The sequence below is a fragment of the Rutidosis leptorrhynchoides genome, chromosome 5 (assembly GCF_046630445.1).
Source record: "Rutidosis leptorrhynchoides isolate AG116_Rl617_1_P2 chromosome 5, CSIRO_AGI_Rlap_v1, whole genome shotgun sequence".
NCBI lineage: Eukaryota > Viridiplantae > Streptophyta > Magnoliopsida > Asterales > Asteraceae > Rutidosis > Rutidosis leptorrhynchoides.
In genome coordinates this window covers 141,299,061-141,371,149 of record NC_092337.1, presented here as the reverse complement: position 1 = coordinate 141,371,149, position 72,089 = coordinate 141,299,061, and the positions used below count along the sequence as shown (strand labels likewise).

At 35.4% G+C, this 72,089-nt stretch overlaps 1 long non-coding RNA gene across 2 annotated transcripts; it reads right to left on the bottom strand.

The window, feature by feature from the left end:
* Positions 1-19,992: 19,992 nt before the first annotated feature.
* Positions 19,993-27,861, bottom strand: LOC139847614 (uncharacterized). Of its 2 annotated transcripts, none has more exons than XR_011759591.1 (3): positions 27,791-27,861; positions 20,624-20,690; positions 19,993-20,075 (listed from the first exon to the last, which is right to left on the bottom strand). It is a non-coding gene; the product is annotated as an uncharacterized lncRNA (long non-coding RNA). The 2 variants fall into 2 exon arrangements; XR_011759592.1 differs by lacking the exon at positions 27,791-27,861 and adding an exon at positions 21,846-21,875.
* Positions 27,862-72,089: the final 44,228 nt, after the last annotated feature.

Below are 72,089 nucleotides of genomic sequence, written 5' to 3'. Positions count from 1 at the left end.
CACGATGGGCGGGATATTTATTTGTACAAATAATCGTTCATTTAACCGGACACGGGAATGGATTAGTAGTCTATGGAATTATTAAAACAGGGGTGAAATTATGTACATAGACACTTGGCAAAATTGATAACAAAGTATTAAAACCTTGGGTTACACGCAGTCGATAACCTGGTGTAATTATTAAACAAAGTATTAAAACCTTGTTACAGTTTAAGTCCCCAATTAGTTGGAATATTTAACTTCGGATATAAGGATAATTTGACGAGGATACTCGCATTTTATATTTATGACTGATGGACTGTTATGGACAAAAACCAGACAGACATATTAAATAATCCAGGACAAAGGACAATTAACCCATGGGAATAAACTAAAAATCAACACGTCAAACATCATGATTACGGAAGTTTAAATAAGCATAATTCCTTTATTTTCATATTTAATTGCACTTTTAATTATCGCACTTTTATTTATTGTCATTGTATTTAATTGCACTTTTAATTTTCGTACTCTTTAATTATCGTAATTTTATTTTTTTCGCAATTTTATTATCGTTATTTACTTTACGCTTTAAATTAAGTTATATTTATATTTAATATTTTACATTAGGTTTTAACTACGACTAAAGTTTTAAAATCGACAAACCGGTCATTAAACGGTAAAAACCCCCTTTTTATAATAATAATATTACTTATATATATTTGTATTTTTATAAATTAAAACTAATATAGCGTTAAGCTTTGTTTAAAAGATTTCCCTGTGGAACGAACCGGACTTACTAAAAACTACACTACTGTACGATTAGGTACACTGCCTATAAGTGTTGTAGCAAGGTTTAAGTATATCCATTCTATAAATAAATAAATATCTTGTATAAAATTGTATCGTATTTAATAGTATTTTGTTGTAAAAATATAGCTATTTCCTAGTACGCCTCGCGAACATCAAGTATTTTTGGCGCCGCAGCCGGGGATCAATTCTGCTTAAACGCCGGAAGCGCAACGCTATATATATATATATATATATATATATATATATATATATATATATATATATATATATATATATATATATATATATAATTATTAATTTTTAGTTTCCTTTTGTAAAAATACGTTTTAAATTGCAAAAATATAAAAAGAAAAACAAAAATATAAATATTTTTAAGAGTTTGTTAAATATATAAGTTCTATAAAAGTTTCTTTATCTTTATTTTATAAAAATATAAGTTTTATTTAATTTATATAAATATATTATAAATATATAAATCATTAAAACAGAAAAAAAATATATAAAAACTCTCGGCCTGGTACTGTAGCAGCCCAGACCGTGGCCCAAAAACCTAGCTCATGCGATCGCATGAGTCCGAAGGCAAAAACTCATGCGATCACATGAGGTCTTCTGACAGGGCACAAACAACCCTAATTCAGCATTAATTACGGTGTATATTTAATTATTATTATAAAACCCTAATTAGGTTATAATTAATTTATTATTTAGTTTTAGTTTTTATTTAATTTGTAATTTAAGTTATAGTTATTTTAATTAAATTATAAAATTAATAGTTTTATAAAATAAATAATATAAAAATAATATTTTTATAAAAATTGTACTTTTTACAACTTTAAGTATATTTTTATATTTTGTCCCTTTTTATTCGTTTTAGCGTAATATTTGTATTTTTCGTTCGTATTTGCTTTTAAGACATAGTTTTTGCCATAGTTATTTTTTTTATTTCTAGATTTTTAGGCTTTGCCGTAAAATCTCTTAAGTGCTTTTTCTTTAGACTATGATTTAGGTGCTTTAAATTTTGCGACGCCTTTTTAAGTTTTAGTACCATTTTAAGTTATTGCCATTTTGGGATATAGTTTTACTTGTAAATTTTAATATTTTTAGACGCAACTTTTAATTCTTAGTTTTTAGTTCCTTTTTAAGTTTCGACGCGCTACTTTCTTATTTTTATTTTTCGACGCCTTTTATTTTTCGACTTTTTATTTTTCAACGTTTTTCGACGCGCTCTTTTTCTTTATTATTTCTCGACATTCTAGTTTTAGGACTTAGATTTTTTCTATTTCTTCTCTAAAATTTCTTTAAATTACGAAAATTTATTTTAAGTGGTTAAATTGATAGACATCAAAATTTTCTGGTTCGTAGTAATAGTTGGATTTGCACGTGGACCGGGTTAATGGAGCCAAACAGTACTCAATTATATTGAGACCAAACGAATCCTGCCCCTCTGCTGCATCTTTTGTCTGTTCGAAACGTGGGCAAAATCAGAAAAGTCTATTAATTTGATAACTTATATAATTTTTCTTATTTTTATAACTAATAGGATATTCAGTGAATGCACCGAGCAAAACGTTCACCACCTTTTGTACGTTCACCACCTGTAACTCGATCAAGACATCTAGCAAATATCGTTGCCGTTGATTTTTCTTTAGAATCGTCATCCAGTCGACCAAGTACTCCAATTCAAATTTCCGATAATCCATTTTTTGAACCTGACCTCACAATTGAGAATCCGGAGAATATTCAGGGACAATTCATAGATCCTGAGCCATTAATCTTTCCTCCGGAACCACCAATCATTCAAACAGAGATTGCTGAGGAACCAACCATTAAATCAGAATCCTATAGTGATTCAGATTCAACAAATTCAATCATGGAGAATCTGGAACCTCTAAGTATGGAAGACCGAATGCGAGCTAAACGCACTGGCCAAGGTCACGCAATTACTCAACCTGACATAAATGCGCCAGATTATGAAATCAAAGGACAAATTCTACACATGGTGACTAATCAATGCCAATTTAGTGGTGCACCGAAGGAAGATCCAAATGAACATCTTCGTACCTTTAATAGGATCTGCACTCTATTTAAAATCCGAGAAGTGGAGGATGAACAGATATATCTCATGTTATTTCCCTGGACTTTAAAGGGAGAAGCCAAAGATTGGTTGGAATCGTTACTTGAAAGACATCGATATAGCAGCTGGTGGTTCCATTATGAAGAAAACAGCAACTAATGCTTATAAAATTATTGATAACACTGCTTCCCACTCACATGAGTGGCACCAAGAAAAAGATATCGTTAGATCATCTAAAGCAGCTAGAGCCGATTCTAGCCATGACTTAGATTCCATTTCCGTAAAGATAGATGCTGTCGAGAGACGAATGGAAAAGATGACTAACGATATCCACTCAATACGAATTAGTTGTGAGCAGTGTGGAGGACCACATTTGACAAAAGATTGTCTTAGTATTGAACTAACAATGGAACAAAGAGAGAATGTTTCATTCATAAACCAAAGGCCTGGAAATAATTATCAGAATAATTATCAACCTCCAAGACCAATCTACAATCAAAACCAGAATTATAACCGAAATATTCCATACAACAATCAACAAGGTCCAAGTAATCAACAAGTATCCAATAATACTTCCAACCAGCAAAGACCTAATTTTCAAAACAAACCACCACAAACCGATGATAAAAAGCCAAATTTAGAAGATATGATGTCGAAGTTAGTTGAATCTCAAACACAGTTTTTCACATCTCAGAAACAAACAAATGAACAAAATGCTCAAGCATTTAGAAATCAACAAGCTTCTATTCAAAATTTGGAACAAGAAGTGAGCAACCTAGCAAGGTTGATAGGTGAAAGAAAACCGGGAAGTCTACCTAGTGATACAAATGCTAACCCCCGAAATGAAACAGCTAAAGCCATTACTACAAGAAGTGGTATTACATTTAAACCACCTAAAATACCTGTAATTTCTTATGAAACTATTCCTACTCTACAAGAACCACAATCTGATCAAGATAAGAAAAAAGAACCGGTAGTTGAAAAGGTTAATGAAGATAACACAGTTAAGGCTAAACCTTATGTTAAACCATACCAACCACCACTTCCTTACCCTAGTAAAATGAGAAAAGAGATACTTGAAGCCGAGCAATCCAAATTCTTGGATATGTTTAAACAGATAAATGTAAATCTTCCTTTCATTGATGTGATTTCAGGAATGCCTAGATATGCTAAATTTCTGAAAGATCTAATCACAAATAGTAAGAAAATGGAAGAACTCTCTGCTGTTACTATGAATGCTAATTGTTCTGCAGTGCTGTTGAATAAGATACCAGAAAAATTATCTGATCCAGGAAGTTTCACAATTCCATATTTTCTGGGTAGTCTTAGTTCAATAGAAGCATTGGCAGACTTAGGTGCTAGTATAAATTTAATGCCGTATTCACTATACGCTAAACTAGACCTTAGAGAATTGAAACCAACATGAATAAGTATACAACTAGCCGATAGATCAGTAAAATATCCTAGAGGGATAATGGAGAACATGCTAGTTAAAGTTGGTACTTTAGTATTTCCAGTAGATTTTGTTATTTCCAGAAATTGACCTTAAGTATAGAGGACGAGAGTGTTACTTTTTCAGTTGATAGAGCCATGCAACAACCGCAATCTGCAGATGATACATGTTATTATATTCAAACTATAGAATCACATGCAGAATTGTTAGAAGAATTTCTAGAATTACAAGGAACAGGAGAATGTTCTTTAGGAGAAGGAACTGAACCAATTAATGAAACTGAAATGTTAGCTACACTTATGGCTAATGGATATGAGCCAACAACGGAAGAAATTCAAATGCTAAAAGAAGAAGACAGATATCGATATAAATCATCGATAGAAGAACCACCGACATTAGAGTTAAAGCCACTTCCAAACCATTTGGAATACGCTTATTTACATGGTGAATCTGAATTACCTGTAATAATATCATCTTCTCTTACTGAAAATGAAAAATCTCAACTCATTTATGTGCTAAAAGCTCATAAACCAGCCATTGCATGGAAAATTCATGATATTAAAGGAATAAGTCCTTCGTATTGCACACATAAAATCCTTATGGAAGAAGGTCATAAAACGTATGTGCAACGCCAACGAAGACTAAATCATAATATGCAAGATGTTGTTAAGAAAGAAATTATTAAATTGCTAGATGCAGGTTTAATTTATCCAATTTCTGATAGTCCATGGGTAAGCCCAGTTCAATGCGTGCCTAAGAAGGGTGGCATGACTGTCATTACAAATGAAAAAAATGAGCTTATTCCTACTAGGACTGTAACAGGATGGCGTGTTTGTATTGATTATAGAAAATTAAATGACGCCACCAGAAAAGATCACTTTCCCTTACCTTTCATTGATCAAATGTTGGAAAGATTAGCCGGAAACAGTTACTATTGTTTTCTTGATGGTTTTTCCGGATATTTTCAAATTCCAATAGCACCCGAGGACCAAGAAAAAACCACGTTCACGTGCCTTTATGGTACTTTTGCTTACAAACGCATGCCATTTAGACTTTGCAATGCCCCTGCAACCTTTCAAAGGTGCATGATGGCGATTTTTCACGACATGATAGAAGAATGCATGGAAGTTTTCATGGATGACTTTTCAGTCTTCGGTGATACTTTTGAATCATGTCTAGTTAATCTTGAACGAATGCTTATTAGATGCGAACAATCAAATCTAGTTCTTAATTGGGAAAAATGCCATTTCATGGTTAAAGAAGACATCGTTCTTGGTCATAAAATTTCAAAGGAAGGAATTGAAGTGGATAGAGCTAAAGTAGATGTAATTGCTAAACTTCCACATCCCACCAATGTTAGAGGAGTTAGGAGTTTTCTAGGGCATGCCGGTTTTTACCGACGTTTCATAAAAGATTTTTCTAAAATTGCCACTCCTATGAATAAACTCCTAGAAAAGGATGCTCCATTCATCTTTTCAGATGAATGCATCAAATCTTTTAATATTCTTAAAGAGAAACTCACTAATGCGCCGATCATGATAACTCTAAATTGGAATCTACCGTTTGAACTTATGTGCGATGCAAGTGATTTTGCAATGGGAGCCGTTTTAGGACAAAGGATTGAAAAATGATTTTAACCTATTTATTATGCTAGTAAGACATTACAAGGAGCACAAACAAATTACACAACTACTGAAAAAGAACTCCTTGCTATTGTCTTTGCTTTTGACAAATTTCGATCATATCTCGTTCTAGCTAAAACGGTGGTCTATACCGACCATTCTGCTCTTAGATACCTATTTTCAAAACAAGATGTCAAACCACGATTAATCTGTTGGATCTTACTCTTACAAGAGTTCGATATTGAGATTCGAGATAAAAAGGGAGCAGAAAATCTAGCCGCTGATCATCTTTCTCGTCTTGAAAATCCCGAATTAGAAGTTCTAAATGAATCGGCCATACAAGACAACTTTCCTGATGAATATCTATTGAAGATAGATTATAATGAAATTCCATTGTTTGCTGACTATGCAAACTACTTAGTATGTGGATTCCTTGAAAAAGGGTTGTCGTACCAAAAACGAAAGAAATTCTTCAGTGATATAAAACACTATTTTTGGGAAGATCCACATTTGTTTAAAAGTTGTCCCGATGGAATAATACGCCGATGTGTATTCGGAGATGAAGCTAGTAAAATTTTAAACCATTGTCACACAGGACCAACAGGAGGGCATTATGTGCCTCAACTAACAGCAAGAAAAGTTTACGATGCTGGATTCTATTGGCCTACAATTTTTAAAGACGCACACCTTCTTTGCAAATCCTGTGATGCATGTCAAAGGGCCGGAAAAATAAGTCAACGTGATGAAATGCCACAAAATATCATTCAAGTATGTGAAGTATTTGACATTTGGGGTATTGACTTTATGGGTCCATTTCCAAAATCTCATAATAATCTCTACATTCTCGTAGCCATTGATTATGTATCTAAATGGGTGGAAGCACAAGCTCTCCCAACTAACGATGCACGAGTTGTAGTCAACTTTTTAAAACGTCTTTTTGCAAGGTTTGGAACACCGAAAGCTTTAATAAGTGATCGGGGAACTCATTTCTGTAATAATCAACTTGAGAAAGTTCTTAAAAGATATAGAGTAACTCATAAAATCTCCACTGCTTATCATCCACAAACAAGTGGACAAGTTGAAAATACCAATCGAGCTTTAAAACGTATTCTAGAGAAAACCGAAGGAATGATCCATGAAATTGGAGGATGCACTCTGGGCTTTTAGAACAGCCTACAAAACTCCAATTGGAACCACACCTTTTAAACTCGTTTACGGAAAAGCATGTCATCTTCCAGTAGAAATTGAACACAAAGCATTTTGGGCTTTGAAGATATGTAATCTTGATTTACATGAAGCGGAATGTCTACGGTTAAGTCAATTAAACGAATTAGAAGAATTGAGACATGAAGCATAGGATAATTCATTAATCTATAAAAAAAGAACGAAGAAATGGCATGATAAAAGAATCAGAAGTTAAAAAGAATTCAAAGAAGGAGACAGAGTTCTTCTTTTCAATTCACGATTCAAGCTATTTCCTGGAAAATTGAAATCAAGATGGTCTGGACCATTCATAGTCAAAAGAGTTTTCCCATACGGAACTGTAGAATTAATAAATTCAAATGGGATTGAATTTAAGGTTAATGGTCACAGAGTTAAACATTACATAGATAGTCTAATGGAAGTCGACAACGAAGTTAATCACAATTTCGATACCACATCTAACTAAGTATAGGGAGAATCAAGTCTTTTAAGGATAATATGTATTTCTGTTAGAGTTAGATGTTCTGTTTTCGTGTAGTTCTCGAGAATGGAACCCGAATGGTCTTTCCCTAGCAGACCCTAAAGAACTAGTCTTCTCCCCCCATTCTGAATTTTTATTTTTTTAGGTTTTGCGAGATGAAGACTTCCTGTGAATTAAACCATGGTCTAATGCTACACGCTTTGATCACTAAACGTAATAATGACATCTTTCCAAGTGAAATGGTATCATTAATCAGAGGCAAATTGGACGGAGTAAGAAAAGAATCCAGATGCGAAAATAATAAGTTACAATTTGGTAAAGGAGAATCAAAATCCGCAGCGAAAAGAAGAGAACGACACCTTGAAAGATGTCACAAATGCGGAAAATGGTCACACGAAGGTAAATGTTCAAATAATCAAACATATTCCAATACCGAATTTGTTACTCTATGCAGAGACGGACCGTTCATATGTTTAGAAGAAAAAAACGTTGAATGCTCGAGGTTACGCCTATGTAGCCATGGAAAACCAATTAGTCCGACTATCTTATGAGTGGGCTAGAGCATATCACTAAGAAATCTTTTTCACAGGTAAGTTTGTATAGTTTTCAGTTTTTATTTTTATTTTTTTTTATTTTTAACCTTTTGATAATAAACGCTAATTTGTTCGCTATAAAGTATTAAATTGGTATTCGATAAAATTAGGTCTTGCGACCGAAATTATTGATATCATACAAAAATTCACTACATCACTGCGAAATTTACCGTTTATTTTTAAGGTATAAATATCTTTAATCAATCAACCCTAAATATTTCAAAAATTTGTCATGAGTTAAACTAGGTAATGGAACCGAAATTACTTTACCAAAAAAAAGGGGTATATTTTTGATAATATTTGATTGATTAAAGTGGGATAAAAGACCAAAAAGATTTTTAATTCTATTTTTATTTTGTTTTTAAAATTAATATTAAAATAATATTGTAAACTTTTTAAATCAATATATTTAAAAATTGTAAATATTTGAAAAATTAATATTTTTAATATAAGTTTGTATGTATAAAAACAAAAATATAATTTAAGTTTGGTGTGAATTTTTAATATGAATTTTTAATATGCATCTTAAATTTAAGTTTGGTGTGAATTTAAAAATAAACATTTACTTTATTTCGTTAAGTTAAAAATTTGATTTTTAAAATTCGTCGTGAGTTGAAGACTAGGTCGTTGAACCGAAATTGCTCTACCTAAGGGAGGGACGAGAACTTTTATTATCATTATTTTTAATCTTAGTGAATTAAAGTATGCCAAAAACATTAAAAAAAAACCCAAAAATCTTTACTTTTAAAACCACGCTTTAAATTGACAAATTTTAAAATTTGGTCGAGGGACGGACTAGGACATCGATCCGAAACGCCCTCACTCCTAAAAAGAAACAAAATTTTAATTTTTAATTAATTATATGTTTTAAAAGTCATAAGGATTTTATATATAAAAAAAAAAGGAAAACACTGTACCCGGACCCCCATGCGATTGCATGGGGTTTACACACCAACCTCATGCGATCGCATGAGGCTGGATTCCAGGCCAGATTGTTAAAACCAGCGGGTCTGTTCTTCACACCACAACACACACAAATACACGAAAATACTCCCAAATAATCTCTAAAATTTGCAATTTTTCACCGTAATTCGTCAAATTTCTTGCTCTAATCTTGCCTAGATTCTCATTCTTCAGCAAAAAGGTAAAAATTACACCCCTAAACTCATAAATTTGATAGTTTTTGTGATAATTACCAATATTTTACCTAATGCAATTTTGTTAATTTCTAGTGTAATTAGTGTTAAATTGTTAGTATTTTATGCATGTATAACCTAGATTGATGCTATTTAACATGATTTGAAGCCAAAAACTTCAAAATTTTTAGAAATCTAGGGTTTGTGTTCTTGAGCAATTTGGGGCTTTTTGATATAAACAGGTTATGACCGATTTTTGTCATGAATTGTTGCTAAATTAAGTAGTGTAACATGTTTAGGTAGTTAAATGATCCAAACATTGATCCTAAACATGATTTTTGAAGATGAAAGTGGACTTTTTAAGTCTAAAATTCATGAACTTGATTAATTTGATATAATTGCCATTTGAGAGTTGTTTAATTATTAGTAATGACTATTTTGACTTGTTATTTGAGTTAAATGCTTATGAACTTTGTATACATTTTCATATGTACTTATTTGAAAAAGTATAGAATTGTAAAAAATGTGAAAATGTGTATAAGTTTAATTTTGATTTAACATGTTATTGTGATTGTTTTAAGTTGTTATTTTGCTAACACTAATGCATATTTGGATGCACAAACTTTGTGTTTAATGTGTTTTGCAGAAAGCCGATGCTGGAGGTTCATCATCGTCATCATCTAGACGACCTGCTCCAGCTCCAGAACCAGAACTATAAATGCAATATGAACTTGAACAAGTACCACAACAGGAACCACAACAACAGCCTGATCAACATGTACCCTATTATGACCCGCTACAGTTACCTAATGAATTCATAGTATTTCTGATGCATCCGCCTGTAGAATACCCAACAATTCTGGAACACACGTTACATCCTAATCTGAGATTCGATAGACGATGGAGAGATTACCTGACATATCAAAGTAATAAATTTAAATTGGTAACAAAAGAGGTAGAGGTGCCGTGGGTAATTGATTGGAATCCTTTGGAAACGGTCCATCTAGCTGACCGTGTTAGACAGCATTTGATTCAAAGGTATGGCAGTTCTTCTTTTACAGATTGGGAACGTCTTTTCACCATTCGTAGACCTGTATATAAGGAATGGTGTGTTGAGATGATGAGTACTATAGCGTTAAATGTAGATGTAGAAAGGTTAGATGATAGAAGTTTTCTTAGATTTATCCATGGTGGTAGGATGTATAGAATGTCCATGATGGACATGGCCAGGGCATTACAGATTTACACTCCTAGTGAATTGCTACTACCCGATTGTATGAGTTTGATTTATCGTGGTGAAAGGGTAGATAGGAACTTTGACGCGAACGCCGTTTGGAGGCATATGTCAAACTATAATGTTTTTACACTGGGAGGAAAACACTCCTACTTACATATTAACAAAGCCGAGCTTCGTGTAATTCATAGATTTTTGGCTAACTCGATTCCACAGAGAGGTCACAATAATGAGAAAATGACCTTACATGATTTATTTTACCTAAAGTGTATTCGAGACCCGAGAAGCTTTGTTAATATCCCTTACTGTGTTGGTTTTTATTTATCTAAAATGGTAGAAGGAATGCAGGACGGGAGTATAATAGGAGGAGGTATTTTTGTTACTCTCATTGGAGAGTATTTAGGTGTTGATAGGAACCAAGGGGGTCCATTACAGGTTTGTAGAGAGCAAGATGAGACCATAGGATTGCGGGTTTATGCGGGTGCTAAGGTATTAAAGAGTAGACGCAACCAGGCAGTTCCCTATGAAGGTAATCATCCTCAGGTAGAGAGAGGTTCAGACGAGGAAATGGAGGAAGCGGAAGACATTAGGGATGTCTTTCGAGATGCTATTCTTGACGTCCACGTTCGTATAGATGAGGAAGCAATGACGAACGCGGCCAGACATAGTATGTATGAGCAGTGGAACTCCGAGCGAGTATACGAGGATTATAGGCGACGCCAACACGATAGCTGGTTAGTTCATCAGCACCAAATCATGAGCCAGCTATCATATCAGGTACCAAATAATTACGTGCCTACTCGACCTGCTCATTTTCCGCCACACAACCCCGACATCCGACCACCCTTTAACCGGTATGACTATAACCAAGCCTATCAGAACACCTATAACCAACAATGGAACCCACCTGACGAGATGAACTGGAACCCCTATCCAGACTGATTTGGTTCCATTGGTTATTTTTATGATTTTTATGTTTTTATCTTTTTACTTATTCATGTTTAAACTTATGTTATTGGATATATTTATGTAATTTTTATCATTTTTATTATTATATTGTACTAATATTTCACATTTAGGATTTGAAAGTGGGATATTAAGTCCAATTTCAAATTGTCATGCATGTTTATATTTGTATTGTATATATATTGTCAATTGTACAAAACAGGGTAAAATAGCGCATTTTCAAAGACTGGCATTAAGTTCAGCAAAAGTTACTAATTTTGACGACAAGATGAAAAATAAATGTGATGTAACAACAAGACGGAATGAACAAATGATGTGCACCATTTATCATTCAGCAAACAAACGCCAATATATTTGAAAACTTTGGTAAAATTTAATTATTTTTCTACGCTAATCACCCTCAACAATTTAAATTGTTACTGATTTCTTGCAAATGAGGGCATTGCAAGATCTTAAGTGTGGGAAGGGGTTAAATTCTTTCGGATTTTTAAAATTTTTAACTTATACACTTGGTTACCATTAACAATACTAGTAACGCAGTAGTTAGAATCTAGTGCTCTCTGATAATAAAGAACAGCCCTAGTCTTATATACTGACTACCCAATTCTAGTAAAAATTTTCAAAATTTTCAATTAAATAAATTCAAAATCATGTTTATACATATTTATGAACGATAAAACTAGGTGTTAACACCGAAATTATTATTACTTCGGAAAGGACATAAATTGAGAAACAAACCAAAATGTTAGAATTCATTTAAAATGGAATAGAGGACAATAAAAAGGCAAATAAAAGAAAATAAAAGCCAAGTGTGGGAAAATTTACCAAGTTATTTAAAACATAAGTCACATATTTTTGTAACAAATAAATGAAGATACTTTTGCTTTGGACTAAACTAAACAGTTTTACCCGATTTACTGTAATATATTTGAAAGAAAGATGGATCTGCACGATGAATCAATTCCATCATTAAAAGGAAGTAAAGTCTTCCGAAAAAGAAACGCGCTTCTTGATTTAGGTCATGAAGTTATCGTCCAGACCAGCTGTAGGTTGACGAAAAATCTAGAAAAGTCACCACTAAAATCAGCAGAAAATCCACGGACCTCAGCATCAAACAGGGTCGCCAAGTGGTCAGACTTATCCTAACCATGAGAGGATCTGTCTCCTAAAATGGGGAGGACGCCGTGCAAATTAGCTTGATAGGACTAATGAATCAGTTCCCCAGAAAGGATAATCTCCTTAAAAGATCAAAAATTAGCTTTTAAGCCTGATATTACTCAATCCTTGAGATTGACCTTAAAGATTGAGAATTACAAACTCATGGAATTCAATGATATCTAAACTCGAGCTTTAACGAGAAAATATTTTGATCAAAATTACAAACCGATTTGTTTTCTGAAAACCCGTTTTCAATGCGTTCATTACCGTTGAACGTAAAATCCTAGGAATTCGCCTGGAATTCATTAGGTCACCTGAACCAAATCGGGTGTCAACCGTAAAAACGGTGGTTGCATAGCATGGTCAAAGACAGGACCTTGTGCCAGACCGGAAAATTATAAGGGTGAGCTTTACTATTGCTCCTACAAAGGATAGTAATTGCATCTGATACGTTATAGACCATAATTAAAAGTATGTCAGGGGACATTGCCTTAACAGTTGCTTGTTCAACGCTTTCCTTTACAACCGGATGGTAGTTTACCGAAAGGTAATATACGGAGCAAGTATACTGGACGTGTTGCTTTCCTAATACAAGGATAGCAAGTGGGTGACACAAAACCTTAATTTTTGAGCTAAAAATTTCAAATATGAAACCCACCAAACCCATAAAAAGAATTTGCAAACACCGGTGAAGGGTTATTCCGAAAAACTTATCTATGGTAAAAGCTAGATTGAATTTTCAAAAAGATCAAATGTTTTCATAAAGATCCAATTTCCTTAAAGGATCTAAATTTTTATAGTCATGTGGGACTGTAAACCACAACGTTACTACCATTGTTCATACCGCCGTATAGAAATCACTGATGTACAAAGTGTGAAGAATAAAGAAGTGATTCTAGTATATTTCAAGACTATATTGCTTGAGGACAAGCAACACTCAAGTGTGGGAATATTTGATAATGCTAAAAACGAACATATATTTCATAGCATTATCCCTCAAGAAAGACAAGCTTTTAGTTGCAATTTTTCTATTTACGAGTGATATTCGTTTAAATAATAAAAGGTGAAGACAAAAGACAGATTCTACGAATTGAAGACGCAAACGACCAAAAAGCTCAAAAGTACAAAGTACAATCAAAGAGGTTCCAATTATTGATAAGAAACATCTCAAAATTACAAGAGTACAAGACACGAAACACAAAGTACAAGATATTAAATTGTACGCAAAGACGTTCAAAAATCCGGAACCGGGACCAGAGTCAACTCTCAACGCTCGACGCAACGGACTAAAAATTACAAGTCAACTATGCACATGAATATAATATAATATATAATTAATTCTTAAAATTAATATATATATTATATTATATTATAAAAACCGTCGGCAGAAAAAACAAAGACATGTGAGCCTCTCCAGCTGGCCATGCGATCGCATGGCCTAGAGGAGCAAAGAGCAGCTGACATGCCTATAAAAATCGCGTTTTTGTTGAACATCAAACACATCTTTTTCCTTCTTCTTACTCAACGTATAATATATATATATATATATATATATATATATATATATATATATATATATTATAATTTTAATTTTAATTTTAATTTTAATTCTAATAATAAGGGTATGTTAGCAAATGTTGTAAGGGTATAAGTCGAAATTCTGTCCGTGTAACGCTACGCTATTTTTAATCATTGTAAGTTATGTTCAACCTTTTTAATTTAATGTCTCGTAGCTAAGTTATTATTATGCTTATTTAATACTGAAGTAATCATGATGGTGGGTTAAAAATATTTAAAATTGGGTAATTGGGCTTTGTACCATAATTGGGGTTTGGACCAAAGAACGACACTTGTGTAAATTAGACTATGGGTTATTAATGGGCTTTATATTTGTTTAACTAAATGATAGTTTGTTAATTTTAATATAAAGATTTACAATTGGACGTACCTATAAATAACCATATACACTCGATCGGACACGATGGGCGGGATATTTATATGTACAAATAATCGTTCATTTAACCGGACACGGGAATGGATTAATAGTCTATGGAATTATTAAAACAGGGGTGAAATTATGTACAAGGACACTTGGCATAATTGATAACAAAGTATTAAAACCTTGGGTTACACGCAGTCGATAACCTGGTGTAATTATTAAACAAAGTATTAAAACCTTGTTACAGTTTAAGTCCTCAATTAGTTGGAATATTTAACTTCGGATATAAGGATAATTTGATGAGGATATTCGCATTTTATATTTATTACTGATGGACTGTTACGGACATATTAAATAATCCAGGACAAAGGACAATTAACCCATGGGAATAAACTAAAAATCAACACGTCAAACATCATGATTACGGAAGTTAAAATAAGCATAATTCCTTTATTTTCATATTTAATTGCACTTTTAATCATCGCACTTTTATTTATTGTCATTGTATTTAATTGCACTTTTAATTTTAGTACTCTTTAATTATCGTAATTTTATTTTTATCGCAATTTTATTATCGTTATTTACTTTACGCTTTAAATTAAGTTATATTTATATTTAATATTTTACATTAGGTTTTAACTGCGACTAAAGTTTTAAAATCGACAAACCGGTCATTAAACGGTAAAAACCCCCTTTTTATAATAATAATATTACTTATATATATTTGTATTTTTATAAACTAAAACTAATATAGCGTTAAGCTTTGTTTAAAAGGTTTAAGTATATCCATTCTATAAATAAATAAATATCCTGTGTAAAATTGTATCGTATTTAATAGTATTTTGTTGTAAAAATATAGCTATTTCCTAGTACGCCTCGCGAACATCATCCATCTGGTTTTTGTCTATAATAGTCCATCGGTCATAAATATAAAGTGCGAGTGTCCTCGTCAAATTACCCTTATACCCGAAGTCAAATATTCCAACTAATTGGGGACTTAGACTGTAACAAGGTCTTAATACTTTGTTAATGATTACACCAGGTTATCGACTGCGTGTAACCCAAGGTTTTAATACGTTGTTAACAATTACACCAAGTGTCCTTGTATTTAATCCACCCCTGTTTTAATGAGTCCATTGACTATTAATCCATTCCCGTGTCCGGTCAAATGAAAAATTATTAGTACTTATAAATATCCCGCCCATCGTATCTGATCGAGTGTATGTGGTTATTTATAGATACGTCAAATTGTAAATCTCTACTTTAAATTAACGAACTACCATTCAGTTAAACAAATATAAAGCCCATTAATAGCCCATAGTCCAATTTTCACAAGTTTCGATCTTTTGCCCAAACCCCAATTATGGTCCAAAGCCCAATAACCCCGTCTTAATATTTAGTCCAACATCATGATTACTTCGGCTTAAATAAATATAATAATAATTTAGCTACGAGACATTAATGTAAAAAGGTTGAACATAACTTGCAATGAGTATTAATCGCGTAGTGTTATACGGACAGAGTTCCGACTTTAAAACCCGTAAAACATTTCTTACAATAATCCAATTATTATTAATCTTAAATTAAACTTAACATTATAAATATAAATATAAATTACAGAGAAAGAAAGAAAGAGTGTGAAGTGGTGGCGTGAAACTCGTCCTAAAAATGCTGAATTTATAGACTTGGCCAGGATTCTGAAGCCATGCGATCGCATGGGATTTGCTCCTCCAGGCCATGCGATCGCATGGCCAGCTGGATCAGGATATTTTCTTTTGCAAAATGTGGGCTGCTCGATTAAATTAATATATATATATATATATATATATATATATTTATATATAATTATATATATATATATATATATATATATATATATATATTATATTCTTGTGCATAGTTGAATTGTAATTTTATCTCCGTTGACTCGCGCGTTGATGCTCAGTTCATATCTCGGTTCCGGATTTTCGAACGTCCTTTCGTACGCGAAGATATCTTGTACTTTGCGTTCCGTGGCTTGTACTCTTGTAAATTTTAGACGTTTCTTATCAATAAATGGAACCACTTGGATTGTATCTTGTACATTTGAGCTTTTTGGTCATTTGTGTCTTCAAATCGTCATTTGCATCTTCAGTCTTCGTACTTATTTAGTTAAACGATTATTACATAAAAATAGAACAATATTAACTAAAAGCTTTACATATTGGAAGGATATTGATACTAAATATATGTTCATTTAGAGTACTATCAAAAACCTCTTGTTATATCCAGTGAGATCAGTACCAACTAACTTCAGTCCACAGAACTCACGTTCCATCTTTTTGATCTCATTGCGAGAACAGTACTCCTCTATCATTCTCTGGTTCAAAGTTTCCCAGGGAATGGCATAAGCTTGATCATGACCCAATGATTGTACATAATTATTCCACCAAGTGAGCGCAGACAGTGTGCCCGTAGCAAATCCCATTCGATCATCATCATTACACCCGCTGATACGGAAAACAGACTCTAATTTCTCGAACCAACGGTTGAGACCAACGGGTCCCTCAGTCCCACTAAATGAGTGTGGGTTGCAGCCAGTGAATGTCTTATAAGAACATCCACCATGGCCTTGGTTGATGTTGTTGTTGCTCGGACCACCACGATCGTTGTTGTTACGCATGTTGTTGAATTCTCTTAGCAGCTCGGCTCTCTTTGCCGCAATTCCTTCATTAACGAGTCTCCTGATTTGAGCAGCAGTGGATTCCTTCGGAGGCATGATATTCAACACATAAAATACACCAGGTCAGTGTCAAAACAACGCTATATAAAAATATACTAGCAACGAGTATTGAAGACTAGTAAATAATAATAATACGGAGGGGTTCTTAGTAGTGAGAAGTAGCGTTAAGTAACACTAGTAGTAGTAGTAAGTAGTGACAGTAGTGACAAAAGTGACGGTAGTGATAGTAATGATCAGAAGCAATTCACAACAGTCATTAATAACTCATCATCATCACAGAATAATAGTAAACAAACCACTTTAAGCGGCAAAAATATTGATTTATTATTCATGCATTAATAAAGAAATAGAATATCCCAAAAGTTATAACGCAAAAACCACGAATGGTAGAAAAACCACATCAAGCAATGTATGTGTAAACACCAAGTTGAAATGTTCCATTCATATTGATTATAAACGTTCCATATTAATTTATTTCGTCGAGAGGTTTTGACCTCTATATGAGACGTTTTTCAAAGACTGCATTCATTTTTAAAACAACCATAACCTTTATTTTAGCAATAAAGGTTTTTAAAAAAAACATTACGTAGATTATCAAATAATGATAATCTAAAATATACCGTTTACACACGACCATTACATAATGGTTTACAATAAAAATATATTACATTGAAATAAGTTTCTTGAATGCAGTTTTTACACAATATCATACAATCATGGACTCCAAATCTTGTCCTTATTTTGGTATGTAACAATCTTGTCCTTATTTTGGTATGTAACAGCAGAAGCTCTTAATTATCACCTGAGAATAAACATGTTTTAAACGTCAACAAAAATGTTGGTGAGTTATAGGTTTAACCTATATATATCAAATCGTAATAATAGACCACAAGATTTCATCTTTCAATAACATACAATCTGTATAAAAATCATTCATATGTTGAACACCTGGTAACTGACATTAACAAAATGCATATAGAATATTCCCAAAACAGAAATCCATCTGTATTAATAACTCGAAGTACTAAAGCATACCATTTTCCAGTATGGGGGGAGTTAGTGCCCGTAGATCTACCTTTAGGATTCGCGTCAATTAGGGTGTCTGTTCCCTAATTCTTAGGCTACCAAGCTAAAAGGGTGATATTCAGTATTCATAATCCAACATAGAATGTAATTTCAAGTACTTGTGTTTATTTTGTAAAACATTTACAAAACTGCATGTATTCTCATCCCAAAAATATTAGATTTAAAAGTGGGACTATAACTCACTTTCACAGATTTTTACTTTGCCGGAAATAAGACTAGACCACTGGTCGATTCACGAACCTATAACAAATATGTACATATGTATCAAAGTATGATCAAAATATAATTACAACATTTTTTATTACGTTTTAATGATTTGAGTTTGTTAAGTCAGCATCCTCGTTAGTAACCTACAACTAGTTGTCCATAGTTAGATGTACAGAAATAAAGCAATATATATTATCTCGAATCAATCCACGACCTCGTGTATACAAGTCTCAGGCTAGATCACAACTCAAATTATATATAATATTTTGGAATCAACCTCAACCATGTATAGCTAACTCCAACATTACTGCATATAGAGTGTCTATGGTTGTTCCAAAAAATATATATATATGGGTCGATATGATATGTTAAAACATCGTATTCGTGTCTATGGTATCCCAAGATTACATAATATATGTTAGAATACATGTATAATACAATATAAGTTAGTTAAGTTATGATTTGTATAAATTTGTTACAAAGTTCACGTAGCTACAACAAGCAAAATTATCCAATCTTGTTTTACCCATAACTTCTTCATTTTAAATCCGTTTTGAGTTATTCAAGTTGCTATGGTTTCATATTGAAATTAAGTTTATGAATCTAAACAGAAAAAGTATAAGTTTATAGTCGAAAATACAGGTTACAAGTCGTTTTTGTAAAGGTAGTCATTTCAGTCGAAAGAACGACGTCTAGATGACCATTTTGGAAAACATACTTCCACTTTGAGTTTAACCATGATTTTTGGATATAGTTTCATGTTCATAAGAAAAATCATTTTCCCAGAAGAATAGCTTTTAAATCAAAGTTTATCATAGTTTTTAATTATCAAACCCAAAACAGCCCGCGGTGTTACTACAACGGCGTATGTTCGGTTTTACGGTATTTTTCGTGTTTCCAGGTTTTAAATCATTAAGTTAGCATATCATATAGATATAGAACATGTGTTTAGTTGATTTTAAAAGTCAAGTTAGAAGGATTAACTTTATTTGCGAACAAGTTTAGAATTAAGTAAACTATGTTCTAGTGATTACATGTTCAAATCTTCGAATAAGATAGTTTTATATATATGAATCGAATGATGTTATGAACATCATTACTACCTCAAGTTTAATAGGTAAACCTACTGGAAGTGATAAGAAATAATCTAGCTTCAAAGGATCATGGATGGTGTAACACCCTGATTTTTTTTTTTTTATATCACAGCGGAAGACTGAATTGCATAAATACCCTTAGATAACATTTACAAACCATAGTTATCAATTTAGCTTAGTTAATGTTATTACAATATTTCAAAACATTGGTGTTACGTGAAACATTATAAAACCAGAAAACATCAGAGTTAGGCACGTAGTCAAACATGTCTTCAACCCAACAGCAACACCCATCCTAACCAGCAGTACCTAAACCTGCAAGGGGTGGAAATGTGGGGGAAATTAGCACATAGCTAAGTGAATGGATACTATCTAACAGACCAAGCATAAGCAACTGAACATGCAAGGGATCACATATATGCTAACGTCCTGAACTTGCATATAATAACTGACAATATGAGGATCGGCGGCTTGTACGAGCACACGACGTAGTTGATCAAGCTATAGTCTACCGATAATCCGCTTTACTGATTTTACTGCATAACCGTCCAGACGCAACACATGCGTCCTTCTATGCTATACTGAACAATCAGTAACTCATGACCCGACCAGGCTACCACTGTCGACCTCACATCAACCCTGCCTTGCTGCCTCAGAGGGTTCCCAACCTTGCTGCCTCGGTTGGTGTCAAACTAACAGTGTGCACATAAGATCACAGATAAAAAGTCATGCAATCGTCCTAACTAGCATGGCAATATCTAACTACGCATGGTAATCGTAATGAACATAATCATAGTAATAAAGAGTCTGAACAAGTAGCGTGTCAGCTACTTAATACTCTATCCGGAGATAGACCCACTCACCGATTACCCGCAACTGAAGGTTCTCAGAGGTCTAATCTTTCTGAGCCTTCACCTTTTTGTTTATCACCTGTGAATCATCACATAATATCTCAAGTTAGTATTATATCCAAGTATTAATATACAACTTTACATTCAATTGAAAATATTCACATAACATGCAAGGTTTTCGAGCAACATGGGGTTCTCGAGCAAATTCGAGTTTTTCGAGCGAATTCGAGTTTTCGAACATATTCGAGTTTTTCGAGCAGAAGGTTCTCGAGCAACTTGAGTTTTTCGAGCAATCGAGTTTTTCGAGCAGAAGGTTCTCGAGCAACTCGAGTTTTTCGAGCAATAATATGTTTTCGAGCAAAAGGTTCTCGAGCACTGTTTTCGAGCGAGTCTCGAGCACTGTTTTCGAGCGAGTTTTTCGAGCAGCTTCATCTTCACCATCAGCTTCGCTGATTTGGTGATTTTAAGCCAAAAAACTCGATTTCAAGGTTTATAGTCCAAATTCAAGCATAAAGAAACATACCAATCATACATAAACACTTTTCCCAACTATAAACATCAAAATCTAGCATTTACAATCAAGATTTGGGATTAATTCATCCCAAAATACTCACTTTATCATAAACTCAAGTTCTAACACACAATTCATCATTTTTAACAAGTTCTTGCTCAATTCACAGTATAATTAGATCATATAAACTATATAGCAACTATTTCTAACATCAATTAAACATAACAAACACAAATCATGAAGATTCAAGCTTAATTTTATCAAAAACCTATTTTACACCCAAAACCCAATTTCTATAAATTAAAGCACGAATTCAAGCAAGCTAACCTGGATAAATGCTTATAAGAATGATAAGATTCAGATCCTAAAGCTTCTTAATTCAATTTGTGACTTGGATTCAATTAGGGTTTTGAGATGATGAAAGTTAGGTACGGGTCTTGTTCTTGCACAAATTGGGAAATAAATGGAAGTATCCAGATATTAGTTACTTAAGTGGGTTATAAACCCACACCCCATAACACACGGGTATTTATCAGTTATCTGATATCTTTCGTACTTAATTTGGCAATCCTAACGGAGTCCAAATTCAACAAACGAACCATTTCTGTGACCCTTGTCACAAACTGGTCTTAACCAACTAATCAATTAAGAATAAACATATTATTAAAATAAAAGCATATTTTAACCACAAATATAAACCTGAGGGCAATTAAGTAATCTTACTTCTAACCCCAGTTTCAGTCTGTTACAAATCCACCCCCTTAAAGAGATTCCGTCCTCGGAATCTGGTCTTGGTCAATCAGATGAGGGTAACGGGTCTTCATCAACTCTTCTGTTTCCCACGTCAAGTTAGACCCTAAACTGTGCTTCCATTCTACCAAAACCATCGGGATTTCTTTCCTTCTTAACTTAGTAACCTTTCTGTCAACCACTCGGATAGGTTCCTCAACCAACTTGTTACTTAAATCAACTTTCAAATCTACTAGCGGTACAATTTGTGTCTCATCATCGACTTTACACTTAAACAAATAACACACATTGAAGGTATTATGAATACCAGCTAACTCAGAAGGAAGATCTAACACAACTGTCTGGTCATTAATCCTCTGAATAATCTTAAACGGTCCAATAAATCTCGGAGCTAACTTTCCTCGCTTACCAAACCTGATAACACCCTTCCACGGCGAAACTTTCAAGTAAACACGATCACCTACCTCAAAGTTTACTGGACGTCTACGTGGATCAGCATACATCTTTTGTCTATCCCTGGCAGCTTTTAACTTTTCTCGCGCGATAGCAACTTTTTCGGCTGTCATTTGAACAATCTCGGGACCAGCAAACTGTTTCTCTCCAGCTTCTAACCAACAAGTCGGAGTTCTACAACGATGGCCGTACAACATTTCGTAAGGTGGCATCCCTATGCTCTAATGATAAGAATTATTATACGCGAATCCAACTAACGGTAAATGTGTATCCCACGAACCACCATATTCTAATACACATGCTCTCAACATATCCTCTAGCATCTGTATCGTTCGTTCACTCTGACCATCTGCCTGAGGATGATAAGCAGTACTCAAATTCACACGTGTACCTAGATTCTGTTGTAGACTATTCCAGAAGTTCGACACAAATCTAGAATCTCTGTCTGACACAATCGATAATGGCACACCATGCCGACTAATTATCTCTTTCACATATAAATCAGCAAGTTCGCTTAATGACGCTGTTTCACGAGTAGCAAGAAAATGAGCACTCTTGGTCAAACGATCAACTACTACCCAAATCATATCGTGTTTTCTCTGAGTTCTAGGTAATTTTGTCACAAAATCCATCGTGATATGCTCCCATTTCCACTCTGGAATATGTAACTGACGCAATGAACCATACGGTTTCTGGTGTTCTGCCTTCACTTGCGCGCAAATATGACACTTTTCAACAAAACGAGCGATGTCTGATTTCATGGTCGGCCACCAATACATAGATTTAAGGTCATGATACATCTTATTACTGCCTGGATGTACTGTCAATCTAGATTTACGAGCTTCAGTTATGATCAAATTCCTCAAGTCTCCAAGCATAGGCACCCAAATACGGTTATTTAAAGTCTTAAGTCCATGAGAATCATCAATTAGGTCAAATTTTCGTTTAGTCATAAGTTCAGATTTAATATGTTCATCCTCCAAAGCACAGGCTTGAACTGTTCGTAGTTGATCAATCAAATCTGAAGTTATAATCAAACGCAGAAATTTCACATTCTCATCAGACTTTTTACGACTTAACGCATCTGCTACGACATTTGCTTTACCCGGATGGTACTTTATTTCACAATCATAGTCTTTGATAAGTTCTATCCACCATCTCTGTCGCATATTCAGTTCTTTCTGCGTGAAAATATGCTGTAGGCTCTTATGATTTGTACATATTACACACTTTGTACCATATAAGTAATGTCTCCAAAGCTTCAACGCAAATACCACTGCAGCCATTTCTAAATCATGAACCGGATAGTTACGTTCATGTGTCTTTAACTGACGAGAAGCGTACACGATAACTTTATCTCTCTGCATCAGTACACATCCCAACCCGGCAAATGACGCATCACAATAAACCACAAAGTCATCTGAACCCTCTGGCAATGCTAACACTGGAGCCTGACACAACAACTGTTTCAGAGTCTAAAAAGCCTGTTCCTGTTGATCTCCCCATCGGAAACTTACATCCTTTCTAGTCAATTTGGTCATCGGACCCGCTATTTTAGAAAAATCTTTTATAAATTGGCGATAATAACCCACAAGACCCAAGAAAATCTTAACTTCTGTCGGCGTCTTCGGCGAATTCCAACCCATTACCGCTTCTATTTTTGACGGATCCACTTTAAAACCTGCCTCACATATAACATGACCCAGAAATTGCACCTCTCGAAGCCAAAACTCACACTTCGAGAACTTAGCGTATAACTGCTCTTTCTTTAACAACTCTAACACTAATCGAAGATGTGTCGCATGATCAGCTTCTGTCTTTGAATATACCAATATATCGTCGATAAACACAATAACAAACTGATCTAAATATGGTTTACAAACCCTGTTCATCAGATCCATGAAGACTGTTGGAGCATTCGTCAACCCGAATGGCATAACCAAGAACTCGTAATGCCCATATCTAGTTCTGAACGCTGTCTTCGGTATATCTGATTCTGCAACCCAAACCTGATGATAACCGGATCTAAGATCTATTTTCGAGAAATACGATGTACCCTGCAGCTGATCGAACAGATCATCGATTCTCGGCAGAGGATACTTGTTCTTAACTGTTCTCTTGTTCAATTCTCGATAATCTATACACATTCTTAGCGAACCATCTTTCTTCTTTACAAACAACACTGGTGCACCCCACGGCGAAGAACTTGGTCTTATAAACCCTCTGTCTAACAGTTCTTGTATCTGAGACATCATCTCTCTGATTTCAGAAGGTGCTAACCTATAAGGAGCCTTAGCTACTGGAGTTGTTCCCGGAACTAACTCAATCTTATATTCTACTTCTCTTACCGGCGGCAACCCCGGTAATTCGTCAGGAAACACCTCAAGAAATTCCGAAACCACAGGAATATCAATAACAGATTTCTTCTCTATCTTAGCATCAATAACATAAGCCATAAAAGACTCACATCCCTTAGAAAGTGACTTCCTCGCCTTCATCATAGAAATCAATGGAAAACTAAACCCACTTCGTTCCCCTCGGGCCACAATACGGGTTCCATCGGTCAAACGGAAAGTCACAATCTTTTTATCACACTTAATGTGGGCCTTATGTAGGCTCATCCAGTTCATCCCTAATACTACATCAAAACTAGGGATAGGCAACACTAAACAGGACATAGCAAGCGGTCTACCATCAATTTCTATACTAGCTCCAGACACATACGTTGTGACTAGAACCGTCTTACCATCAGCTACCTCTACTCTAACAGGCTCAGGCAGCACAGTAGCAGGTAACCCTAATTTAGTACAGAAATCTATAGACATAAATGTCCTATTTGCACCCGAATCAAACAATATTCTAGCAGGTATTGAGTTGATCAAGAACATACCGGTTATGACGTCATCATTATTAGTAGCGGCCTCAACTGTCATCTGAAAGGCCCTGGCTTCCACAGTCGGTGGATTCTTTCTCTTATGTCCACTTGAGGCTGTGGAACCCCCGACAGATGCCGAACGCGCCCCTGACCCTGCCCCGGAACTTACGCCCTTTGACGCCTGACAACTTGCTGAACAATGACCCGGCTGATGACAACTCCAACAAACATTTTCTCTGAAGGAACACCCCTGAGATTCATGACCTACCATACCACATCTTAAACATCTTCTCGTTGCCTCAGAACACTGACCACTATGTGAAGACTTACAACCTTTACACCATTCTTTCTTTCTAGAACCTGAACCTGATCCACCTTGGTTACCCTTACCCTTTTGTCTAAACCCAAACAATTTCTTAGACTTCGAACCAGATTGACTGGTAGCCTGACTACCTTGTGGTACCACATTTCCCCAATTCATACCCCTAGCTGCTCTTACATCACTTTCCACCATCTTTGCCATCACAAAAGCTTGAGACAATGTCGGTGCTGACCTCACAAAGGTCCTATACTCTGGCAAGATCATGTTTACAAAGTGCTGAATTCGGGATTGTTCATCCGGCACCCATTGTTGCACAAATCTTAGCTTGTCCATGTACTTCTCAATCACCTCATTAATTGACATCTGCGGTGTCATCCGTATTTCTAGGAACTCCATCTTAATTCTATTCATGTCAAACACATTACAATACTGTTCACATACCTTCGCATAAAACTATTCCCAAGTAATCATCTTAACTTGCTCTGGAGGGATACCAGCTATCACAGAATCCCACCACACCATTGCTCTATCTTTCAACAACCTGCTTGCATAAATCACCTTTAACTCAGGCTCACACTAACATGCATCAAATGCCTTTTCAACCTCCCGTAACCAATTGAGAGTCACGGCTGGGTCATTACTTCTTGAGAAAGGAGATGGTCCACAATCCCTGAACTGTTTAAAGGTACATCTTTTTGGTGGCTGATATTGTTGTTGGAATTGCTGTTGTGGAAATGGTTGTTGGTATGTAGGTGGCTGAACTTGGTTCATCATCATGGGATGTTGGTATTGGTAGTAGTTCTGTGGTGGCATGATATGCTGAGCGAATTGGTTCTGGTTTATCTGTGGTACGGTATGCGACTGTGCAGTGGCAAAACCTGGCGGTGTATCCTCATTACCCGACTGTCTAGCTAACTCAAGTTCAGCAATCTTTTCCTGAGCTTCCTTAAACTTACTTTCAAGCTCATGTACATAATCAGCATCATATAATTCTGCCTCATCCTCCACATCAGGAGCACTGAAGGTTCCGGGGTGGATCCGGTTTGTAGCGTTCGCATCCCTGTTGTCTGCCATCTATGCTACAAAATACTCGCACAAAAGCTTAGTGGATAACTGTTAGCTTACTAAACACTAACATGCACAACATCCTATATTCACTTAGCCCCACCCCACGGACATGTTTGACTTAATTCAGGGTTTAGGAACAAATACGCGCATGTACTTGCTGCTAAACCACGCTCTGATACTAAGTTGTAAAACAAGTTGGGGACGCATCCCACTCAGTGCCGTTCCTGCGCACAGGGTGACCACTGAGTGTACCTCAAAGCCTGGTTTTACAGCCCGCGACTCCGCACAGCCAGCCAACCCTTTACACATAAAGGGATCGCAAGGGGTAAGAGCCAATGCTTCGTCACAAGTCGCCACTGTGAGAACCCCCTCTACGATTAACCTGCCAGTCAGGTTAAACCAGCTCTGATACCAACTTGTAACACCCTGATTTTTTTTTTATATCACAGCGGAAGACTGAATTGCATAAATACCCTTAGATAACATTTACAAACCATAGTTATCAATTTAGCTTAGTTAATGTTATTACAATATTTCAAAACATTGGTGTTACGTGAAACATCATAAAACCAGAAAACATCAGAGTTAGGCACGTAGTCAAACATGTCTTCAACCCAACAGCAACACCCATCCTAACCAGCAGTACCTAAACCTGCAAGGGGTGGAAATGTGGGGGAAATTAGCACATAGCTAAGTGAATGGATACTATCTAACAGACCAAGAATAAGCAACTGGACATGCATGGGATCACAGATATGCTAACGTCCTGAACTAGCATATAATAACTGACAATATGAGGATCGGCGGCTTGTACGAGCACACGACGTAGTTGATCAAGCTACAGTCTACCGATAATCCGCTTTACTGATTTCACTGCATAACCTTCCAGACGCAACACATGAATCCTTCTATGCTATACTGAACAATCAGTAACTCATGACCCGACCAGGCTACCACTGTCGACCTCACATCAACCCTGCCTTGCTGCCTCGGAGGGTTCCCAACCTTGCTGCCTCGGTTGGTGTCAAACTAACAGTGTGCACATAAGATCACAGATAAAAAGTCATGCAATCGTCCTAACTAGCATGGCAATATCTAACTACGCATGGTAATCGTAATGAACATAATCATAGTAATAAAGAGTCTGAACAAGTAGCGTGTCAGCTATTTAATACTCTATCCGGAGATAGACCCACTCACCGATTACCCGCAACTGAAGGTTCTCAGAGGTCTAATCTTTCTGAGCCTTCACCTTTTTGTTTATCACCTGTGAATCATCACATAATATCTCAAGTTAGTATTATATCCAAGTATTAATACACAACTTTACATTCAATTGAAAATATTCACATAACAGGCAAGGTTTTCGAGCAACATGGGGTTCTCGAGCAAATTCGAGTTTTTCGAGCGAATTCGAGTTTTCGAACATATTCGAGTTTTTCGAGCAGAAGGTTCTCGAGCAACTTGAGTTTTTCGAGCAATCGAGTTTTTCGAGCAGAAGGTTCTTGAGCAACTCGAGTTTTTCGAGCAATAATATGTTTTCGAGCAAAAGGTTCTCGAGCACTGTTTTCGAGCGAGTCTCGAGCACTGTTTTCGAGCAAGTTTTTCGAGCAGCTTCATCTTCACCATCAGCTTCGCTGATTTGGTGATTTTAAGCCAAAAAACTCGATTTTAAGGTTTATAGTCCAAATTCAAGCATAAAGAAACATACCAATCATACATAAACACTTTTCCCAACTATAAACATCAAAATCTAGCATTTACAATCAAGATTTGGGATTAATTCATCCCAAAATACTCACTTTATCATAAACTCAAGTTCTAACACACAATTCATCATTTTTAACAAGTTCTTGCTCAATTCACAGTATAATTAGATCATATAAACTATATAGAAACTATTTCTAACATCAATTAAACATAACAAACACAAATCATGAAGATTCAAGCTTAATTTCATCAAAAACCCATTTTACACCCAAAACCCAATTTCTATAAATTAAAGCACGAATTCAAGCAAGCTAACCTGGATAAATGCTTATAAGAATGATAAGATTCAGATCCTAAAGCTTCTTAATTCAATTTGTGACTTGGATTCAATTAGGGTTTTGAGATGATGAAAGTTAGGTGCGGGTCTTGTTCTTGTACAAATTGGGAAATAAATGGAAGTATCCAGATATTAGTTACTTAAGTGGGTTATAAACCCACACCCCATAACACACGGGTATTTATCAGTTATCTGTTATCTTTCGTACTTAATTTGGCAATCCTAACGGAGTCCAAATTCAACAAACGAACCATTTCTGTGACCCTTGTCACAAACTGGTCTTAACCAACTAATCTATTAATAATAAACATATTATTAAAATAAAAGCATATTTTAACCACAAATATAAACCTAAGGGCAATTAAGTAATCTTACTTCTAACCCCGGTTTCAGTCTGTTACAGATGGCTTGAAAGTTCTTGAAGTAGGATCATGATACAAAAACAAGTTCAAGTAAGATTTTTACTCGAATTAAGATAGTTTATAGTTATAGAAATTGAATAAAAGTTTGAATATGAATATTACCTTGAATAAGAAAGATAACCTACTGTAAATAACAAAAGTTTCTTGATCTTAGATGATTACTTGGAATGGATTAGAAAGCTTGGAAGTAAACTAGTAAACTTGAAAGGATTTTTGAAGTGTTCTTGAAGTGTTCTTGAAGTGTTCTTCCTATGATGATTATAGCTTGATTCTTGAAGTAATTTTTGATGAAGATGATGATTAGTTACTGGAAAAATTCTTTCATAAGTGTGTGTAGGTGTTGATAGAGAATTAGAAAGAGAATTGGAAGTGAAATGAAGTGGGTGGTGAGTGGTGAAGGGTGAGTGGGGTTTAAAGGAGTTCTTGTTTTATTTCCTTGCTCATAAGTCATGCTAGTTGCCAAATGATGGTTCCTACATGTGTTAGGTGACTCACATGGGCTGCTAAGAGCTGATCATTGGAGTGTATATACCAATAGTAAATACATTTAGAAGCTGTGTATTGTACGAGTACAAATACGAGTGCATACGAGTAGAATTGTTGATGAAAATGAATGTGGATGTAATTGTAAGCATTTTTATTAAGTAGAAGTGCTTTGATAAGTGTCTTGAAGTCTTTTAAAAGTGTATGAATACATATTAAAACACTATATGTATATACATTTTAACTGAGTCGTTAAGTCATCGTTAGTCGTTACATGTAAGTGTTGTTTTGAAACCTTTAAGTTAACGATCTTGTTAAATGTTGTTAACCCATTGTTTATTATATCTAATGAGATATAAAATTATTACATTATCATGATATTATGATGTATTAATATATCTTAATATGATATATATACATTTAAATATCATTACAACGATAATCGTTACATATATGTCTCATTTCGAAATCCTTAAGTTAGTAGTCTTGTTTTTACATATGTAGTTTATTGTTAATACACTTAATGATATGTTTACTTATCATTTATCATGTTTAACATAGTGTATGAATATCTTAATATGATTCATATGTATTTAGTAAGATGTTATTATAACGATAATCGTCATATATATCGTTTCGAGTTTCTTAATTTAATAAACTCATTTTTATGTATATCACTCATTGTTAATATACTTAGTGAGATACTTACTTATCATAATCTCATGTTAACCATATATATATGTCTATATATATAACATCATGTAGTTTTTACGAATTTGTAACGTTCGTGAATCGTCGGTCAATTTGGGTGGTCAATTGTCTATATGAAACCTATTTCAATTAATCAAGTCTTAACAAATTTTGATTGCTTAACATGTTGGAAACATTTAATCGTGTAAATATTAATTTCATTAAATATATATAAACATGGAAAAGTTCGGGTTACTACACAAGTAATAAGTAATAATACGAAATAGTATCTAGTAAGGTGGAATAAGTTCAATAAAGCATTTCTATTTAGGTTTCTAAAGCTCTTTCAACAGGTACACGACGATCTTCTCTAGGTTCTCAACTCTCAGCTTAAGGTCATCGGTATCATTGTTATTGGTAGCGGCGGTAGAGGTGTTAGGTTTGGAAGTAGAAGCATTATAAGGGTGGAAACGACGGCACTCTTGAAGTGTTCGATTTTCATATGAAAAGCTTTTCCAAAATGGATTATTGCCTCGGGCGGATCCCTTCGGTATCCTAAGGTGGCCTCTCGGTCCGTAGGGGTTATTATAATCTGCGTCTCTGAAAGGTGATTTGGTTCCAGTAGGTGAATCGGGTATTTCGGGTTCGGGTTCGGATTGGGGATCCGGGTCCTCCTCGGGTTCCTCCTCCGAATCTTCTTCGGAATCCTCCTCGAGTTCAGACTCCGTCTCAGGTTCGGACATAACCTCATCCTCGATCTCAGGTACAGTGTTCCCCTGTGTCTGCACTGTTTTCTCGAATTCCGTGTCGGAGTCGATAAGAATTATGGGATTAGAATAAGTCATCTAGCACTCAAAAAGAAACACAGAGTTAGTATACTAGCAATTATATCATTTAGGTTAGATACAAATCAAGTAAAGTACCAAGTAATGTCACTATAGTCTATGTAGCTTAACTAGTCTATGGTTACAGTTTAGACTCAGTTGGTGTCCTAAAGTCCGACATCTAATGCAGCCCAATCCTAGGTATCTGTAAGCTCTGATAACAACTATAACAACAACAACAACAACAACAACAACAACAACAACAACAACAACAACAACAACAACAACAACAACAACAACAACAATACCCAATCCCACAAAAGTGGGGTATGGGAGAGGTGGGTGTAGACAATCATTCCTCGTACCCTAGATTAGAAGGAACTCACTACTCCAGCCGCGGGTATAGAACCCGCGCCTAGATAAGGTCGTCCCTCCCTATACTCTAGAGTAAAAGAGATTGCTTCCAAATGGACCTCCGGCCAGAAGTGCTCAAAAAAACGAAAAGATAGGGCAAAAGATTGTCTACAACTATAACACCCTGTCAAATTCCCATCTGACGGCGTGTTAATCATAGATCCCACAGTTAATAGTTGCGCCCTCTATATGAGACTTTTCAAAGCATTCGCATTAAACTTTATTAAAAATAGTTGACTTTCAAAACATAAGTCAATAAACCAAAATAAGTAATACTATTGTGATCGTAACCACAAGCCAACAGTATTAAATAGATGCAAAAGTTTAAATGCGAAGGTAATAAATGTCTTTAATAAAGCATGCTGACTCCACAGCCAGACCAATCATCAAACAGATAGCGGAAGCTATACCTCTTATGGACCTGAGAATACAAACACACAAAAACAGGTCAACAAATAATGTTGGTGAATCTACAGGTTTAAGTATGTAAACACTATCTGAAAAACAGTGTTCAGTAAAATAATTCATTTGCATTAGACCACAAGATTTCAATAAGCACAACCTAACGTTGCAAAAATGTTACATAATCCATGAGCATCTGAATACTAGCATAAAGACCTGCCTATAGTATACACTACACTTATCCTTTACCCTATAAAAATGTATACACTTGTTTGAGTGTACAAACAGTTGAAAGTAAATGCACCACAGTTAAAGTAGGGTGAGGTTTGTCTGACCTAACGGATCCGTCCATTTAAATTATGCTTACCCGAAGGTAATAAAAGTACTCAAGCTATGGGCTTTGTGAACAGAACTCAATATGTATAATAGTACTCGTGTCAAACATAAAAGCATTTGTAAATATGTAAAAATAACCAGCGTGTATTCTCATCCCTGAAAATATGTAAAAAGTGGGACTGTAGACTCACCTTTGCGTAAAGCAACCTAAGTATACGTATATAGGTTGGTCAATATATATATATATATATATATATATATATATATATATATATATATATATATATATATATATATATATATATATATATATATATATATATATATATATATATATATATATATATATATATATATATATATATATATATATATATCTTATACAATAGTGGTTTCATAAAGTAAGTTGTCCTATTGCTCATACTCGACTTGTTTCAAAGTAGAAGTCAATACATAGTCAACTAGTTCATGCAATCACAAAAGTGAACCAAAAGTCAAACTTGGTCAAAGTAGTCAACTAAAGTCAACAAATCAGTAGGTTCATATCAAATGTTGTTCAAATAGTCAAACTTGGTTCGTATCATGCATGTCCAGTTTCAAGTTTCATCGTTTTTCGACTTTATCGTCATTTCGCATGTTAAGTAGTGTACAACTAAGGCACGTATGAGCATATGACAAACAAGTACCACTTAAGACATGCAACTGATCATTAGTTAACCTAGAATCATTCATGAGTTCAAAATTATGGTCTTAGCATGCAACACATAATCATATTCACAAAAATACGTTACATGAATTCAGTTTCAATCTTTGCATCAATCTCGTAATGGTCATAACCAGAGCTAGGAACATGCAAATCAAGCTAGGTCAGTGGCTAAATTTCAAGGCCAAGTTAAAATACAACATATCAAAAGATGAGACATTTTTTTTAGCCATTTGATACAGTTTATTCATGCATGTTTGACGTTCTATTTCAGCTCAATTCAGTAGTCATAAAAACTATGGCCTTATTGTGCATAATGTATCAGGTTTCAAAGTTTGCTATAAACTAGACTTTTATCACATATCATACAAAGATTCAATATCCATAAGATCAAGTTCTAAAATTACATACAACTCAACTTATATAACTCAAGGTGCATACTTGGCAGATTTGGACAGAATACATGTTATCGTTTTCGCACGCACATTACGCAAGCTATATAAATCCAGACAACACAAGGCCTAGATGAAAAGTTATCTACAACATATGAATTTTCCAGATATGCAAAGACTTGATTCAATATCTCTTTTCAAATTGCTTTTTGAATTTATTTTAAATTACCGAGTAAATCCGTTTTGTCATGAACACTCATTTAAGCATAACGGGAGCATTACAACTTCAAATAACATGATATCCTAGTCTAACTTGAGTGTTTTTGAATTATATACACAATTATGATCAGTATATAATTCAACTCCATGCACATATTTCCGAAATTCAAAGAATTCACATATTCATCAACAAAACCTAATTCAATCATAACTTACGCATACGGTAGCGAAAATAAGCAAATCCAAAGCCCAAAATTATTAATTTTTCGAGAGGATTCGAAATATGAATAATATTTAACATTCAACAAAGTTAATTTTCTGTAATCATGCAAAACAAATTCGGGATTAACCTTAATCACATCAAACAATCGAATTAACGCAAGCAATTAACAGTAACGCATATAGACTTGAGAAATAGACATCTTACACTATCAAACACTAACAAAATCGGTTCTATATCAATTAGGGTTTAGAAAATTATACCTTAGATCACTAAATTAGTTATACCAACGCGTAGCTATCAATGTGATTTGCAATTCTCGTGTTGAAGGTTTAATATAAAAATCAAAATTGAGTAGTGTTGTGTGGGTGTTGGTGATCGACGAAAATAGGGAGAGGGAGGGAGGCTGGATCGACTAAATTAGGTTTGTTGTAGGGTTTGTGGATTAACTTGCTATTTAAACCCTTTAAGGCCCTAATTAAATTACATTATGGACCAAATCACAAGCTAGTGGCCCAAAACAAAAATTAAAGGGGGAGAGGAGGGGGGGTTCGGTCGAATGGGGCCCACATGGGTATCCCGAGCTCGTGTTGTCCATTAACGTGTACTCGTGGTCTGTTTCAAGTGCCGTTTAAACTTACCGAAGGACCGGAATGCTAAATCGATCGTTAAAACGCAACCAATCGTTTAATTCATTAAAATACATTAAATATTTTACAAATTTATTAATTATTAAAATCATTATCAAAAATAAACTCGTGCGTTTCGTTACTCGAAAAGTAGTTTTTGTATTTATTCAAACCGTTGCGTTTTTATCGTATTTCATTATCTGAAAAAAGTTTATTAATTAATATTAATCCATATTAATTCACGTAACCCTCCAGGGATCAAGTATGCATTTATTACACGTAAACACATATAAAATCAAGTAATCACCGTTAAAACGATTAACAGACAGTTAACGAAAGTAACGGAAAAAGCAGGGTTGTTACATGATCTGTTCCGAGCTTGGTCGGGTTCAGTGGTGATATATTATTAGGTCTTGATGTTGGCAGGGTCGCAGCTCGTTTGCTGCTCAATTATTTCAATTTGTAGTTGTGTAGTTCATTTTGGTGTTTTTCTTTCACCATCAGTGTATGTAGGTTATGGTTGATCTTTGGATTACGCACGTCAGATCATCAGATTTGTTCTATTGTATTCTTTTGTATGTACTTTGCCGATCGTTTATGATCTATTTTATATATTATGTATTTGTCAATAATAATAATAACAATAACAACAATAATAATAATAAGAAGAATAATAATAATAGTAAGAATAATAGTAATAGTAATAGTAATAGTAATAGTAATAGTAATAGTAATAGTAATAATAATAATATAATAATAATAACAATAATAATAATAATAATAATAATAATAATAATAATAATAATAATAATAATAATAATAATGTAACAACCCAACCCGTTAACCAACCAATAACGCGGATAAAAAAAATTTCATTGATCAGCTATTGGCGCGGCGCGCCAAGACCCCGCGCGGCGCGCAGAAGGTCCTGGACAGGCTGCTGTCCCAAAAAGTTAAATACGCGAAAATGTTTGACCACTTCCCGACGTATTTAGACAAAACGCTTTTAACCACACATTAATATATGTAAAACTAACACGTTCCTTTAATAAAATTAGTTTTACGAAGACCGGGCCCACATCGGCTATTTTACGACTTTCGTACGGAAATACAAGTTTTCAACCACATGATTTGTAATACAAAATAAAGGCCGAGCATGGCGATTGGGGATACGCTACCTAATCCTAATCAATCCAAAAGCAAGCCTTCTAAAGCAACTACGCAAGTCCACTAGTCCCCGCTTACCCGAGCCTCCGCATCCATGCAATCTATAAAAAAGTCAACAACGAGAGGGTAAGCTAACGCTTAGTGAGTGATAACATACTACAAACATATATATGCATAAAATGGACACGCCACACAAAACCAAATACCACATACCGGAGCATCCAAGCATAAAGGCAAGCTAGTCTAAGCATACCGTAAGATCACTAAGCAACGAGCTAAAGATACATCAACATGTTGGGATTTAACAAGTTCATAATATACTTAAAACCATTTAAGAATCAAGAAAGCGGAAGCATGTAAATTACCATTTTGAAACTTGTTATACTTTAACCAATTAAAGTTAAATCCCAATTAGGATCAAGTTATGAAATATACTTACAAACTACAAGCAAGTAAAGAGTTTATACCTTCTCCAAGCTAGGTAGTAAGTGATGAAGATGATGATGTTGAATGGAGCTTCAAATGGATGAAACCTCAAGAGATTATACCCCAAACTTTGCACCAACACCCTAGCTTTTGGTTAGGATTTATTAGACACTTAAAATGAACTTGCAAAACTTGAAAATGAACTCCCTTTGAGCCTTGAAACCCCACGGCCAGCAGCTCCCCAAGAGGGCAGAATTTTTGCTTTGATGTGTTTATTTTGCAAGTGTAAGTCTCTAGGAGTCAAGATGCTTGCATGTATATGGAAAAGGGAATTGTCTTTGACCAAGAAGGAATCAAAGAGCATGCTTACTTCAACTCCCATGCCACTTCCTTAAGTTATAATATAAAGTAGTCTTTATAAAACTTGGCATAATCTATAAGCTTGCAAAATTTATAAACTTGTTCTTTTATAAAATTAGATCTTATAAAATAACTTTTATAAACTTGCATTTTATAAATTATGCACACATCATATATAAAACCAATTATATAAAATTCCATATTATAAGTTATGTTTACTTTATTTTATAAAACCAATTTTATAAAATGTAACATAACTTTATTAATTATTTAACCTATAAATAATTAAATCCATATTATATAAATTATTCCATAATTTATATATACACATCAAGTAATATTTAAGAAAACCATTTTTCTTAAAGTTCAAGTGTCGCGTATTTAATCAACGATCCATTCGCTAAGATCAAATATGAATAAGGTGTTGGTAAGCTTGTTATTGGGTATGACCCGACTTGGATCAAAACATATTAGCCACATTAATTTAATATGTCTCTCGGGCATACGAAAAACCTTCAATCTCCCACTTGCACGAGAAACATAAGAAATTAATGCAATTGATGGATACAACCTAACACACCGTCCATCACCCCTAATATGTTATGACTTTGTGCCATTCAATAACATCATCCCTTTCGAGCTCCCTACTCGAACTGATATATGTAGGTGAATCTTTCATTATATCCTTTCATCCTAGATGTCATGTCAAATCCAAGAGATACAGAGTGACCACTCTCTTATAGATTTAACTTTATCAGGCCTTAGACATCTGACTCTCAACGAATAAGAGGGACAAATTCCATCTTAACTACATACGTCCTAGATATACACTTTGTAATATACCTGAGTTCTTCCTTATGTACTACCATGTTTCAGAATAGCGAAGGAAAGAATCAAGGCACAGTACTTGGTGAATATCCGAACCCAATATGTATCTCAGGTCAGAGGATACTATGATATTCGCCTTTACTCAAGATTACATGTGATCAACCACAAAGGCTCCATATAGTAAATCTTGAGAGCGGGTCTTCCAATATTTGTGTCTCACAAATATCTATGAACCTTGGTTGCAACCTTGCCCCACATTCACCATTTGAATGTTAACCAATCCAAGTTCATAATAGTCTAGACCTCACACTTGTTCCTACAAATGTGATCAACTACGGAATTTAGAATAATAGTTTATTCATGGATAAAATATGCAAAATTGGAACATGACTCATAATTAAATTAATACCATAATTATATTAATGAGTTTGAACTAATTCGTTCCGTTACAATACATAAAATAGATCAATTCCAATCACTAGAATATCGAAGCCCTAATGCACAAACATGTCCCTCATGTTTTGGTCCATGTAAAAGCTTCGTGAGTGGATCCGCAACATTTTGATCTGTGTGAACTTTGTGAATACATATCTTTCCCTTTTCAACCTCATCCCTGATGTAGTTGAATCTCCGCTCAATGTGACGAGTCTTTTGATGAGCACGAGGTTCCTTGATTTGAGCAATCGCACCCTCGTTGTCACAAAAGATCTCAAGAGGGTCCTGAATGGAAGGGACCACTCCTAAGTCGTCGATGAATTTCTTCATCCATGCAGCTTCCTGAGCTGCCAGTGAGGCGGCAATGTACTCCGACTCTGTAGTGGATAACGCAACAACCTCCTGTTTTGAACTCTTCCAAGAGACCGCACCACCATTTAACATGAAGACATAACCGGATTGTGACCGAGAGTCATCTCGATCAGTTTGGAAACTCGCGTCCACGTAACCTTTTACAGCGAGTTCCTCCTCACCAGACCCATATATTAGAAACATATCCTTAGTCCTCCTAAGGTATTTCAATATGCTTTTAACAGCAATCCAATGACTATTTCCTGGGTTATTCTGGTATCTACTTGTCAAGCTTAGAGCGCATGACACATCCGGTCTAGTACATATCATTGCATACATGATAGACCCAATAGCAGATGCGTATGGGACTTTCTTCATTCTCTCCTGTTCATCTTTCGTGGCAGGACACTGAGATGAACTGAGAACGGTTCCTTTTTGAATAGGTACCAAACCTCTCTTAGAGTTTTCCATCTTGAACCTTTTCAAGATTTTATCAATGTATGTACTTTGACTTAAACCTATCAATCTCTTGGATCTATTCCTATAGATCCCTATCCCCAATATGTATTGTGCATCTCCAAGATCCTTAATGGAGAAGCAACTCTTTAGCCAAGTTTTGACTCCTTGCATTGTGGTAATATCATTCCCAAATAATAATATATCATCCACATATAGTACAAGGAACATGATAGTGCTCCCACTAGCTTTCTTATATACACAAGCTTCATCACCATTTTTAATGAAGCCAAATTTCTCGGCTTCCTCATTAAAACGATGATTCCACATTCTAGATGCTTGTTTCAATCCGTAGATTGACTTCTTTAACTTGCATACACTTTTAGGATATTTTGAATCAACAAAACCTTCAGGCTGGACCATATAGACATCTTCCATAAGATATCCATTTAGGAAAGCGGTTTTGACATCCATTTGCCATATATCATAGTCGTAGTGAGCAGCAATGGCAAATAATATCCTAATAGACTTTAGCATTGCCACAGGCGAGAAAGTTTCATCATAATCAACCCCTTGAGTTTGAGTGAAACCTTTTGCAACAAGTCTAGCTTTATATGTATCCAAGTTTCCATGTATGTCGGTTTTCATTTTGAAAAGCCATTTGCAATCAACTAGGTTAGAGCTAGGAGGTTGCTCAACAAGTTCCCACACTTGGTTTTCATACATGGATTGCATCTCGGCGTTCATGGCTTCCTGCCATTTATCTTTATCAATCCTTGATAAAGCATCTTGGTAGTTTGTTGGTTCATCCAAATCAACCGTATAGCAACCATCTATGAGAAACCCATATCTCTCAGGAGGATTGCTAATCCTACTAGATCTACGAATGTCTTGTGTATTTTGATCATCCATTTGATCACTATCAACATTTTCATGTTGAGTGCTAGAGTCAACCAATTGTGTATCATCTACTTGATCTTGAACCTCTTCAAGATCTATCTTCCTTTCACTATTTCCTTCCATTAGGAACTTAGTTTCAAGGAATTCCGCCTTCCGAGCAACAAATACATTCTGCTCGGATGGATCATAGAAATAGTATCCCATATCATCCTTGGGATATCCTATGAAGATACACTTCGTGGATCGAGCATTCAACTTATTAGGGACGTAACGCTTAGGATAAGCTTCACATCCCCATACCTTTAAGTATGATAGAGATGGAGGTTTACTAAACCACATCTCGTGAGGAGTTCGTTCCACTTTCTTGGTTGGGGCCATATTTAAAATACGAGCCGCGGAGCTTAGACAATAACCCCAAAATGATAGAGGCAACGAGCTTCTTGCCATCATAGATCGAACCATATCCATTAGGGTTCGGTTCCTCCTTTCGGAAACTCCATTAAGTTGGGGTGTTCCGGGTGGAGTAAGTTGTGAGATAATCCCACAACTCCTAAGATGATCTTGGAAGGCATTGCTTAGGTATTCACCTCCTCTATCGGTACGAAGTACCTTAATTGTCCTATTGAGTTGATTTTGTACTTCGTTTTGATATTCTTTGAATGCTTCAAACGTTTCGTCCTTGTGTCTTAATAAGTAGACATATCCGAAACGACTAAAGTCATCAATGAAAGTAACAAAGTATCTTTCACCATTCCTAGTCATGGGTTTAAAGGGTCCACATACATCCGAATGTATTAATCCCAATAAATCTTTAGCCCTTTCATAAGTTCCTTTGAAAGGTGCTTTAGTCATCTTGCCTTGTAAACAAGATTCACATACATCAAACGAATCCATTTCATTTGATTTCAAAAGTCCATTCCTTTGAAGTGTATGCATTCGGTTCTTGTTTATGTGACCAAGGCGACAATGCCATAAATAGGAATCACTCAAATCCCTTTTGAGTTTCTTGGTGCTAGTGTGGTATATAGAGCTCGATGATGTGTCATCATGAACCAATTCATAAATTCCATTTGAAGGTGAAGCCTCGAAATAGAATACATTATCTTTAGAAACATGAATATCATCATCAATAAAATTAACAACGTAACCACATTGTTTTAAGCGAGAAATAGAAATAATGTTTCGACATAAATCCGGTACATACAAAACATTTTCTGAAATAAGCTCCAATCCACTTGGAAGCTTCAAAACAAATTCTCCTTGAGCTTTAACATGCACCTTTGCACCATTGCCCATATAGAGATTTGATGTTCCCGCCATACGATCACTTCTTTTGAACCCCTGCAAAGATTTGCAAATATGAGTTCCACATCCCGTGTCTAATACCCATGTATTAGAAGAAGTAATACTAAGCTCTATATATACCATATATATATTACCTGAGGTTTGCCCTGCATCCCTCTTGTCCTTCAACTCCTTAAGATAGACCGGACAGTTTCGTTTCCAATGACCCATCTCACCGCAACCGAAACATGGGTCTTCCTTGGGGTTTGCCTTCTCGGCTACCTTTTGCTTTTTAGCTTTGTTGATGGTTGGGGTAACCATCTTCCCCTTCCCTTTGCCTTGATGGGCGGGTCCTTTTCTCTTAGCCACCTTTGGCTTAGAGGTGTTACCTTTGGATCCACCTTGATCGATTGCTAACACGGGTAAAGCCCTTTTACCCATGCTAGTTTCCGCCGTTCTAAGCATACCGTGAAGCTCACCTATGCTCTTATCCATCCCATTCATATTGTAATTAATTACAAATTGATCAAACCTTTTTGATAGGGAGTTAAGGATAAGATCGGTGGCTAACTCATTAGATATGTTTAGGTTAAGACGGTTAGCACGATCGATAAGGCTTTTCATCTTGAGTACATAAGATGAAACCGATTGGGTATCGTCCATACGACAAGCATGTAGCGCTCGAACCGTTTCGAAGCGTTCGACACGCGCTTGTTGAAGGAACATCTCCTTCAATTGCGTTATCATGTCGTATGCACTATGATGTTCGAAATCCTTTTGGAGTTCGGGTATCATAGTCCCAAGCATTAAGCATGAGACTTGAAGGGAGTCATGGCAATACTTATCGTAAGAGGCCATTGCCTCCACATCATTCTCATCCGGTTGATCGGGAATGGGGTCCTCAAGCACATACATTTTATCCTCTTGTTTGAGGATAATCCGAAGATTGCGGAACCAATCCATAAAGTTTGTATGGTTGAGTTTGTCTTTCTCTAAGAGAGACCTTAATGATAGGTGGTTTAGGTTAAGTGGTACGTTAGGAATGTTGTTGTTGTTATTGGCGGCCATCTACAAAATTAACAAAGTTCGTTTAAGTATCGATTTTAATTTAACATTCAATACCCTTTAAATCAAATTGAATTATTAAATTCTAGAATCCAGCGGTAAACCAAATTTCGGTTAGGTGACCTTTATCCCGCAATTTGATTTAGCTAGGTAGTCAATAAATGACAATTGCAATCCATTTGCAACTTCTAGAGTATGGGATCATGCAATCCTTTTGCATGGCATATTTATCCCATCAACGCCTATTTGTTCTTCATGCTTCGGTGACCCTAAGTTCATGATTCCCAAATCAAGTCGTCCTACTTGTATAGACTTGTAAATTTAACATACATGTGGTTAGGTGACCTTTATCCCACAAGCATGCGAAATTTACCTTAATCACATTAGTTTGCTCATAATGGTTAGGTGACCTTTATCCCATCATGAGTTCCCTAATACTTTTAAGTGTCACACAATAGGATGGCGTTTAACTTGTTTACCTTGTTAATGAAAGGGATTTTGAGTTTTTGTTAATTCTAGTTTGAGAAAACTTTTATACCATACACCAACATGCATTTAGTGCATGGTACTTATGAAAAACCATTTTCATGTCTTGTAATTAAGCCAATTACTTAATATAAACCATTTTATATGTATGATCCTTATCATGTCCTTAATAACCGTTTATTAATGTCCTTTTAGCCGTTTTTAATTTAACCATTTAAATTGACGTTTTGCATGTCGTTAATAATGTCAATTTTAACCAATTTAAATTGCCATTTTAGTTTGTTGTTAACTTGTGTGATTAACTTGTAGCATACAAACATACAATCCACATAATCATACAAAACAACCACGCATGCAAAATCATATGTTCACAATCAAGCCAATTTTGGTAGACATTTGTTTAGCCGAAAACAAATGCCACCGGTTAAGGGTAATAACACAAAGTAGAAGATTTTAAAATCTCCCACTTAATCTTGCATCCAAATGCTTCTTCTTGTGTTCTTCAAGTCTTCATCATCTTCATCATTTTACAAAATATATCCTAATACATTTTGTCTAGAAAATGAAATACAACCTAATCTATTTTACATGCCAAATATAAAATAAATTACATAACCAAAATAATAAATATTACAACCAAATGAATAATTATTACATGCCTTTTGAATGAATGATAATACATACCAAATGAATCATAAATCAACCAAACACACATGCATGCAACACAAGGTCAAGGCTAGGATTGTGAACATTACATACAACCAAAATTAGACCAAATGGAAGAACCCAAAAACCCATTTTGGGTCTCCTTAAATTCGGCCTAAATACCAAACCCACCCAAACCCTTAAATTTTTGCATTTTACTTGCATGCATGTTCATAAAATGCAAAATATAGTGGGTTTAACATATCATCTCGAAGCATATTTCATCAACTTCGGCTCTAGATACCATTGTTGGGATTTAACAAGTTCGTAATATACTTAAAACCATTTAAGAATCAAGAAAGCGGAAGCATGTAAATTACCATTTTGAAACTTGTTATACTTTAACCAATTAAAGTTAAATCCCAATTAGGATCAAGTTATGAAATATACTTACAAACTACAAGCGAGTAAAGAGTTTATACCTTCTCCAAGCTAGGTAGTAAGTGATGAAGATGATGATGTTGAATGGAGCTTCAAATGGATGAAACCTCAAGAGATTATACCCCAAACTTTGCACCAACACCCTAGCTTTTGGTTAGGATTTATTAGACACTTAAAATGAACTTGCAAAACTTGAAAATGAACTCCCTTTGAGCCTTGAAACCCCACGGCCAGCAGCTCCCCAAGAGAGCAGAATTTTTGCTTTGATGTGTTTATTTTGCAAGTGTAAGTCTCTAGGAGTCAAGATGCTTGCATGTATATGGAAAAGGGAATTGTCTTTGACCAAGAAGGAATCAAAGAGCATGCTTACTTCAACTCCCATGCCACTTCCTTAAGTTATAATATAAAATAGTCTTTATAAAACTTGGCATAATCTATAAGCTTGCAAAATTTATAAACTTGTTCTTTTATAAAATTAGATCTTATAAAATAACTTTTATAAACTTGCATTTTATAAATTATGCACACATCATATATAAAACCAATTATATAAAATTCCATATTATAAGTTATGTTTACTTTATTTTATAAAACCAATTTTATAAAATGTAACATAACTTTATTAATTATTTAACCTATAAATAATTAAATCCATATTATATAAATTATTCCATAATTTATATATACACATCAAGTAATATTTAAGAAAACCATTTTTCTTAAAGTTCAAGTGTCGCGTATTTAATCAACGATCCATTCGCTAAGATCAAATATGAATAAGGTGTTGGTAAGCTTGTTATTGGGTATGACCCGACTTGGATCAAAACATATTAGCCACATTAATTTAATATGTCTCTCGGGCATACGAAAAACCTTCACAACAAAATATAAGTTCACCAACAACGATGTGAACAATGCCAATAAGCTACACCCAGAGGGTTAGCTACATCACGACAATACAACATTATATGTATACAATATATATATATATATATATATATATATATATATATATATATATATATATATATATATATATATATATATATATATATCGAATAACATAATTTGCTTACGCTTACAACACAATAACCATGGTTAACCAAATCTTCGCAAGGGAATGACTTCGCGAAACAAGTCATCGATGTTCATAACATCCGTTAGGGTACTTAACACCTCGTATCACTAACCTCTAGGGTGGCACCTTAACACCTCGACACTTCACCCCGAGTGGCATCTTAACACCTCGATGCTTCACTCATTATTTTACTGAGTGGTGTCTTAACACCTCGACACTACACCCCTAGGTGGCATCTTAACACCTCGATGCTTCACCTCGAGTGGCATCTTAACACCTCGATGCTTCATTCATTATTTTACGGAGTGGTGTCTTAACACCTTGACACTACACCCCTAGGTGGCATCTTAACACCTCGATGCTTCACCCCGAATGGCATCTTAACACCTCGATGCTTCACTCATCACGTGAAACGTGGTGTCTTAGCACCTCGACACTACACATTTCACGCTACAACAAATAGATACATTAATTATTCCACTCACTATATTAACCCTTCATCATTGGGGTTATATAAGTCCACATCACACGCCCATGTGATAATGTACACACAAAGTGTGCACCTCGCCAAAGTGGTCAACCAAAACGCACAACCGTGCTAATTGGACCTATACACAAGTCCAACATTTCCACTTATACGAGAAGCGAGCTCTATAAGCGAGAACCCCTTCTCCCGACCCTCACCCATCCTACACATACATATGCATATAGGATATTAACACTCACCTTGTCGCCTTGAAGAATGCTACCGAATAATCCGCAATCGCCGATGGAATGTACCTAATCCATTTATCACATAACAAGTAACACAATTAGGGTGGATATACAAATCAACCCAAATTGACTACTAGTGCAATTTTGACCCAAATGCACTTCTAAACACAAAATCGTGCCCAAACTAACCAATAATCACTTACACAAGTGAGAATGGTCCTAATATGTCAATCAAACCCAAACATAGGTGTTAAACACCTATCTTGTCCAAAATGACACTTAAACCCTAATTTGACCCATAAGAAGTCAATATCATGCCATTAGCAAGTTTTGACACAGAAACATATTTAACTCGGTTCTATGCTTCAACTTAATCCATTTTAAGTTTATAAATCTTATTAAATCGGCAATTGAGTCATAATCATCAACAAACCCTAATTTTGACTCTAGTCAAAATTAGTCAACCATAAGAACCATAATGGTTTCCAAAACACCAATAATCACTAACACTAGTAATTATACACCATTTACAAGTCTTAAACATGGTTAAATCATTAACCAACCCAAAACCCGCCAAATATCAAAGTAGCAAGTTTCCATAAACCCTCTTCATCAACCAAATGGGTTTTACAACTAACAATCTCAAACCCTAACTTGAATATCAAATCTAACAAATGAAATTCGGAGTTAGGACTTACCAATACTACCAAAACGTAGCTAGGAGCGAGATGAACAACTTTAAAACCCGAGCTTTGGCTAGAATTCGACTCCTTCTTCTCCAAATCAAGCTCTCTCACTCTAGAACTCTTCCTCTCTCTCTAAATATGGATGAGAGTGTTTGTGTGGGTGAGAAATGAGCTCCAATGGAGTTCTAGATCAGTTTTGGTGACCCTAAACCGACCCTAAATGAAAAGAACAAAGTACCCCTCATTTAAACCTTTTAAAAAGGCTGAAAATTGCATCAGACGGGTTCGGCGCGCCGCGCCAAAAGGTGGAGCGCCGTTCCAACCTACAGCTCAGTTTTCAGAAACTTGTTTTGGCCATAACTTTTTGACCGTAGCTCCGTTTTCGATGAATCAAATATCGTTGGAAATGTAATAAGATTTCATTTCCAATGGTAAGGCTTTGAAACATCAACACAAACTTTATTTGGGGTTGAAAAGATACGTACACACCTTGTCACTTCAGACAACGTCAAGTTTCCTTCGGCGTTCGAGCAAGCAACACGTACACTTCATACACGCATCGTACACCATAAATACATTATGTACAATAAATATTTGGGTCTTTCAACTCTCCCCCACTTAAACTCGATCACGTCCTCGTGATCTTCTCCACTTAACCAATCCGGACCTACTCAACGGTCCTCAATCATAAGTCCCAATCCGAACTTTTCTAGACAATTCTTCCCAATGAATCACCTTTAACAACTAAAATCGTCACCCGCGATTTATCAAAACCACTATCCGAGCACTAAAACCTGCACAATTCTCCATATCGGGAAAAACTCAACCAATCTCGTACCGAGATATCAATTCCTTAGCGTACCTTTACCAAGGACAACGCTAAATGCGACCAAGTCTCAACCTAAAGTCAACAATCCGAACGTTGAAGATCGAACCACATGAATCCTTACGGATTACACTTACTACTAAACATCCTTTGTAGTGCGCAATATAACCAATACGCCACTATCCTAACATCATAAGCAACGACTAAAAACAAAAACGCCCAAAACGACTATGGCAATGCTAATCCTAAGGTGTACAAAATCGACTATTGTCACACCTGTAACAACATGTGAGCGAAACACGGCTATCGCATCACTAATCACACATCATGGTCCTCACTATCCCACCATCGGTGTATAAAACAGCCGATAGATCACACCACACGGTCCTTATGACCCCACCATCGGTGTATAAAACAACCGATAGATCCCTCAACACAGGATGAAGTCAGCGGACCTCGTCAACGGTCATGCTTCACCGATATAACACTACACCCATGATGAAGTCAGCGGACCCCGAAGGTCATGCTTCACCAATCAACGATCTCATGATGAAGTCAGTGGACCCCGAAGGTCATGCTCCACCAATCAACAATCCCATGATGAAGTCAGCGAACCCTGAAGGTCATGCTTCATCAATCACCAATACCATGATGAAGTCAGCGGACCCCGAAGGTCATGCTTCATCAATCAACGCCCTTTTGGCCTTGAACGACGAGTAGCGTAACATCGCGCTCTGCTACGCCATAGTGAATCCTAACGGATACCACTAACCATTCACACAATCGAGCAAGAACCATCTATATCAAACATAGGTACAAAACAATAGTTCTCTAAAAGAGAATCCGACACACACATCCCTTAACCGAGGGATTTCACCTTGCTTGCCAAACACGTCCATTATCTCTCAACGAGATTTACCACATTACCACCTTGGTGATAATTCAAATCCAAAATCATAAGTACAATTTAACCGAAATTGTACCCTACCACAATTTGACCAAAACTAGGTCCCAATACAATTTTCGGATCTTACTAAAACGTCATCCGAAATCTCACACTAGAACTTCCTCGGGCGGGAGTGTAACTCCCCCACTTGGAACTACGTCTCATAATCGCATCTCGTACAACAATACCATGCTACCAAAGGTAGACTTTACCAACAACTGGGTTCACACGACCCATCACCATATCTTACTCCCACCTTGAGCATACGAAGGATTTCAACCAATCCTTAAACACTTCGAACGAAAAGTGTATCGCAAATTACACCACTCTACTCTCGCAATCATCCAATTTCTTTAGTTTGTCAAATTTCACCCGATCACTCATGTACCTAAGGGTTTCACTTCGGTACCCTAAGTACAATGTAACCACAACATAATCGGAGTCGAACACCACGCTAGTAGGTATAAGCACCTAATGTCGCGTCACGTAGACTCCTTTACCAACATACATCGAGATCAAACACTCGATCTTTTTCGGGTTCCAATCCACCCGACGAACCTCATGGTTCATCAACTTCCACACTATAGCGAACACGCGCTTAACAATCGATCACCAAAACCCATTTCCATGGCTTGGTAGAAACATTTCCAAATACTAAGGAATGCTTGGTTGCACCAAGTTTTACGCCCTTCGCCCATTAATCAAAACATCACCATAGGGTACTTCCATTAGGATCGTCACCCATAACAACAATATGCACAACACAAGGCATGTAATGACCCGCACTTTTTCGATCAATTTATACTTATAAGATTAATATTTACATAAATTAAACCTTACCAACATGATAAGCAATCCAAATTGTTGAGACTTATGTTTTTGAAATGAGTTTTACACAACGTTTGACCGTCTAGTTTGACCAATGATATCACGAACTATACAATATATGATAATTATACGTTTGTGTATATATATGTATATATACATATTTAAAATGATCTAAGGATGTTTTAATATCTCATTTTGTATTAATAACAATAAGTTATAAGTGTATTTTGAAACTACTAACTTAAGTTTTCAAAACGATAACCATACGTAACGTTATTTGACATAAATACTTATGATCTATAATGTTTATACATATATCGTATAAGTAATGTATTTAATCACTTTTTAAGGACTTAAATACATAAAACAATATAAGTGTATTCACAAAAGATAGCTATATTTGAATCCTCATTCCATTTTTCACAAAATTTCTATACGTATATCTAGAGTATATGTACTCGTATCATACCTAGCTCCTATACGTATTTACTATTGGTATATACACATCAAATCACCACCTAACCAGCCCTTGTTACTACCCTAGGTATAAGGTAATTGATTTTGTATGATTGTTTGACAAATACACAAGATTACAAGCTTAAAATTTTTGTCCTTGCCCCCCCATATCACGTTTTTAAGGAGACTCATGGATCATCATTTTGATTCATTTTAACTTCCAATTTCTAGCTAAAAACACACACTCTTTCAAGAACCTTAAACTCCATAACAATCCAGCAAGTTACCAAGAAGATCTAGCCATAAAAACCTTACTTAATCACCATAAGAAACCCTTACAAAAACACTTCAAGAATCCTTTCCAAGAACACAAACTTACTTCCAATCTTTCATCCAATTCCATCACCCTTTTGGTTCTAGGTTCTTACTCCTCTTTTACAACAATCTTGTCCAAGTAACTTGAGGTAGTAACTTTGTTCATAACCTTATTCGATTCATATATATATAGCTATCTTATTTTGTGGTATAAAATTTTAACAACAAGAACATAGTTTGAATGTTTTCAAACTTGTTTGCAAACTAAATAGATCCTTCTAACTTAACTTTTAAAATACTTCAAGACCTGTAATATATCATAAATATATGCTAACTTAACAAGGTAAAACTTGGTTTTTCAAAGAACACCTTAAAAACTGTTTTTACGACGTCGGAGTGCAACCGGGGGCTGTTTTGGGTTGGATAATTAAAAACCATCTTAAACTTTGAATTGGAGGTTTATTTTCTGGAAAAATGATTTTTACTATGAATATGATAACACATAAAAATTTCATGATTTAACTCAAAGTATAAGTATTTTTAGAAAAATAATCATTTAAGGTTGTTTACATGATGGAAAATGATTAACTTCATAAGTTTCACTAAAGTTTGACCTATGACCTGTGATTTCGAATACAAACTAAGGTATTTACAGTTCATAGTCTTAAAGAGGGACTCGATCCAAGGAAGTGGCAAGTTGAATCAACGAAAACGGAGTTGTAACGAAGAAACTATGACCAAAACGAGATCGGATATCTAAGACTAGTTTAGCTACGAAAATAATTGGAGAAAATTAAATAAATCACATCTTTTTAAAATAACATGATATTTTATATATATGTACTCATAATTTAATTTTATATGGTTCAGGATCACCCGTAAACAATACGAGAAGATTAATCATAAGATCCCATGATTGTACGCAACACGTCATTTGACAACACCGGTACTTTATGTACGCAACACGTCATTTGACAACACCGGTACCGTGGGTCAAGATTAATCTCGACCAATACATATACGATGGGGGTTTTATTTATTTCATTGAGGGTTTATTAAACACCTAAAAATGAACCATTAAAATTGAATTACTAACATCGGACTGCTAACTACGGACTAAGAAATTATTAAAAGTATTAAAAGTATAATAAGTATATATATGTGACGATTGTTTTAAAAAGAAAAGGTATTGATAAATTATATATGGATAGGTTCGTGATATCAATCGGAGACCAAGTCGAAATTACATATCTTCAAGACAAAAGTGAGTATATAGTCCCACTTTTAAACTCTAAGTATTTCGGGATGAGAATACATGTATTTATGTTTTACGTTATGGACACAAGTAACTGAAAAATATATTCTACGTTGAGTTGTACCACTGGCATACTTCCCTGTAGCTTGGTAACTATTATTTACAGCGGTATTGTAAACGCGAATCCTGTTGATAGATCTATCGGGCCTGACAACCCCAACCGGACTGGACGACCAGTATTCAACGGTTGCACAGTACTTCGTTTCGTGACTACACTTGGTACGGTGTAGTAAGATTTCATAATAAAGGGAATATGCGACGTGATTAAATGTTAAGTATGGTTACCAAGTGCTCAACCACTTATAATATTTTTATTAAAATGTGTATATGTGAAATCTTGTGGTCTATATATATATTGATGCCGGCATTAAACCTATATCTCACCAACTTTATGTTGACGTTTTAAACATGTCTATTCTCAGGTGATAATTAGAAGCTTCCGCTGCAACATGTTGAATTTAAACAAGATCTTAAGTATGCATATTTGTGTCAAAAATAAAACTGCATATCGGAGGATTTGTAATGTAAAATATGCTAGAAATCGTATTGTTATCATCACATGTAAAGTTTGTAAGTCTAAGATTATCGCTAAACGATAATCATCTTTATTTTGTCTAAAGCTTGTATCAAAATAAGAATTATGGTTTGTAATGTAAAATATATGCAGTTGTTCTTTTAAAAATGTCGCATATAGAGGTCAATACCTCGCAATGAAATCATACATTATCTAACACGTTCTTATGGTTAAGGACGGGTTATGACATGTGGTATCAGAGCGGTGGTCTTAGCGAACCAGGTTTGCATTAGTGTGTCTAACTGATAAGTCGTTAGGATACATTAGTAAGTCTGGACTTTGACCGGGTCTGATTTAAAAACCATTGCTTATCATTGTTGGTTAAAATTTATATGTAAATATTATGTAGTACTAATGGGTTAGTTGTTGTGTGATAGATGTCGGGCTCAAAACTTGTCATCACATTCAGCGACTCCGAACCAGAATCTTCAGATGGTGTTCCAGTCATTAACCTATCCGATGACGAAAATAATATCTTTGGGGAAGACTCACAAATTCCGGATGAACCGACTATAGAGAACCCGGAAAGTGAACCCGAGGAGGAAAGTGAACCCGAGGAAGAAATACAGGAAATTACAAAAGACAAGTTCGAACTAGGAAAGAAACGAAAGGCTAATGAATTAGAAAATTCAAATCCCGAGTTTAGTGAGGATGATGTGGCACCAACTCCACTAGACACTACCACCCCTATTCCCGCTATTCCTATTCGTTCGATCCCGGCATCCAGTTCTTCAGTCCCACAGCCAAAATATAGGCAGACAGCCAGGATAAGCGTTAAGCGATTCTTTGAACCTAAACGTCCTAGAAAATGGACCAAACGATGCGCTGCCGTATTAAACCATGGGATCATATAATGTTTTGTATAATATTATTAGTGTGGTTTGCTTAATGTTCGATGTAAGATAAGCATATGTAAAATAGTGAAGTGTGAAATGCAATAATTTTCCATGGTTAAGTATTATTTAGATGGTAGTAATTGATTCTGTACTAAGCTATTAAGTATGGACATTAACGGGTAGGTACTACCCTAGATATAATTATAAAACGCTAATAAGAAGAAAAGGCTTTTATAATAATACCTGGTTCATATTATTAATAAGCTATAATGTACTGTAAATATACACTACATCTATAATATTCCATGTGAATAATTATTTTCTTTTCATTCTTATAGAAGAATATGGCGCGATTGAACCGAATGACGGAACAAGAAATCCAGGAACTCATCAATCAGCGAGTAAACGACAGAATGTTATGGGTCGAGGCTGCAAGAGGTGCTGCAGTTAACCCAAATCCTCGTGTGGGGTGCACTTACAAAACTTTTCAAGCTTGCAAGCCCTCATCATTCAGTGGAACGGAAGGACCGATCGGTTTAACCCGGTGGATAGAAAAGATGGAGACTGTGTTTAAAATCAGTGGTTGTGTTGAAAAGGACATGACCAAGTATGCATCGTGCACTTTACAAGATAGTGCACTCACGTGGTGGAAAAATTATGTGAAGGCTGTAGGAGGAGATGTAGCTTATGATACTCCTTGGGAAGAATTCAAAACAATGTTAATCAACGAGTATTGTCCAAGGAACGAGGTTAGGAAGTTGGAAGATGAATTACGAAGTCTGAAGGTTATTGGTACTGAAATCACCAACTACAATCAGCGATTCATGGAATTAGTTTTGCTATGTCCTGAATTGGTTCCAACCGAAGAACGGAAAATTGAAATGTACAAAGATGGTTTGCCCAAAAAGGTCAAGGCAAATGTTACAGCATCGAAACCTAAGACAATTCATGAAGCTATAACCATGGCAAACGAGCTAATGGATCAGGTCATCATGGATAAGAAAGTATCCAATACTGATGTGAAGGTATCAGGTAACAAAAGAAAGTGGAATGGAAATTATGATCGAGGTAACCAACAACAATCTTTTAAGAAATAAGAAATCACGCAAGGTGCGGGTAGTGGTTTAAGCTTTGGTTACAAAGGACAAAATCCTTTATGTAACCGATGCCACAAACATCACTCTGGCTACTGTAATGTGGTATGCAACAAATGTAATCGAAAGGGTCATCTTGCTGAAGATTGTAGGGCTCTCGTTACAAATACAAATGGTACCAAGACTCCTGCCACCAATGCAAATAGAACTGCTTTGGCTAACATTACTTGTTATGGGTGTGGAAAACATGGTCACTATAAGAGCCAGTGCCCGAATCCAGAGAAGAATATCGGACCTGCACGAGGGAGAGCATTTGTTATTAATGTTAGAGAGGCGTGTGAAGACCCGGAGCTTGTTACGGGTACGTTTACCATTAATAACTTATTCGCATCTATTATATTTGATACTGGTGCCGATAGAAGTTACGTGAGTAGAGGCTTTTACGCTAAATTGAATTGTTCATCATTACCTCTAGATGCTAAGTACATGATTGAGTTAGCTAATGGTAAACTAATTAAAGCCGATAAAATTTGCCGTGATTGTAAAATAAATTTAGCCGGAGAAACGTTTAAAATTGACTTGATACCCGTAGAATTAGGAAGTTTTGATGTAATAGTCGGCATGGACTGGATGTCCAAAGTAGGAGCTGAAGTTGTGTGTGCCAAGAAGGCAATTCGCATTCCTTGTAAGGATAAAATGCCGGTGATGATTTATGGAGAGAAGGGTAACTCAAAGTTAAAACTCATTAGCGGTTTGAAAGCCAAGAAGTGTTTAGAAAAGGGATGTTATGCTATTCTAGCACATGTTAATAAAGTCAAAAAGAAAGAAAAAGAGAAGTGCATCAACGACGTGCCTGTGGCAAGAGATTATCCTGAAGTTTTTCCGGAAGAGTTGCCAGGATTACCTCCATTTAGATCTGTAGAATTTCAAATAGATTTAGTACCAGGAGCTGCACCAGTGGCTCGTGCGCCATATAGACTTGCACCGTCCGAATTAAAAGAACTTCAAAGTCAGTTAAAAGAATTACTAGACCGTGGATTCATACGACCAAGTACTTCACCGTGGGGAGCTCCAATTTTATTTGTTAAGAAGAAAGATGGATCTTTTAGGATGTGTATAGATTATCGTGAATTAAATAAGTTAACTATCAAGAATCGGTATCCACTACCGAGAATTGATGACTTATTTGATCAACTGCAAGGATCATGTGTGTACTCAAAAATTGACCTAAGATCGGGCTATCATCAATTACGTGTCAAAGAAGAAGATATACCGAAAACTGCTTTTCGGACACGTTATGGTCATTACGAATTTTTGGTCAGGCCGTTTGGATTGACGAATGCGCCAGCTGTATTCATGGACCTCATGAATCGAGTTTGTAGTCCATATTTAGATAAGTTTGTTATCGTTTTCATTGATGATATTCTTATCTATTCCAAGAGTGAGCAAGAGCATGAACAGCATTTAAGGTTGATATTAGAGTTGTTGAGAAAAGAACAGCTATATGCTAAATTTTCTAAATGTGCTTTCTGGTTGAAAGAAGTGCAATTTCTTGGTCACGTTGTTAGTAGCAAAGGAATTCAGGTTGATCCAGCAAAAATTGAAGCCATTGAAAAATGGGAGACTCCTAAGACACCAACGCAGATACGCCAATTTTTGGGTTTAGCCGGTTATTATAGAAGGTTTATTCAAGATTTTTCCCGAATAGCTAAGCCGTTGACAGCGTTAACGCAAAAAGGGAAGAAATATGAATGGACTTCTGAGCAGGAGAGTGCATTTCAATTACTGAAGAAGAAGTTAACTACGGCGCCTATTTTATCGTTACCAGAAAGGAACGATGATTTTGAAATATATTGTGACGCTTCGCGACAAGGTTTTGGTTGCGTTCTTATGCAACGGAAGAAAGTTATTGCATACGCATCTCGACAATTGAAGATTCACGAGCGAAATTATACGACGCATGATCTAGAATTGGGAGCAGTCGTGTTTACATTGAAGATGTGGAGACACTACTTGTATGGAGTTAAATGCACTGTGTTTACTGATCATAAAAGCCTTCAACATATTTTTGATCAGAAACAGCTGAACATGAGGCAACGTAGGTGGGTCGAGTTAATAAACGACTATGATTGTGAAATTCGTTATCATCCCGGGAAAGCGAATGTGGTGGCTGACGCTTTAAGCGGAAAGGAACGAGAACCAATTCGAGTACGAGCAATGAACATAAAAATTCGCATGAATCTCAACTCACAAATCAAAGAGGCTCAACGAGAAGCTCTTACTAAAGAAAACATAGGAAATGAAATAATGAAGAAGTATGGGAAACAACTCATTATGCGGGAAGATGGAATTCGATATTTTGCAAATCGTATTTGGGTACCGAAGTTGGGTGGATTAAGGAAGTTGATATTGAACGAGGCACATAAGACAAGATATTCGATACATCCTGGAGTTGGAAAGATGTACCAAGATCTTAAGACGCATTATTGGTGGCCTAATTTGAAGACAGACGTTGCAACATATGTTGGGGAATGTTTAACTTGTTCCAAAGTCAAAGCAGAACACCAGAAGCCGTCAGGATTACTTCAACAACCAGAAATCCCAGAATGGAAATGGGACGGTATTACCATGGATTTCATCACGAAGTTACCAAAGACTGCCTGGGGATACGACACCATTTGGGTAATTGTTGATCGTCTTACCAAATCTGCACATTTCTTGCCTATAAAGGAAACAGCTAGAATGGAGAAATTATTACGATTATATATAAAGGAAATAGTTTCAAGGCATGGAATACCTATTTCCATTATATCTGATCGTGATAGTAGATTTACCTCAAAGTTCTGGCAATCACTACAGGAGGCACTAGGAACTCGTTTGGATATGAGCACCGCATATCATCCGCAAATCGACGGGCAGAGTGAAAGAACAATTCAGACTCTTGAAGACATGCTCAGGGCATGTGTGATCGATTTTGGAAACGGATGGGATAAATATCTACCATTAGCAGAATTCTCGTATAATAATAGTTATCATGCGAGCATTAAAGCTGCGCCATTCGAAGCATTGTACGGAAGGAAGTGTAGATCTCCTATTTGTTGGAATGAAGTAGGAGATCGACAATTAACTGGTCCCGAGATCATACACGAAACGACTGAGAAGATAGTACAAATCAAGGAGAGATTGAAAACAGCCCGTAGTCGCCAAAAGAGCTACGCCGATGTCCGAAGGAAACCATTAGAGTTTCAGATCGGTGACATGGTTATGCTAAAGGTGTCACCTTGGAAAGGTGTAATACGTTTCGGTAAAAGAGGTAAACTGAACCCAAGATATGTAGGCCCGTTCAAGATCATTGAACGCATTGGACCGGTAGCTTATCGACTCGAGTTACCGCAACAACTCGCCGGAGTACATAATACATTTCACGTCTCGAACCTTAAGAAGTGTCTTGCAAAGGAAGACCTCACCATTCCTCTTGAAGAAATCCATGTCGACGAGAAACTACAATTCATCGAAGAACCAGTCGAAATCATGGACCGTGAAGTTAAACAGCTCAAGCAGAGCAACATACCGATCGTTAAGGTTCGTTGGAGTGCTCGAAGAGGTCCTGAGTTTACGTGGGAACGAGAGGATCAGATGAAACAAAACTATCCACACTTGTTTCTCGATGACGCAAAATAGGTACAATTTTAAAATTTCGGGACGAAATTTATTTAACGGGTAGGTACTGTAATGACCCGCACTTTTTCGATCAATTTATACTTATAAGATTAATATTTACATAAATTAAACCTTACCAACATGATAAGCAATCCAAATTGTTGAGACTTATGTTTTTGAAATGAGTTTTACACAACGTTTGACCGTCTAGTTTGACCAATGATATCACGAACTATACAATATATGATAATTATACGTTTGTGTATATATATGTATATATACATATTTAACATGATCTAAGAATGTTTTAATATCTCATTTTGTATTAATAACAATAAGTTATAAGTGTATTTTGAAACTACTAACTTAAGTTTTCAAAACGATAACCATACGTAACGTTATTTGACATAAATACTTATGATCTATAATGTTTATATATATATCGTATAAGTAATGTATTTAATCACTTTTTAAGGACTTAAATACATAAAACAATATAAGTGTATTCACAAAAGATAGCTATATTTGAATCCTCATTCCATTTTTCACAAAATTTCTATACGTATATCTAGAGTATATGTACTCGTATCATACCTAGCTCCTATACGTATTTACTATTGGTATATACACATCAAATCACCACCTAACCAGCCCTTGTTACTACCCTAGGTATAAGGTAATTGCTTTTGTATGATTGTTTGACAAATACACAAGATTACAAGCTTAAAAATTTTGTCCTTGCCCCCCCCCCATATCACGTTTTTAAGGAGACTCATGGATCATCATTTTGATTCATTTTAACTTCCAATTTCTAGCTAAAAACACACACTCTTTCAAGAACCTTAAACTCCATAACAATCCAGCAAGTTACCAAGAAGATCTAGCCATAAAAACCTTACTTAATCACCATAAGAAACCCTTACAAAAACACTTCAAGAATCCTTTCCAAGAACACAAACTTACTTCCAATCTTTCATCCAATTCCATCACCCTTTTGGTTCTAGGTTCTTACTCCTCTTTTACAGCAATCTTCTCCAAGTAACTTGAGGTAGTAACTTTGTTCATAACCTTATTCGATTCATATATATATAGCTATCTTATTTTGTGGTATAAAATTTTAACAACAAGAACATAGTTTGAATGTTTTCAAACTTGTTTGCAAACTAAATAGATCCTTCTAAATTAACTTTTAAAATACTTCAAGACCTGTAATATATCATAAATATATGCTAACTTAACAAGGTAAAACTTGGTTTTTCAAAGAACACCTTAAAAACTGTTTTTACGACGTCGGAGTGCAACCGGGGGCTGTTTTGGGTTGGATAATTAAAAACCATCTTAAACTTTGAATTGGAGGTTTATTTTCTGGAAAAATGATTTTTACTATGAATATGATAACACATAAAAATTTCATGATTTAACTCAAAGTATAAGTATTTTTAGAAAAATAATCATTTAAGGTTGTTTACATGATGGAAAATGATTAACTTCATAAGTTTCACTAAAGTTTGACCTATGACCTGTGATTTCGAATACAAACTAAGGTATTTACAGTTCATAGTCTTAAAGAGGGACTCGATCCAAGGAAGTGGCAAGTTGAATCAACGAAAACGGAGATGTAACGAAGAAACTATGACCAAAACGAGATCGGATATCTAAGACTAGTTTAGCTACGAAAATAATTGGAGAAAATTAAATAAATCACATCTTTTTAAAATAACATGATATTTTATATATATGTACTCATAATTTAATTTTATATGGTTCAGGATCACCCGTAAACAATACGAGAAGATTAATCATAAGATCCCATGATTGTACGCAACACGTTATTTGACAACACCGGTACTTTATGTACGCAACACGTCATTTGACAACACCGGTACCGTGGGTCAAGATTAATCTCGACCAATACATATACGATGGGGGTTTTATTTATTTCATTGGGGGTTTATTAAACACCTAAAAATGAACCATTAAAATTGAATTACTAACATCGGACTGCTAACTACGGACTAAGAAATTATTAAAAGTATTAAAAGTATAATAAGTATATATATGTGACGATTGTTTTAAAAAGAAAAGGTATTGATATATTATATATGGATAGGTTCGTGATATCAATCGGAGACCAAGTCGAAATTACATATCTTCAAGACAAAAGTGAGTATATAGTCCCACTTTTAAACTCTAAGTATTTCGGGATGAGAATACATGTATTTATGTTTTACGTTATGGACACAAGTAACTGAAAAATATATTCTACGTTGAGTTGTACCACTGGCATACTTCCCTGTAGCTTGGTAACTATTATTTACAGCGGTATTGTAAACACGAATCCTGTTGATAGATCTATCGGGCCTGACAACCCCAACCGGACTGGACGACCAGTATTCAACGGTTGCACAGTACTTCGTTTCGTGACTACACTTAGTACGGTGTAGTAAGATTTCATAATAAAGGGAATATGCGACGTGATTAAATGTTAAGTATGGTTACCAAGTGCTCAACCACTTAGAATATTTTTATTAAAATGTGTATATGTGAAATCTTGTGGTCTATATATATATATTGCTGCCGGCATTAAACCTATATCTCACCAACTTTATGTTGACGTTTTAAACATGTCTATTCTCAGGTGATAATTAGAAGCTTCCGCTGCAACATGTTGAATTTAAACAAGATCTTAAGTATGCATATTTGTGTCAAAAATAAAACTGCATATCGGAGGATTTGTAATGTAAAATATGCTAGAAATCGTATTGTTATCATCACATGTAAAGTTTGTAAGTCTAAGATTATCGCTAAACGATAATCATCTTTATTTTGTCTAAAGCTTGTATCAAAATAAGAACTATGGTTTGTAATGTAAAATATATGCAGTTGTTCTTTTAAAAATGTCGCATATAGAGGTCAATACCTCGCAATGAAATCATACGTTATCTAACACGTTCTTATGGTTAAGGACGGGTTATGACAAGGCATTTTACAACTCAAATTCAACGGCACTTAATAAATAATCAAAGGACATATTTATTAAATCGAAACGTACCTTAACGTCTCCTTGCCGCACCCGTCCCCGCTAACTTGGGACATTACGTCTTACGATGTCCTTCTTCTTGGCAATTGAAGCACACCATGCCATCACTCTTTGGTACCGAACATTTCCAAGACTTGTGACCCCTCACGCCACAATTGTAACATCTAGGAGCACTAGAATCCAATATACTCGTCCGCGTACCACCCGTGCTCACGCTCGGACCCTTAGTCCTCTTACTTGGAGCACCATACGAAACAACCCTTCTCTCACTTGAAGGTTCACACCTCTTCGATCGTGAATACGACTCGAAACCTCTAGCCAAGTCAAATAAATCCGCAAACGATTTCGCTTGACCCCGGCTAATTTTACTCTTCAAGTCATCATTCAAGGTCCGATAGAAATCTTGCATCAACAAATGATCATTCCCCAAATACTCCGGGCAAAAACGAGCCTTCGCCATAAAGGTCGTCTTGAGAGTATTCAAATCCATAGAACCCTGTTGCAAATTTCGCAACTCATTACGCATTTCCGACAAATCGGCTGAAGTTCGGAACTCCTCGAAGAATTCCTTCTTAAACTCGTCCCATGATAACGCCATAAATGGTTCACCACCGACAAGATCAATCTTACCATCCAACCAATCCTTTGCTCTACCCCGCAACAAGCTCGTAGCGATCCTTGTCCTCTTCTCGGGAGGACATTCAATCGTTCGAAAACACCCTTCGACATCCGAGATCCAAGTGGTGCTTACCAAGGGATCCGGTTTCCCATCGTACATCGGAGGTTTAGTCCTCATGAAACTCTTAAGACAACGCTCCATTTCACTGCTACTCCGAAATTCGGAATACCTCCTATCCATTCTTTCTTCCAACGCACCCATTTGCTCCGCAACGGCGGCCGGAACTCTAGCGTTAAACTCCAAATCGTTCGTCTCGATCCCGTTTCCCGTGACCATTCTAAGGAATGCAAAGCGATTAGATCACGAACGTATAAAGCACATACACAATACCGCCCCATCTTGCTAAACACTCATCGTACATCACTTGCTAGACACGATTTGCACCCGTAATAAGGTTTGCAAGTCCTTATTACGCACACACGCCGTATCAACTCGTTAGTACAACGACCGCCTCGCTCGATGATATAAACAAACACAAACAAAATTCTACGCGATATGCACATACGCGAGAATTATTATCACAACACAATTAATATATTAATAATATCCGCATTACTAATATAAACGTTAGTCCACCTACAAACAAGGCACTAACTATAACCTATTCCGACCCGTAATCCTACAAGTCTCGCAACAAATAAGCACACACAAAAGTCTAAGTCTAGGCACCTATCTCAAGTCACCTAAATCCCTTAGACCATGCTCTGATACCACTTGTAACAACCCAACCCATTAACCAACCAATAACGCGGATAAATAAAAAAAAATTTCTTTCCTCAGGCTATTGGCGCGGCGCGCGAAGACCCCGCGCGGCGCGCAGAAGGGCCTGGACAGGCTGCTGTCCCAAAAAGTTAAATACACGTAAATGTTTGACCACTTCCCGACGTATTTAGACAAAACGCTTTTAACCACACATTAATATATGTAAAACTAACACGTTCCTTTAATAAAATTAGTTTTACGAAGACCGGGCCCACATCGGCCGTTTTACTACTTTCGTACGAAAATACAAGTTTTCAACCACATGATTTGTAATACAAAATAAAGGCCGAGCATGGCGATTGGGGATACGCTACCCAATCCTAATCAATCCAAAAGCAAGCCTTCTAAAGCAACTACGCAAGTCCACTAGTCCCCGCTTACCCGAGCCTCCGCATCCATGCAATCTATAAAAAAGTCAACAACGAGAGGGTAAGCTAACGCTTAGTGAGTGATAACATACTACAAACATATATATGCATAAAATGGACACACCACACAAAACCAAATACCACATACCGGAGCATCCAAGCATAAAGGCAAGCTAGTCTAAGCATACCGTAAGATCACTAAGCAACGAGCTAAAGATACATCAACAAAATATAAGTTCACCAACAACGATGTGAACAATGCCAATAAGTTACACCCAGAGGGTTAGCTACATCACGACAATACAACATTATATGTATACAATATATATATATATATATATATATATATATATATATATATATATATATATATATATATATATATATATATATATATATATATATATATATATATATATATATCGAATAACATAATTTGCTTACGCTTACAACACAATAACCATGGTTAACCAAATCTTCGCAAGGGAATGACTTCGCGAAACAAGTCATCGATGTTCATAACATCCGTTAGGGTACTTAACACCTCGTATCACTAACCCCTAGGGTGGCACCTTAACACCTCGGCACTTCACCCCGAGTGGCATCTTAACACCTCGATGCTTCACTCATTATTTTACGGAGTGGTGTCTTAACACCTCGACACTACACCCCTAGGTGGCATCTTAACACCTCGATGCTTCACCCCGAGTGGCATCTTAACACCTCGATGCTTCACTCATTATTTTACAGAGTGGTGTCTTAACACCTCGACACTACACCCCTAGGTGGCATCTTAACACCTCGATGCTTCACCCCGAGTGGCATCTTAACACCTCGATGCTTCACTCATCACGTGAAACGTGGTGTCTTAGCACCTCGACACTACACATTTCACGCTACAACAAATAGATACATTAATTATTCCACTCACTATATTAACCCTTCGTCATTGGGGTTATATAAGTCCACATCACACGCCCATGTGATAACGTACACACAAAGTGTGCACCTCGCCAAAGTGGTCAACCAAAACGCACAACCGTGCCAATTGGACCTATACACAAGTCCAACATTTCGACCTATACGAGAAGCGAGCTCTATAAGCGAGAACCCCTTCTCCCGACCCGCACCCATCCTACACATACATATGCATATAGGATATTAACACTCACCTTGTCGCCTTGAAGAATGCTACCGAATAATCCGCAATCGCCGATGGAATGTACCTAATCCATTTATCACATAACAAGTAACACAATTAGGGTGGATATACAAATCAACCCAAATTGACTACTAGTGCAATTTCGACCCAAATGCACTTCCAAACACAAAATCGCGCTCAAACTAACCAATAATCACTTACACAAGTGAGAATGGTCCTAATATGCCAATCAAACCCAAACATAGGTGTTAAACACCTATCTTGCCCAAAATGACACTTAAACCCTAATTTGACTCATAAGAAGTCAATATCACGCCATTAGCAAGTTTTGACACCAAAACATATTTAACTCGGTTCTATGCTTCAACTTAATCCATTTTAAGTTTATAAACTTTATTAAATCGGCAATTGATTCATAATCATCAACAAACCCTAGTTTTGACTCTAGTCAAAATTAGTCAACCATAAGAACCCTAATGGTTTCCAAAACACCAATAATCACTAACACTGGTGATTATACACCATTTACAAGTCTTAAACATGGTTAAATCATTAACCAACCCAAAATCCGCCAAATATCAAAGTAGCAAGTTTTCATAAACCCTCTTTATCAACCAAATAGGTTTTACAACTAACAATCTCAAACCCTAACTTGAATATCAAATTTAACAAATGAAATTCGGAGTTAGGACTTACCAATACTACCAAAACGTAGCTAGGAGCGAGATGAACAACTTTAAAACCCGAGCTTTGGCTAGAATTCGACTCCTTCTTCTCCAAATCAAGCTCTCTCACTCTAGAACTCTTCCTCTCTCTCTCCAAATATGGATGAGAGTGTTTGTGTGGGTGAGAAATGAGCTCCAATGGAGTTCTAGATCAGTTTTGGTGACCCTAAACCGACCCTAAATGAAAAGACCAAAGTACCCCTCATTTAGACCTTTTAAAAAGACTGAAAATTGCATCAGATGGGTTCGGCGCGCCGCGCCAAAAGGTGGAGCGCCGCTCCAACCTACAGGTCAGTTTTCAGAAACTTGTTTTGGCCATAACTTTTTGACCGTAGCTCCGTTTTCGATGAATCAAATATCGTTGGAAACGTAATAAGATTTTCTTTCTAATGGTAAGGCTTTGAAACATCAACACAAACTTTATTTGGGGTTGAAAAGATACGTACACACCTTGTCACTTCAGACAACGTCCAGTTTCCTTCGGCGTTCGAGCAAGCAACACGTACACTTCATACACGCATCGTACACCATAAATACATTATGTACAATAAATATTTGGGTCTTACAAATAATAATAATAATAATAATAATAATAATAATAATAATAATAATAATAATAATAATAATAATAATAATAATAGTAGTAATAGTAATAGTAACAGTAATAGTAATAGCAGCATCAGCAACAATTCTCTAGATTACCTCTTCTACCTCACATTCATATTCATAGTAGCGAGTATTAATTAAACGGCAACTCCGCCCATGTGGTTTGATATATATGATACTCTATCTGTCCAATCTTAATAGTCAACTATTTTTATTTTTTATTTTTAGGTGTCCAAAATTAATATTATCTTCGTCAATCTTAATAGTTCAGTATTCCTTTTTAGGTTGTCCCAAATTAATAATCCACTTACATAAATAGGTAAGAATAATGAGGTATATTTCTTTTATGCTCTTAACTTTTACATATATGATAAAAAGATAAGTAAAAAAGTAAGGGGTAAAAACTGTAAAGTAATGAAAAAATACATGTAGCAGTCACTTTTTCTTAAACTTTGTATTTTTTGTCTGTGAAAAATTAATATGAGACGGAGGGGGTAGTTCAAATCTATAAATAGATAATAATAACGTAAATTTCCTTTTATGCTCATAATGTTTTCATATAAGACAAAAATATAAATAAAAAGTAAGAGTAAAATTGTAAAGTAAAAAAATAAAATATACGTGACTGTTACTTTATCTTAAACGGTGTATTTTTTGTTTTTAACTAAAGGATGGGGTATTTTGTTAACTATGGTTTGACTTTTAGCCAACTAAATCAACAAAAACATCAACACAGATCTGGTAAAGTTTCCCCAAAATTGACACAAACTCCTAAAATTGAAGAAAATAAAAATTAAAAAGGGTTAAAGGGCATGCCAGCTAGGACCCTTTCATCGTGAAATTGTCTACCATTTCCTTTAATGGCCCAACGCTTAGTTTATTTCATGTCGGCCATTTGTATGTTTTCAAGTGTGAAGTCAACCCGATACTTCGTTAACTAAGGAACAAGAAACAAGTTGAGTAATGAATTTGCAATATTTTGCTTCAGTGTTTAGTATTTCAATTCACTAATCACTAGTATTTAATTTGAATGTTGATCCTTTTTTGGCTACAAAAAGAGTTGATGTAGTGTGACAGAATCTCGTGACGGAAGGGTGTTAAACTTCGTTTAGAACAATTAGTGGCCCACATTAATTTTTTTTTTATTTAGTTTCAGCTTTAAAATTCACTAAAAACATATTTTGTGAATTGTAATGACCATAGAAAATAATACAATACGGCAAAAAATCACATGCATCTGAGTAAAATATATTATTTCTCTAGCCCGAACAAAAAATTTATGACATTTCATTAAAAGATCAGCTTACTCGTTTTATTAAAAGAGAATATATGACAAGTTTAAGTATAATCTTTAAGGCTATAACTATCATTAGCTTGAACAGACTCGGCCTGAATGTGCAACATGAACATTTGCACATGACTCAATAATTTTAGAGGCCCGATAATTTTCTATATACAGAGGCGAGATTTTTAAGGGGTTTTTATTTTTATTTTTCACTTTGCAACACCCCATACGATCTTTTCAAGTGATCTATTTTGAACTTGTCATCCTAAGTGATATAGGGCCTAATTCAAATTTTTCGCACATGACTTAAAATTCTAAGGACAGGCCCTGAGCTTGAAGTTCTAAAAGTATTATTTTACGAGTTGATAATTTGCGGAACACGTCAACTTTCAACTTTAGATTATAAAGTGCGAGTTAGTAATTGGAAACTGTATTATAAATAAATGGAAAGAATGATTAAAAACGCCATCGGTATTGATTTGCCATCTGATTTGAATCAAAAACTAGGCGGTTGAACTAAACAAATGATTAAAATATTTTATATTTTATTGTTACTGTAATATATTATTCCTAATCAAGAAAGAGGGCATGATTTGTATATTGAATAGACTCTATAAAGTTCATCATTAGTTAAACCTATATTTTATAACCAATGATTGTGGTTGTTACATTATAAAATGGCTACTATATCATTTAAAAGATAATCTCAACGAACAAAACCGGCCAATTATCGATCACATTGCAACCGTTAAGAATATCGTGGCTTCTATATCTTTCAAGTGTCTGTGATAATTGATATTGATGCATCATAATTCATAATCTTAGGAAACTTTGTGGTACCAAATAGTATACACATATAATATAATACATTTTATGATATTTATTATATTGTTAAAAAAATAGTAGAACCAAAAATACATTATTACTTCTCTTACTTTCTTCTAGTAACGACCTAATATGATTGTGACGTCCTCTCTATGAACTCAAAAAAAATATTAAAATAACTGATAAGATGGAAAGTGATTAGGTATTTATGTATAGTATTTCAGTTAGACTATTGCAAACTCTGGCGATAATGTCAGAGGTAAATTGTGCACTTTTTGATGAAAAAGTGGGTTTCTGACTGTTACCATATTTGACCCACATTAACCCAAAATGTCAAATTTTTGTATTAAATATTTGAAGGATGATGCAGTAAAATTTGATTGAAAATTGGGTATTCAAAAATAAATAAATAACAAAAACATGCTCCCTCACTCTTCCGTCATATAATCGACTGACGCCCGATACCGTCGAACTTTGACGCTGCAATAATGGCGTTACATTCCATCAACCGGCATCACCTCACTTGACGGATCAAATCTGACGCTGGGTTAAAACCAGCCTTATTGTAAAATATTGAAAACTATACATAAAGTATTTACGTATCATAACCTTATCTAGCAAACTAGACATTTTGTAAGTAAATAATTTCTAATGAAAGTTTTAAGGGCTTTAGTTAAGATGAAAAAAATAATACATTTTAATAAAGTAAATGTATTAAGACTAACTATTATATATAATACATTGACTCCTTAGTCATAATATGAAGCTTTGAGAGAGTGTGATTGAGATTAGACTTCAACAAAAAACTACTATTTCGGACAACCAATTTGGTTTCATGCCAAAGCGCTCTTCGATGAAGGCAAATCATATTATAAGGAGTCTTAGGGAGAAGTATACGGAAAAGAAAAAGAGCTTAGAGACGGTTTTCTTTGACTTAGAAAAGGCCTATAATTGTGTTCCGCGAATGTTGATTTGGAAGACACTTAATGTTAGAGGTATCCCAAGTAGATATATTAGAGCTATTATTGATAAGTACGATGGGGTGAAGTCTTGTGTTAGAACGTCTGTGGGAAAAACATAGTATTTTTCGATCGAAGTAGGCCTACACCAGGCATCTGCTCTCAGTCGTTTCCTTTTCGCTTTGATCCTCGACGAGCTGTCTCGAGGAATACAAAAGAGCATCCGCTGGTGTTTGATTTTTGATGTTAATATTGTGCTTGTATCGTAATCTACATAGGAGCTTAATAGAAGACTAGAGTAATGGAAAGATGCCTTAAAACAAAATGGACTACGGATCAGTAGACAAAAGACGGAATATCTTAGGTGCGATTTCCACAGGACGGAGGATGAACAAAACGTTGGAGTGAATATCAGCATTGAGGACCAAATATTGCATCCACAAGATTCATTTAGATATATAGGCTCGGTACTTCACAAATCAGGGAGGATAAACGAGGACGTGACCCATCATATTGAGGTAGGTTGGTTGAAGTGGAGAGTAGTGAAAGGGGTCTTGTGCGACAAGAAGATACCGCTCAAATTGAAAGGGATACTCTTCAAGGTGACAATAGACCTGCCACATTGTACCGATCAGAATGTTGGCCAATGATGGAGGCCCAAGAGAGAGGGATTGAGGTGGCAGAAAAGGATGCTTAAGTGGACGTGTGGTAAAACCATGTTATATATGATTTCAAATAGTGTGTTTAGGGAGAACCTTGGAGCCAGAAACATCATCGACAAGCTAAGAGAAGAACGACTTCGATGGTTTGGGCATGTGCTGAGGTGACCACATATAGCCTCGATTAGGAGAATCGACGCACTCACGGTTGACAGCGTAAGGAGAAAGGGTTGACCTACTCGTAGTTGAGAGGATATAATAAGGATCGACATGAGGGAACTTTTGTTGACCGAGGACATAACTTCTGATAGAGATACGTAGAGTGCTAGAATAAGATTAGTCGAGTAGGGTCCTTTCTATTATTATTATTATTATTATTATTATTATTATTATTATTATTGTTATTATTATTATTAGAAGAAGAAGAAGGAGGAAATTCTTGTGTAGGTGGAGCTTTCATATTATTTTATATATTTTCTATGTATGTGTCTGTATTTAGGTGGGTAGGTATGCCTAGGTATGGGTTTTATGTGTATGTATGTGTGTGTCTGTGTATGTATGGATGGATGGTTATCTATGTATGGTTTTGTATGTATGTATGGTTTTGTATGTATGTATGTGTTTTTTCGATAAGTATGTAGGTATGTGGGTATGTATCCATGCTCACGTATGTATGTTATGGATGGGTGTATGTATGTATTGTTATGGTCGTATGTGTGTGTTTATGTATGTATGTAAGTATGCTTATGTATATATGTTTGCTTATGTAGGTATATATGCATGTTTATGTATGTATATGGATATATGTATGTAGGTATGTATATTTATGCATGTAGATAGGTATGTATGCATGTATGTATGTATGTATGTATGTATGTATGTATATATGTGTGTGTGTGTGTGTTTATATTTGTTTATGTATATCCTCGCATCGTTCGATGCATCTTGGGTCCATTATGGTTGAAAACGACATTATTTGCTCTTGAGCTTGGTTAGTTTTCATTTAGTTGTGTGGTTTCGGGGATGTCTACCGTAAATGTGCATGAGTGGTGTTTGGTTTGTTACGGGTTGTTGGCTCTTTGTTTGCGCAACAACTACCACCTGTAATGTTTTTTGAGTTCTGTTTTCAATGCCTTTCAACTCTATTAATTGAGGCAACAACAAACGTCGACTTACTGACGACTTAAATGCTTCATAGGGCCTAAATTCATTTTGCAAGCAAACTTTAAAACCTATAAAAAATTGATTTTATCATTTTCATGGCGTCTCATTTATTTATTTATTTATTTATTTGTTTGCGCCGAATGTCCATACGGAAGCAATCTCTCAACCCTTGTGTAGAGAGAATGATGATTTTTTTCTTCATGTGGGTGGAAAATGTTTTCTCGCCTCGTGGTTAAAGAAATGATTTTTCTTTTATACTTAGGTAAAATAAAGATTATCTATATCTCAACTCTCATATTTTGCATATATGAGATTGAGTATTGTTGTTGTAATATGAAATAAAATAAAAGTTTGCTTAAGAGTATAACTTTTATAAGATATATAATATAATATATGTTTAACATAAAAGTCGACTAATTGATAGAAGTGGCTCACTAGGAAAACCGCTCCTAGTTTAGAGATACTTTATTCTTAACTTTTTGTTTGCATATCAAATTAATCATTTCTACTTATATTTCTATTTCTTTTTATGGGAAAAAATGTTTGTTAGCTAATAGTAGAAACAACTTTTCTATATTTGTTTTTTTTTTTTAATTATTATTATTAAAGTCAGTTGGTCGCCAACAGAATCATATATGGCACCCATTGTATCGAATTCGAGTCATTAAATCTTTAAAATTCTTTTTACCTAAGCATTCCTCTTATCTACGCGTATGTTTTCACTTATACCCTTTCTTTAGCATTATTTGGTTATTATTCATTATTCATTTGTATATAATATAAAATATAAATTATTAAATGTAGCATATGTTATATTTGTCATACATTAATGAGTATGGGCTGCAACATGGTATCATCTTTGAATGTTTTCGTTTAGAAAATATAGCATTATGTAACATATATTAATATATTAATATATTTGATATTTGATGTAAATATACAATAACATAATAAAATTAAATTAAAAATACTCCGTGATAATTATATTTAATATGTATTACAACTATCTGAATATGTTTAGTATGTTTGTTCATTTATTCTTCATGTTCCCCACTTTTTCTTACTTTTGATAGTTTAATACTTATCGTTCAAATTACGGAGTACGTACATGCTACGCGCGCTCAAGGACTATCTATATGTGAAAACTAATGTTTATGATGACTAAAAAACCTGTTGAACCTGGTTTCAAACTCACAAGTATGTCGAGTCTTATTTAGTTTTTATCTATTTTTAACGGCCGAAGAAAATTTTATTAAATGACTACCAAGACGCTAACGAAACAAAAATACAAATTACAAAGTGTTCATGGGGGGTTTTTAACCACTCCGTCTACTTTACATGACTCTTATGATATCGAGAATACATCAATTCAAAAGCGGTAACAACAATACTATCGAAAACGTGAGCTTATTTGAACTTTGCATCGTTCGCTGATTTCCATTAATTGGTACACCGTTGACTCATAACCACATTGCGTCAATCTAGTTCCAAGTTGAGATTGCATAATTTATCCATCTACAAACCTTATGCCAGATATGAGAGCTGACTTCACACTCGATGAACAAGTGATATTGGTCTCTGTCAAAACAAGTACATAAGCAACACGTTGTATCATTAACCTCAATCCCACGGAGCCTAAGGTTAATTCTCGTAGGAAGACATAAAAGAGTCAAACGCCATTTGAAAACGTTAATTTTTATCGGGATGTCCTTGCACCAGATCGTAGGTTTTGAGGGAGGGGCAAGATCATGATTATCGATGAGTAATCTAGAGCAATAAACTGGAAAGATTTGGGAAGAATCGTCAGTCCCTTTAGCTTCGCACGTTGATGGAAGAACTTCTCTCTTTTTTCTACCCCGGGCCTGCATTTTTATCTTTGCTTCTTGCAGGCTAATTCTTTTAGATCTTCTCCTTAGACCCAATAATCTGGAACTTCTGATACATTAACATTTGCAAGAATTGATAATAATTCATTCAGTTGGGTCGATTCAATACCTCCACAAGGCGGCCGTCTCTAGTAACATATCCAGCTATTGGACGAGAATCGAGCAGCGGCTTTGCTAAAATAATATCTAACTGGTACAGTCATGGAAAACGAGTAAAAACGAGTAAACGGAGGCAGATCTTCCAACCAAGGATCATACCAAAAATTAGTTAGATGGCCATTTCCTAAACACATTCAAAAGTTGTTAGAAGGGATGTTTTCTTTTTCATGAAGATTGTTTATGCACTTGACAATAGAGACCCATGTATCAAGGCCGAAATCTTAAGAGGGAGCTCACTACCACAACATTGACCATGCAAGGATGTAATAACCTTGTCCTATGTAGCCTCTTCTTTGGAAAAAAACCTCCATCTCCTATTATAAATAAGAGCCAAATTCAAAGATCTTAAACTCGCCACGTTTAAGACACCATTATTAAGCAGGTTAAGGATTGGTACGCCATTTTATCCAATGCATTTTCTTGACTCTATTTTGACCACCCCAAAAGAAGTTACAACGAGTTTATCAATACGCGTTTTAGGGGCTTTGAACATAGAGAAGTAGAATGTGCCAAGCGAACCTAAAACATATTTCGTTGTGTCATCCACCAATCAATATCATGTTTGCTTTGTAAGAGGATAAACGTTTCTTGGTCTTATCAATAATGCAATCCCAACGTGAGATACGGTTCATATTCTGCTCGAATGGGAGGCCGAGGAAACTAAATGGGTTATTGTCCACTTCGCACCTAATGATAGAAGCTAGACGACTTACCTCTTGGTGTTGCACACCCACACCGGTCAAGGAAGATTTATGAAGCTAGACGACTTACCTCTTGGTGTTGCACACCCACACCGGTCAAAGAAGATTTATGGATGTTTATCTTTAAACCTGAGACAACAAAGAAGCAATAGACAACAATCGAATAAAAAACGTTGTCTTCACTCCAGTCACCAATAAATAGAACATCATCCGCGTACATGCAATGAGAAAGAGTAATTTGATGAGGATTGTAACTAATTCGAAGACTTTGGAACAACATAGCATTAGAGGCATCTTTGGTTTAGCTGATGTACATTTTATGCTTAAACCTAAATGTAACGATGAGGTATGATCGGGCTAATTACTTCCCCACCTCGCAATTAGTTTCACTTAGCTTGCTTCTTTGGCAATGTTTAAATATTCTTTTATAACGCTTGTACATGTTGATTTTCATATCCGTTTAATGTCATTACAATTTTTTAAAAAGAACTCTTAGCCATTTACACTTTCATATATTCAAGTACTGCTGAGTTTAGTAAGTGATGATTGGGGTCACTGAACACCAC